At 38.4% G+C, this 72,089-nt stretch overlaps 4 protein-coding genes across 4 annotated transcripts; 2 read left to right on the plus strand and 2 right to left on the minus strand.

Moving 5' to 3' along the window:
- Positions 1-421: 421 nt before the first annotated feature.
- LOC109030455 (lysosomal thioesterase PPT2 homolog) lies at positions 422-1,513 on the plus strand. The gene is made up of 2 exons (XM_072296815.1): positions 422-710; positions 1,113-1,513. Exons 1-2 carry the CDS (start codon positions 442-444, stop codon positions 1,309-1,311), a joined length of 468 nt encoding a protein of 155 aa, XP_072152916.1. The 5' UTR covers positions 422-441; the 3' UTR covers positions 1,312-1,513.
- Positions 1,514-4,197: 2,684 nt separating this feature from the next.
- LOC109030443 (lysosomal thioesterase PPT2 homolog) lies at positions 4,198-13,695 on the plus strand. Its single transcript, XM_019041395.2, has 6 exons — positions 4,198-4,572; positions 6,343-6,558; positions 7,424-7,568; positions 8,363-8,467; positions 11,263-11,536; positions 12,858-13,695. The coding sequence occupies exons 2-6, from the start codon at positions 6,415-6,417 to the stop codon at positions 13,054-13,056; spliced, it is 867 nt and encodes a 288-aa protein (XP_018896940.2). The 5' UTR covers positions 4,198-4,572; positions 6,343-6,414; the 3' UTR covers positions 13,057-13,695.
- A 5,807-nt stretch (positions 13,696-19,502) lies between these two features.
- LOC109030497 (small ubiquitin-related modifier 2-A) lies at positions 19,503-28,315 on the minus strand. Its single transcript, XM_019041489.2, has 4 exons — positions 27,933-28,315; positions 26,237-26,281; positions 23,485-23,586; positions 19,503-21,245 (listed from the first exon to the last, which is right to left on the minus strand). Exons 2-4 carry the CDS (start codon positions 26,270-26,272, stop codon positions 21,093-21,095), a joined length of 291 nt encoding a protein of 96 aa, XP_018897034.2. The 5' UTR covers positions 26,273-26,281; positions 27,933-28,315; the 3' UTR covers positions 19,503-21,092.
- Positions 28,316-34,098: 5,783 nt separating this feature from the next.
- LOC109030496 (uncharacterized) lies at positions 34,099-43,394 on the minus strand. Its single transcript, XM_072296816.1, has 3 exons — positions 43,238-43,394; positions 35,488-35,730; positions 34,099-34,470 (listed from the first exon to the last, which is right to left on the minus strand). The coding sequence occupies exons 1-3, from the start codon at positions 43,247-43,249 to the stop codon at positions 34,300-34,302; spliced, it is 426 nt and encodes a 141-aa protein (XP_072152917.1). The 5' UTR covers positions 43,250-43,394; the 3' UTR covers positions 34,099-34,299.
- Positions 43,395-72,089: the final 28,695 nt, after the last annotated feature.

Genomic DNA, 72,089 nt, shown 5'->3' on the forward strand with positions numbered 1-72,089 from the left:
CCGGGAGATGACGATATTTTGATTTTCCAGGAGCTGGAAGTATGAATCGACATTAAAAAAAAAAAAAAAAAAAAAATCTAATTGATGAGTTGGATTCGGAAAGTATAAGTGCATCCAGTGTATTCTATGTAAACTTTCGGTGTGGTAAAACATCGATGGCCAAAGTGCAAAACCACATATCTCCGTTTGCGACGTTGCAGACTTTTCGTTCTCCACGGCAGAATGACACTCTAAATGTACCAGCGGGTCGATTGTTGAATTTCTATCGGATAATCCGGATCGATACATCCCTATCTTAGCAACGCTTTTTATCGATTTAGGGTCATTCGATATCGATTCTAAATTCGAGCCGAAGGAACCTTCAATGAAGTTAAACCTTGAGCGATCATCGATTAAAAACTCTCCAATTTTCCAGGAATCCCAACCATCATTCCACAACCGATGCCATTGGTCGAACTACCTCCGCTGCTGACTGTGGGGTCGGCCTTATTCTACAACCCGATCGCGCAAAGGACCCTGTCGATCGCCAATTATTGGCACGACCCCTTCCAGGATCAACTCTACCTGCGGCAGAATACGTTTCTACCTTATTATGATAACAGGATCCGCTCGGAGAGGAGCGCGTCCTACAAGGAGGCCTTCGTCAAGCTCAGACGCTTTGTCGCCATTCAGGGGCCTGGAGATGGAGTTATTGACCCGTGGCAATCTGGGTATGTCGGATATCGATGAGCGAAGTATGAAAACGATTCCGGTATCTTTTTCTGTAATATTTACTGAGCTACTGAAGATTTTCAAGAGGTATTACTTTAACTTTTTGAAAGGAAAAAAAAAACCACTCACGGAATGCTTGATGGATTTTTAAAGAGTTTTCAACACTTCTCTCGTTGAGTTTGATTTCTCATAGGTCAATTTTTTTCGAAATTAACTATTGGAAACTTTTATGTAAATACATTTCTTTTTTTGTTGTCTTTTCAAAATGCTTCAATTTTTTTTTTTTTTTTTTTTTTTTTTTTTTTTTTTTTTTTTTTTTTTTTTGGTAGTCATAACTAAGGAATCAGCCGTAACTTATCCAGCTGAGAACTGACCCGACCATTTACTTATTTTTTTTCCAGTGATTTTTCGTTTTACAATAGATTGGGCACGGTGGAAAACTACACGCAAAGGGAAGTATACACGGAGGACTTGTTCGGGTTGCGAACACTAGATGAGGATGGGAGATTCATCAAGTATATTCAAGATGGCGTCGAACATTTCGACTGGGTCTTCAATAATGAAGTGATTGAAAAATACATACTTCCTAATCTAGATTAGTGTCTGTTCTCTTTCATGAATGACTAAGATGGAATGACTGAAGCTAGTATAAACAACTGAAAAAGGCCGTGAACGTGTTAAAAAACGAATAAACTAACAGAACCAAATGTTTTTAACGGAGGAAAAATGTTATTGACGGATTTTGCCAATTCGCGGAATTTGTATTAGTTCTTATGGAGAAAAAGAAAAAAAAAAAAAAAAAAAAAAAAAAAAAAAAAAAAAAGTGTCTCAAAGCATGGGTACTTTTGGAACCAACCACCTATATTTTCTCGGTAACGCACTAATGCAATTCCAGCTGTCACTGTTATATTTGAACAATATTGCTTCCTGTTTAATGCATGAATGAGGATAAAATAAAATGATTCTGTACAGTTTAATTTGTAATTCATTTCCTGTTTCTATTATATTTCCTTCGCAAGTGAAAACTCAGGGGTCACTCGGTTTCTGAAATTAACTACTTTCTCCAATGAAGAACTGCAATTTCTGGCTCATTCATAAAAGCAAACATTTCTATTTTATATATATTTGTTATGCTTATAGTTTAATGAGCTGACAGATTGCACAATTCAAGGGCATTGGGGGGGGGGGGGTGCGATTTTTTAGTCTATGACAAGATATAGATCTCTTGCTAAAGCAACAGCTAGGATTGAAAGCGCGTAAAATTCAAATTCGAAAGAGGGAGTGACACAATGCACTTTAAAGTTGGGCTGAACGAGAGGGTTTTGTGGGGGAGGGGGGTAAAATAATCGCCGGTTGAGCCTTACCTCCCGCCCCCCCCCCCCCCATTCTTCCAGGCACCATCCTGTTTTTTGTAGAAATAAGTGAGCGAGCCAATAACGAGATTGTCATGGCTGGCGTAAGAATAGATTTTGGAGGAAAATTGACCAGGCACCGAAGAATCCGCAAATTAAGTCGCTTTCAGAGTGAACGATTCTTTGCAAGTTCGAGACATTATCAGTCCGTTTTCTGAATGACACACGCCCGACAAGAAAATACACTGATGGACCCGGTGTGACATGTGACAAATTAAGTGCAATAAGTACTCATGTAAAAATGTGTAATTTGCCTGTTAAGTTTTTCTCGCGCAATGTTGCCAATTATCAGGGTTGGTTTTTTATCCAGGAAAACAGAGCTGAATCCTCGTGTTTCTAGACTTAAAAGTGTTGAAGGGTAAGGCGTTTTGATGAAAAATGCATTTCAAACGTACATTTTATTATTTCAATGTTTCTTTCACAATGATACTTGAAGCATAGGTAAGTCTGTGCTTGAAACCTGAGTAATGCAGTCCATGAAAAGGAGAAAAAAAAAAGTCAAATAGGTTGACGCATGAGCCGAGGTTACTCAAGTAGAAGCCTGAGTTTGGAATTCAATTTTAAACTCTGCAGATTATTTTGGACTGATTTTTAAAGATTTTATGAAGCCACAAACTGTTTTTAGAGTTTCAGATTAGCATCCAGGAAACCCACATTAGTCATGTTTTGCACCGAAAGGTTCGTTCGACAAGGGCTGAATTCAAACTATTCAATCATAAATCGAAATAAAATTCCAAAAATACAAAAGAAATTTTAGTTTTTTAAAGTACACGATAATGAGCGCCTGGTTCAAAAATGCTTAGGATGTTAAAAAAAGAGATGTAAAAGAAAACCGACCTGGCCTCATTGGTGAACACTATAACTACAAGCTCCATTCTTACGAAAAGCATTTTAAATAAATGTAAAAACATTTTTTTGATCGAAACCCATGTAAAATACGTTGCTGATACATCATAATCACCATTTTCCATTCAAACTTCACCAAACTTTCAAGAACATAACTCTTTTCTACGTAGTCGAAATATCCAGAAAATTTTAGTTTATAAAGAATTAATGTTCCTCCTGTTTTATCTCCTCATGATCGTGCAATGTGCAAAAGTTGCTGGATAAGGCAACCGACTTCAAAAAAATAATGGGGGGGGGGGGGCTGTTCTGATCAGTGGCGTGGCGTGCTTAGTGATATATCGATTGATCTGCCATTTAAACCTAAGGAAGAAGATCGATATACAGGGTGTCCGCAACGAACACCTTAATAATCGATTCTTCGCTATACTTTCAAATGGGGAAATATCGATAATCGATCATTCACGCCACGCCACTGGTTCTGATGCAGGTACTTGTGAGTTTTCCCCATCAAAAATTCAAAGTCGAGAAAGATGTATTGAATTTGAAAAAAATTAAAGTATATATACTCAACATTGAGCCAAATGGAGGAATAAACTTTAAGCCTCTTTATCTCGGTTTAATTTTGTGGCTACGTGGTGCACTCCTGTCAAACTCGGTACAGTAGAACTTATTTATGCTGAAAGGAACTTTATGTGCAAATGGTTTGTGTGCAACATAGTTCCTTTTAGCATAACTACGTCCATTGTGATCGTAAACAGTCGTTCATTACCAGCCCAAGTGGGATTTTTCAACGAAAAAATCGCGATTTGTTGCGATTTTTCCGGCGATAAAATTGCTAAGATCATCAACATTTGAGCGATTATCCTCGATCTTGTTGCAATAAAATCGCGATTCTATCGCCCGGTAGTTTATTGCGATATTATCGCAACAAAAATCGCGATATATGGCGATTTAATCTCGGTTTTATTGACGAAAATTGACCACGATTTTATTGAACAAAAAATTGCGATGCATAGCGATTTCATCGCCAAAAATCGCAATTTTTTATTCGATAATATTGTGATAAATTGTCATCGATATAATCGCGATAATCAACCGATAAAATCGCTATTCATCGCGATCACTGCTACTTGGGAGTAGACCCTCGGGAGGGCTGAATAGGTCCCTGTCCCCTACAAATTTGCTCTAGCTACGTTTACGTTAATCACTTTCGTGAAACTGGTTGTTTGTTTACCATATGGCAACCAACATCCGATACGTGAGCCCTCTACAACTTCAAAGCCATATCAGAGAACTCTTGTCTTAATATGCTGTGGTAAATGAATTCGCGGTACCTCTTTGAATCAAGTGAGTTTATTGCTGCCTTACGGATAATGTTATTGCCCTGTGTCGTGATGTAAAAAGGGAACTCTACTTCTGGTTTTCGAGGATTTGTAGAAGTTTTGTTCTTTCCGCCGCTGGTTTCGTCTCGTGAGTTGAAATGTACTTTAAAATGTCAAATACATTAATTTTTTGGCTTATGGAAGAGGTGAAAGTGAACCTGCTCCTATAGTGATGAACGAGATCGAAGATTCAAAAAGCAGAAAAATAAATACATTCTTTGGTACGTTGATTCATTTTACGACTTTATTGTATATTTTTAAATCAGAGTGTTTTAAATCGTCCAATCGTTTCTTATCCAAAATTTTATTTATCAGACTTTATTTTTCTATTTCTACTAGCCGAAAAATAACACACACCACGTGGACTGTTTTCCACTCTAAAATGAGGAAGATCATTGTGCGACATGTCGTCGAACACTTTTAAACGTTAATAAAATTGAAAAGATGAAAATGAGGCCAAGGGGATCGATCGACCACTTTGACATCATCCCCTCTCAAGTATACATATTGATACCAACTCGAGAACTAAGTGACTCAAAAATGCTTAACATAATGAACATGTTATGAGCTTTGCCGCATAATGATTCTTGCGGCAAAGTTGCGTTAGATATTCATTACATTTCCATTAACCCAGAGGGCGCGTTGAACCCTCTAAGGCTGGCTTCGCGGGTCCTCCGGGTCCCCCAAGAGGTATTCTAAATAGACAAAGCTCATCTAAATGCTGGCTCTTATCGATATCCGCAAAAATCATGAAAATTGGCCGGGTAGGTCAGGGCTGGATTCACCTACTTGCCGCCCGTGGGCCGCCTATATTCTGCCGCCCCCTTCTCATTCGTTTTGAAGCTCGATAAAAACCATCAAATGAACGTGCCAACGGAGGAGGGGTGCATAAGACGCATTTACTCGTGCTGAACACATTTTTGGGGAAAGCCCTGTCAACACTACCAGCAAAAGTTCACGAAACTTTGCGCGAAAGTTAAGTTCCGTAAACCTATCTCTGTGTGGACAAGGCCTTCCATTCATAAGAAATGAACGAAAAAATTATGAAAGAACAAACATAAATGTGGTTCAATGATTTTAACTTCCGCCGCCGCGCCGCGCCGCGCCGCGCAGACCGCACCGTGTTGGACGCAATGCGTTAAGTATTCACGCAGTCTTGTAGGCGCTATGCGTTTCACGCTGACCGCACTGTGTTTGGCGCAATGCGTGAAGTATTCATGCATTCTTGTAGGCGCTATCCGTTTCACGCTGACCGCAATGACCGCACTGTGTTTGATGCAATGCGTGAAGTATTCGTGCAGTCTTGTAGCCGCTAGTATGTGTTACATGCCGATCGCCGCGACGAGAGCTTCTCCTTTTCATCTCAAATCCTCGTTATCATTTCTCTCTGAGTCGCGCCGTTCCAGGCCAAATTGCGTGTTTGGTCTCTCTCTTAGCTCGACTTATTGAGGGTGCTGTCTCTTGTATCACTAAGAGACGACAAAATTAGAAATGACCATACTCTCAGGAAATGAGAGAATTTGTCGCCTTTTCTCGTTTGTAATTTTGTTTTTATAAATCCGATTTTTTTTATACCTACACTTTACAAAATTGCAAATATTTGCCGCCCCTCTGATTTGCCGCCATGGGCCGTGGCCCATGTGACCACCCCCTTAATCCGGCCCTGGGGTAGGTAGGTCTTCAGAAAAAACTGTGCCAAAAAATGAAAAAGTGGATTAGCAAGGAGCATAATAGTTATATTGATCAATGCTAATTTTAAAGAAGACATACATTTCTAACAAGTTCGCGACCTCTTCTGACGTAAAGTGCTGCGGTCTGAGTGACGTTCAATTCTCTTAAAAGTGCTGTTTAATTATTATTGGTTTGAGTTTACCTCAAAAAAGGACCCTTACTTAATTAGATTAACTATTCAGGTTTCAAGAAGAAAATTGAAACGAAAATATACTATATATTTACTTATATAATATTCTTATCATATAATTTCAACGCAGGTGCAGGCGTTTCTGCGGAAGAATAGAGAAAAGAACATATAAATCTTGATCAGAATTTCAAGAAGCGCTAGAATGAAATGCACCGGCGAGGGGGCGATAGCCGTCATTATCACTCTACTTTGCAGGATCAGCGACCAGTACAAGCCAGTCTTTCTTCTGCATGGGGTTTCAGGGAACTCTACCACCTTTGAGCACCTCATCGAGAGAATAAACCAGGTTTTTAGTATTTTCATTACTGGAAGTATGTGACCTTCGCCGGAGATATAGTCTCTACATCGCGGCAAAATTTTCAGTTATGCTACTTTTGTCAAGCTGAGTCAAGAATTCGAATTCTGAGATTTCAACGGAAAACTATCGATTTATCCTAAATAACAATATTTTCGAGAGCTTTTTTTTTAAATTTGTGTGCCAAAATAAAGAGTGTGAAGTTGGAAGCGAGGAGCTTGGAGGACAAAGCGTCTGAGTGCAGTTTTTGCTATTTCGTAAAATACGTGTTCGAAATTTTGAAATTACTTGAGTCCTTTGGCGGAAAGATAGTTCAAACTAACTTCGATGCTTGAAAATAGGATTTTGGGAGCGAATTTCTCACAGCATACGTATTGAGCCTAGTTGTATTTAAAATCATTGATATATCTCAATTTTGTCAAAAACTGCACTTATGCGCCTTGTCCTATAAGCCCCCGATTCTGATACAATCTATACTAATTGAAAAAACTCCGAGCTTCTGTATAAGTGATGTACAAATATTTGGAGTAGTTGTTTGAGTTCGATTGACTCATGAAATATTGATTTTGAACCGTAACTCATATTTTTAAAGATATATAATTATATGTAAGGTACTGTTAATTGTTAAGTGTTCAGTAGATTAATGGCTAGAGTCGATCTCAAAGCAGGGATATTGCCTGGTGAGTCTCAATTCCGACCGAATGTTTTATGCAATAAAAATCTCCTTCAAGTAGAGAGATAGGCAAAAACGCCTTCCTCTTCTTGGAATAGTTGCTCTGCATCAGCATTTTAGCTGAAGCTGACAATGAGAGTATTTTGCTGTAGTATTTCCCCGCGCAGTTGAAAATGTTTTCAGGCACATCCAGGCACCGTCATCCACAATTCTAACGCTTATCCAGACGCTCGCAGTCTAACCCCGCTTCCGGTTCAAATAGCAGGAGAGCTTGGCGAAGAATTTCGAAATTTTTCCATGGAGTATCCAGATGGATTTCATTTTATCGGTGACGTTTCCTCAGAACCAGTCACACCTAATTTAAGAACATTACGTTTGAATGAAGAAAAATAAAAAATAGACCCTTACCAAATTTTAAATTACAGAAGAGCACTATTAAAAATGGCAAACACGCTAACTCGTTTTTGACGAACAAACGTGAATTAAAGCTCTACAAATATTATTACAGCAGAGGCTGCATATTAGTTTTGGATTTCTACTCGAATTTATACCTACCTCTTTTTATTTTATTTTTTTAAAGTGTTGCCTCTGACCTTAAACCTATCTTAAATTTTTTCGATGCAGTGATTAGTTTTTGATAAATCAGAAATACTCAATGCCATGTCGCTGATGGATCCAGCAATTTGGCAAAACCGAATTCCCTCCATTTAAACCTATGTTAAATAGTGCATAGGTGGATCCAGACACTTTGAACAAGGAGGGGGCGCGAGGGGGGGGGGTCAGGGAACCTTCCCCAAAAATTGTTTGAATTTTTGAATTTTTGAAGTATCTAAGCAGTTTGAACCAATATTGTCATGAATATGAATAATCACTACATATAAACGTCTTTCCTTTACCTTTTCTCCGTTCCTTCCTTATTTCTTCCTTCTCTTTTCTTCCTCATTGTTTTTGGGCTAACGGGGGGAGGCGTACACCTTCGAGGTGCGCCCCTCCCTCTCATGGATCCACCTATGTTGCAATGTCATGAGGAGTGATAATTATACAAACATTCGAGTTAGTTGAACAATTTTGTTCTTGTAACGTTTCTTTTAACTTCCTGATTTTTTTCGTGTTATGGAAAAGGATTTTCTCAGGGGAGCGTTTTAAGCAGGGGTCTGATCGAGTCGTACGAGGAACACACCGTCCAGAATTACATCGCCATTTCAGGACCGATGGCTGGTCAATACGGTGAGGCATACTTACTTTTGGGCATACATGGTGTCGGTGTCAAGGTAGTGCTAAAGGTGGTGAAATGTTGGTTTCGTGGCGGTGGTACCATGTAAATGAAAAAGAGATGTTTACAAGGGCGGAATAACTGTGAAGTATTATGAGAACGGTTATAGGTGAAGTTAGGAAGCGTAGATTTGCGAGATATTACAGCAAAAGCACTCGGAAAATTAAAACCGACTTACGAAGTGCTGTTCTGCCGTAGTAAGGAAAAACGCCGTATGAACCTTCGTCAGTTGCCTAATTTACTTTGATTAAATACAACTTTTCAGGAAAACTCGTGAACATTTCGTCACCTTCCCGGCAAAGTATCACAAGCGCCATTTTTACCGAAATTGAGTTATGAATAGTTCCGAAATAACGAGATGCATTTACATACGAAAATAATCATTTTTTTTACAACAAATATGTAGAAATATGAATAAAAGTCGATTAAAGTTGATGTACTTTCGTATCACAAGCGCCATTTGGGAGAAAAGTATCACAAGCGCCAAGTTCGGCAACCGCGTACCTTTCTGATTGTTTTACAATTTTTGTCACGGCAGTCTTCGGAATGACTTGAAAGTAAATTATTTTCGCATGTAATTACATCTCGTTATTTCGAATATAATATTTTTTTTAGACTAAATATAAATAAATATTTAAAATACTCCTTTGAAGTTGACGAACTTTCGTATCACAAGCGCCATGTAAGAGAAAGTATCACAAGCGCCAAGTTGGGAATAATCGCTCATCTCCAGGGTTCTATTTGATCCCGTTTTTTCTTGGTACAATTACCATTTATGAAATTGGTAATTTTACCGAGAAATCTCGGGAAAATTATTGACTTTCCCGGTAATTTTACTGATCCCCGGTGAAACGCGCAATATTTTTTATCGATTGTAGTAAAATTACCGGGATAAATGGCAAAGTTACCGGAATTGATTACCAATAAAAGTGGTATACTTGCCTGAAAAAAAACGTATCGATCTAAATTATCCGACAATTTTAGGAAAATATGTCCATAAATTTCTTCAAAAATACATGTTTTTTACGCGGGAATTTGGCAACTCTCGAATGTACATACGACGTTTTTCCTTAGCACGGCAGTATTGAGAGGTGCGTTGCGTTAAGGCGGAACTGTCATCCCGAAGTGGAGTCACTTGAGTCTAGCGATGACGAAGGATTTTGCGATCAGCTTATGTACCTAGGTATTTAATATCAGCTGTTCTCTTTTGCAAATTGAACGTTGAAAAAAAAAAGTATTTTTGTAACTTTAAAATTAACTTTTCTGGCGTCAAGAATAAGGAAAAGAGAGACAATAAGGTAGGTACAGACGAAAAACTTCATCCCTATAACTATGAAACGAACTTGATTGGTTGCATTACACGCGACACAGGATATTTAATTCATTTACCTACTAGACACAAATCCTATACAAGACATATAAACACCAAAATTTGAAAGTTGGAACGCTGGAGAAGGCTCTTGGAACAGTTCATCTAGAATTAAAGTGATTTTGAAACTACGTGAGAGGATTTTTCTTCAATGGAAATACCTCTCATCTAACGGGAGATAGCAATTTCTTCACTGTCTTCACAGGTTTTCGTTTCATTTGTCGCAGATCATCACGGATCAGTAGTTTGTTACTCTATACGCAGAGATAATTAATTGCATTTGAAAAGAAAAAAAAAAAGAGAAAAAAATAGACAAATTGATTCTTTTTTAGAGTATCTTACTGATAATTGGACGTATTTCTGTTAAACGGGACTAAGCGCCATGGAAAAGCATTGCGAGTATAGGACGGAAACGAGCATCGCGTTCCGCAACACTCGCCAACCCAAGCCCCCCCCCCCTCTCCCTTCCTCCCCCTATGGCGCTTAGTTCCGTTTGATAGAAATACGTCCAATTGTTCCGTCCCGATGGCACGGCCGATTTGAAGTCATAAGAATTCTTTCCGCAGATATAGAAGTTACAAAGGTCTGTTTATGATGTACTGAAACCTCAGACAGTGCTATTGCGAAATAATGACGATATTTGGATTGCATTTTCCAAAAAGGAACCACTAGCATTGCAATGATGCTGAGATTGTGCAACTTCATCCTTTGCAATAAAATTGCGGAAATTGTGAAAAACTATGAAATTTAGATGGTAATTTTTGTCTTAAATTTACAGTTTTTAGCGAGTAAAATAGAGACTATTAAGGGATAATCAGGTTTTTTCCTCCAAGACAAAAGAAGTTGCACAATCGAAGGCCTTGTCCACACGAACGCGGTTCGCGGAACTCAGTTCGAGGAACTTGTTCCCGGAACAAGTTTTTTGCTGAGCTGAAACTTATTCCTCCAAAACCTGAAATTTCCCCCGTGCTCCTAGCTTCTAAATATGTTTCTTTTGATGTGAATTTGCTTGTTTTTGTTTTTCACGTCCTTTACATATGATCTTGACATTTATTTTTGTTACTTTGGCGGTCATTATAATCTATTATTTTGCAATAATTGTACAGTTTTATTGAAGTTCCGGTTCCAGTTCGGACGAACCCGTGTGGACAGCATGCCTCGTTTCAAGGAATAAGTTCCGGGAACTGAGCAAGTTCGAGGAATAAGTTCCGCGAACTGCGCTCGTGTGGACAAGGCCTTAGCAACATTGCAATGCTATTGGTTCCTTTTTGCAAAATGCAATCCATTTATCAGTGGGGCAAGAATGAGAATTTTTTCACAATTTTTAGTACGTTTACATATTTTTAACAGTTTTCTTTTATTTGCGTTTTTTCACGTTAGGACCAAGCAGTTTAGGTAACTTCCCTTTGCCCTACCAGACAGGGTTCCTCGTGTTTTACAACCCTATAGTGCAACGCGCCGTCTCCATATCTAACTATTGGAACGATCCCAACCACCAGGACCTGTATCAGATGACCAGCATTTACCTTCCGTACATCGACAATCAAGTCCTCTCATCTTCTAGTGAATCCTACAGAAGGAGCTTTACCAAACTCAAGAATTTAATTTGCATCGGTGGACCTCAAGATGGTGTCATATCGCCGTGGCAATCAAGGTAGATACTCATTTCACGATTCCTCGACACCCCCCCCCCCCCTTCTGCAAAAATATCGCGAGGAATTTTGGACATATTTTTTGTCATAAAATAAGAATTCCAGATGAAAAATTTCCTGTTTTTCACATGCAAAACGATCGGAAATGTTTCTTCTGAGGCTCTCATAGGATTAGATCAGATTTTCAAGGGTTGGACACGAAAACGGAAACTGGTAATTATTAAAAATATGAGGTCTTTAGCGATCAGACTTTCTATTCGTTTTTGTGTTTGATTTGTACGTGTCATCTACGTAAAAATTTTTCTTACGTTTCATAGTTGCGCCATGCCGCTCAAACGACATCAAATACAACTATTTTAGGTTCACCAGATACATGGACAAAATCTCCTAGGTACTGGACAGTTTTCTTTATGGAAATCCACCTACTATAAACCAAAAGTGCATTGGACATTTTGAAAATTGGACATTTAAAATGAGACATTTCCACTGAGAACCTGCTCAAAGGCTGTCTGTGTTGCATTCATTAGAAATGAAGGCGTTTTAGCCTTTCTTGCCTTTCATTAGAACACAAACCTTGTCTAAATCTCAAGTTGTTGCCGGAAAATTGCACCTTTGAATGATGTGACAAAGAGGACAGAAGTAGAGTGGTAAATCGAGATAAAATCACAACAGTTTAAAAAATTAAAGTGCCGGCGAGTTTTTTTTAAATGCCATGATTTCATCATAATTCACCCTTGTTAAATCGGCACAGTGAATCCGCGATCGCTCTTTGTGAGAGTAAGAGATTTAATTACGGTCAAATGCATAATTACAGCGCTTGAGGTACTCAAAATCTAACACCGACAAGAAAGAGAAAATAACTATTTGCAAGTAAGTGCCCATTGAAAGTCTGTTGAAAACTACCTCTTACACGACACGTGGTTTCATTTGATTAGACCTCCAACAGGCCGATAATTGGAATTGATAGACAAAGCTATAGACAAAGAAAACAAAAGGGATATGGAAGGATCCTGGTGAAAGCAGGTATGCAATAGACTAACTAGAGGCAATCCATGAGAGACCCTGAAGTTAGTCCATCATTTTCTCCCTTAGTCTATGGGAACAACCCATTTTAACCAATTGGATCGCTCCATACTCCCTATGGCTTCTTTGTCTACAGCTTTGTCTATCACTTTCAATAATCAGTCCGCTGATGAGAATATAGCTCTAAGGTTTCTAGATAAATTATTGTGGCATATATGTAAGGAAAAACAAGTACCTAATACCTTATGGTAGAGAACGGTTACTCAGGAAAACAATTATCGGTTGAATTTTTATTTGCAGCCATTTTTCATACATACAAACAAACGGAGAAATCATCAACTACAGAGAGCGAGAGCTTTACATGAACGACTCCTTTGGTTTGCGGACTCTGGACCAATCAGGGAGATTTCACATCTTTGAAAAAAGCGACGTTTTTCACACCGATTGGGCTTCAAATGATGATGTCATAGATCGATTTATTCTTCCGTTTTTAGATTAAGACAAAATAACCGAGAAAGCATCACAGTCTTGGACCTTCATAAAGTTCTCAAAAGTGGTTACGTGACAGCTTGAAATGTATGACCATTGACCATAACATGATGTACGTTGTATCTATTATTTTCTCTTCGAGCACTGAACCAGAGAGAGTTCTATACTCTCTGCCGCGATGGCCGTTTAAAACGCCTTCAATAAATTGAATAGACACACCGAGCTCCTACGAGGTCGAATAGTGGTATCATGCCCAAGAGCACATATCGTAGATTATCAACCCTGTTGACTCTTCGGTGATTTTCTTGGCAGTCAAAAATTCTGAATCAAGTACTTAATTTGAATAGATGCTTTAAGTCCCTGGTAAAAATTGGAAGTGTGTCGCGTTTTAAGGATGGACTGAGCTTTAGACGGACTGAAACATCTAAAGATCCTTAAAACGAGCACTAGAAAGAGGAAGAACTGTGGGAGAGCAAGAATTGAACGAACAAGTTGAATGCACGAAATGATTATATTGAGAACGAATTTAGAAAAGTTACAGATTTACAGAGAGGTAGAATAGTCACACGGGGTTGTGCCATAGGGGCGAGTGGCACATACATACTAGTATGGGTCAGATGTTAAAAGACCATGAGAAATAGGCAGCACAAGCTTTTATAGGCTTGCTGACGTCACGAGTGGCGAGACAGCAAGTCTATACACGATTGGCTGGCTGTAATCAGTGGAGCTATCAGTTGCAAGTTGAGTAATTAATCTAATGGGTGATTGTAGGTGATGGTTCGAAGATAAAGACGAAAAGTTGAAAAGTGGACTAGATCCAGCCATCCCTAATGAGTATAATGAAAGTGAATGAAAAATGTATAAGTTAAAGAAAAATAAATAAGGGTATCGTTGCTGCACTACGGTACACGCGACACAGTAGAATCTGTGTTCTAAAATACCATATAGGTACTTACAGCCGGCTGTAAGATTTCCAATAGCTTCTATAGCCGGCAACACAATTTCTTATAGCCTTTTATAGCCGATGGCGATTAAGCAACAGCCTGGCGATAAAGTGTGTGCTGAACGTTACTAATTACGGATGCTAGGACTTAGTGAGTTTTTGGACTACCGCTCTCTTTTTGGGCCGTAGGTAGTATCTTGATTTATTTTGCGAGGAAAGCTCCGTACTTTTGAAGGATGCCTGCCATTCCTAATATGTTGGAGCGCCTTCAATTTCGTATGATACTGTGCAATACCTCTGGTGTGAAATAGTTACTTCAAGCGCCGTGGTACTCTGCGGCGCGTCGTGGCGGGCGGGCAGCGCAGCCAGCGCGCATTGGCGCCTACAAACCTAACAGGGATACTTCACGCATTGCGCAATGCGTGAAGTATCCCTGTCAGATTTGTAGGCGCCAGTGCGCCGCTGCTCCGCTTTGTGTTAGGCTCTAATATTTAATCTCGTGAAGTCAGCGTTTTTCAACTCATGACTTTGAAATGTTTGCACACTCTGTATGGAGTATTCTCATTTTAATTGATGAAAAAAAAATATGTAGTAAAGGAAAATACAATGTGCGTTTTGTAAATATTAAGGTGATTCCGTACAAACTTAAGGATTTACAAAGCACACGAATTTCTACACAATTTCTTATAGCCGATGGTGAAAAAGCAACAGCCAGGCGATAAAGTGTAAAGCCCGGCGATAGGAACTATAGCCCGGCTGTATAATTTTTTATCGCTTCGTGTAGCCCGGCCGTATGATTTTTTCCTTTTTCTACAGCCAGCTATCTGACTTTCTATCGCCTTCCTCAGTCGGCTATAAGAACTCCTATGGTATTTTGAAACGCATCTCCTATAGCCAATTTTTACCAGGGGTTACCTTAGGGTGCGTCAAAAAAAATGAAAGTCTGAAATGTTCCGCTCCCCAGGCGGCAATCGATGACGTTTGGTAAAAAAACATGTTTGCCAAAATTTGGGCCAATTTCAACCATTTTAAATGGTGCCAAAGGTCAATTTTGTGACGAAATTATGATATTTTGGTTTAGACCTCGATTTCGTACAAAAAACTCGATTTTACGCTGAAATCGTGCGTTTACGAGAAAAATGCCAAAGAACTCGACTTGTAGAGAATGAAATTTTACATTAGGAGGACGTCTTTGTAACCGATAAAAAACAAATTGAATTAGAAAAACTCAACTCGGTATTTATTTTTTTGGTCCTCAGAATTTCCGAGGTCTTACAAAGTAGAGGTTTAAAAGACTCATTTTTCACGAAAATAAGTCGAAAGAGGGTATAAATGAACTGCAGGCAAGTGTTGAGGATGCAAATGTCATCAGAACTTCTTCAGTTTCAAAAAAAGTTCCAACTATTTTGTACAATCCTCCAAAAAGTGTACGGCTCGAGAAGCAGGATCGTGCTATAATAGTAAGGGGAAAGTGCGGTTTGACCGGGAAAAATTGCGTTACAAACTTTCCCTACCTATGTAATCGTCATCAGTAGGTCCTCCTGAACAACTTCCTAAAAGTTAAAAATGGCCCGACCCCGGAACACCCCTCAAAAAAGTTAAAATTGAAAATGGCGGCCGTAATAAGAGGGTCCGGGAAATCGGTATTTTAAAATGCCCATTCTGTCTCATCATGCGAGGTATCATTTCCTATGTTATTTTGGTCGTAGATTTCATAAATGAATTCCGCAAGGCCCCTTCTGAGCTTACGTTTTTCTCGATAGTCGTATGTTTCCTTAAATTTCCTTTATTAAATACATTTATAACATCAAATTTAAGTTTCTTGGCCATAAATACATGAAAATAAAGACACTTCACTTTCCTTGTTCCTTCGGTGAATATTTAAAAAAATGCAACCTCCTGCCTTTCACATTTGGCCGCCATCTTTGATTTGGAGCGCCCCCTTTGGCCGGAGGGCCTTGCGGAATTCATTTATGAAATCTACGACCAAAATAACATAGGAAATGATACTTCGCATGATGAGACAGAATGGGCATTTTAAAATACCGATTTCCCGGACCCTCTTATTACGGCCGCCATTTTCAATTTTAACTTTTTTGAGGGGTGTTCCGGGGTCGGGCCATTTTTAACTTTTAGGAAGTTGTTCAGGAGGACCTACTGATGACGATTACATAGGTAGGGAAAGTTTGTAACGCAATTTTTCCCGGTCAAACCGCACTTTCCCCTTACTATTATAGCACGATCCTGCTTCTCGAGCCGTACACTTTTTGGAGGATTGTACAAAATAGTTGGAACTTTTTTTGAAACTGAAGAAGTTCTGATGACATTTGCATCCTCAACACTTGCCTGCAGTTCATTTATACCCTCTTTCGACTTATTTTCGTGAAAAATGAGTCTTTTAAACCTCTACTTTGTAAGACCTCGGAAATTCTGAGGACCAAAAAAATAAATACCGAGTTGAGTTTTTCTAATTCAATTTGTTTTTTATCGGTTACAAAGACGTCCTCCTAATGTAAAATTTCATTCTCTACAAGTCGAGTTCTTTGGCATTTTTCTCGTAAACGCACGATTTCAGCGTAAAATCGAGTTTTTTGTACGAAATCGAGGTCTAAACCAAAATATCATAATTTCGTCACAAAATTGACCTTTGGCACCATTTAAAATGGTTGAAATTGGCCCAAATTTTGGCAAACATGTTTTTTTACCAAACGTCATCGATTGCCGCCTGGGGAGCGGAACATTTCAGACTTTCATTTTTTTTGACGCACCCTAGGGTTACCTGTCCTAATTACATTATGCTTAAAATTTTCCGCACTGCGTTCCAACAGGAGAAGAAAAGAAGAGTAAATGGAAACATCAGTCTTCCAAGAAATGCGGTATATATTCCAGAAAATTTGGCAACGTGTAGATGTAATTCTGCACATTCGGCATTACAATAGACTACTCATTCGAAAAGGTCATTGAAGGAGACACATTTTTAAAATAAGGATCTGCTTGTTACCACGATAGTTCATGGAAATTTAAAGAACCGCGACGGCAATCAAAGCGCCTTCAATTTATTGAATAGGCACACCGAGCTCCTAAGAGGTCGAATAGTGGTATTACGCCAAATAGCACTTATCACATAATAAGATTTTGTACTACAAACCGTGCGGTTACTTCGGTGATCTTTATGGCAGCTTACAAATTATTTAGTTTTTTTTTAAAATTAATTTGAATATTTTTCTTTAAATTACCCAGAGCAAATTACTTATGCCTAAAATTTTCTGTATCTATCTTTACCGTGCCAAACATCGTGTTTTATGATGCTTTGAAGATTCAAATACGTCATTCAAGATGTCATTAATGGCGGCTTAGGTGCGATGATATAAACCTTAATAACAATAGGTACTTGAGATTTCCACATTTAAGTAAAATCGAAATGGTCTCAAAGCTGTGGAAGAAGAGATTCCCTGAAATTTTTCATTCCTTGATGAATCTCGGTTAGGTATTCCTGGTCTACACATCAACATTCTTACAATAAAGAGGAAAGCAAAAATTTTGAAGAGTCGCAAACAAGGACAGGATTCTTCAGTGCAATCGTTAATGCCAAAAATTAAGTAATAAAATAGAAGAAATAAAAAAAATCCTAGACCAATTTGCATTCTTTGCATGAGACCTTAAATCGTTGCTAAGTTATTTCTGCTATCCAACACTAATGACAGTCCTCGGGCTATTTTTCACATTCTCTACGCAGAAAAGCTCGAAAATTAGGTCCAGTGCGCTGGTGCATTTTAACACAACTCTGCCGTCTACAGGAAAAAGGCCCCAAAAAAGTCCAATCAACATTTTGCATTCATCTTCAGCACATACATACTGTTCTATTATGAGAAAACATGATCACTAACAATAAGATGTTTCATTTTGTACATTTTGAATTCTCAGTGGTTCGCCGCAGTTAGTTTAAAACTAAGGAGGATAGATAGTTGGTGGTTTTTTGGTTTTAAAACATTTTTCTGATGAAGTTGAAAAGAATCTAAAATGGAATTGCGGCATTTTTGCTGAGGACGGTAGATCTTAGTTAAGATTCTACAATCGTAATTCTTTAAAAGAATTACATAATTCTGCAAAATATTAAACTTTCTGGAAGGGTCTGCTCGAAGGTGCTAAGTCTCTGTGCCAGGCCCGCCACAAGGGGGGGGGGGGGATACTGGGTCCCTGGCATACCGGGGCCGGGTGCCCTGGCACCGGTGACGCAGGTGACAAACCACTACGAATTCATGTGTATAACCCTTGTCTCGTAGGGAAAAGTGAAAAAATTACCCTAAAAATTCCGCAAAAGGTGAATAAAGTTTCAAAAACACGCTAGGGCACTATAAAATTTTTCTTACCTTTTTAGAGATTTTCAAGATTTTGAGTATATGTAGAATGATATTTTTAGTAACTGTGTTTCATTTTCTTCCGTTGTCGGATGCTAAGAGGCTCTTTTCTGGGCATCCTCGACTTCATTGGCTTAACTATCTTGCCATAGACGTACGAAAGGGGAGTCCAGGGGGGCCCGGCTCCCCATAGAATTGAAAATTATCATCTGCCTCCTCAAAAAAAAATTTATAGATGTTTTGAATGCAACAATTCGAAAGTTTTTGGTGCTGAAAGTAAACAAAAAGGCGTAATTATTCTGCAGAAATTGATGGAAAATCTCCATCATAAGAGCTTCATAATGCGTCCAAATAGATTTAAAATTTCAAAAATTTCCTGGGGGAGGCTCCCCGGACCCCCCCCCCCCCCCCCCCTGTGCTAGGGGCCCAGGCCAGAAAATTGGTACCAGGGCCCGAGATGGGATGTGGCGGGCCTGCTCTGTGCTATGATTTGCCTTGGTAATAACAGTTATCACCTGGATAAAAGTCATCTCAAGCGAGTATCTTCCACTTTCAGAGACAAATACTGGCCAGAGGGGTGAAGCGGGCCTTAGCTTTAGTCCTTGGAAAATCCTGAAAGCTCAGAGTGTGGGATGTAGAAATATCAAACATTCTGGGTAGTTCAACTCTTTGCCGAAATGATAGGGAGAAGATTAGACATTTCTGAAAGAGAAAAAAACTGACTTCTGTGCAACTTATGCATTTCATATTAACTTTAAGACTAATTTCATGAATTCATTTCATTGGAGATTTGCAAAAAAAAAAGTGAAACAGAGTTGCCACAGAATTTAGAAAATGAAATTTTCTGGCATTTCCCTGACACATTTGGTACAACTCCCGGATGATTGCAGATATGCAATATGCTTAAAAATACTTAATTTGAAATAGTTTTTCGGCAAACTTTGTTGTTCAAAACGTCAAACCTATCCTAGAAAGCAAATAAAGCTGCATTTACAATTTTCCCTTGCACTTTCGTCATTTTCCCTGACATTTCCAGGTTTTCCCTAACTGTGGCAACCCTGGAAATGGCAGATTTGACACAAAATAAAACAGCGGTGGCAATAAGTGCTTCTTACTGATTAGTGGATTAGGTATGAAATCATTCAAAACACTATATTATTTAAAAACGAAGATAATTTTTTTTATTTACAGTCAGCAACATAAAAACCAAATTTCACGGTAACTACATGGTGAAAAAGGCAGAATAGGTTGATCAATGGAAGATTAGGTATTTCAGAACTCATATAATTACATTTGTTATTGAAATGACGAATACTACTACGAACCTTGAACATGCAAGTTAAGTCCAAAGCTCACCAGGTTTGAAAAAAAGGCAATTCTCTTCTTGAGAATTTAACAAAGTGTTACAGTGACTTAGTTTTTCCTACAAGAGAACACACACATTTTGTTCTGATATGTGACTGTGAGTGCAATGCTGAGAAGAAAGCTATTCTGAAGAAAAACAGTTAATTACAATTCCATTCACATTTGAAGTCATTGCGAAGACAACGTTTGATGACAAATTGAGCAAGAGTAAATGCCATTTTATGGTTTGAACTTATCTTGAAGGTGCACAAGTCTCTAATCGATGGTATACTTACAATACATAATAACTATCATATCTGCTTTCTTTTTCAAATACTGCCCTGCTAAAAAAAATGCTGCAAGAGCACTTGAATGTCGAACTGACAATATCAAAAAAGTAGGTATAAAACTTAGAATAGAGAACACTTAAAGAACTAAATGAGATGGATAATAAAATATTTCTGTTAACAGAGTTAAACTGCTATATAATGTCTTAACTTCAAAAAATCTTAAATCTATACAGAAAATAAGAACACCAAAATTAAAGCTAGATAATACTTTAACACTTGATGGAATATTGACGGGTAAACACCCAACCGGGTTCCAGAGTGGATATGAAGCAAACTTGTATCCAGTGGTTAGGAATAAAAAAAATAAAAAAATCAACCACTGAATGCAATTCACTAAATTTAATGGTAAACATTCATCACTAGACATATTCAATATATGCTCACTTGAAAAATAGCCGGTAATAGTGCTTTACAAAATTATATGAAAAGATCACTGAAAAAAAAAGGAAAAAAAAAAAAAAAAAAACTTACGCTATGGGAAGGGAAAAATAAAATAGAAAGAAGAGGTTTTCTAACTGCAGGAAGTAATTAGAACATGCACTAGTCATTCCTTTATCAGGTAACAGCATTTTGCCTAAATATATTACAAACAAAATTTTAAGGGCCTTATTCTTGTCTTCCTCTCTGAATACATTACGACACTTTAAAGTGTTGTGAAGGGATGGTTATTTAAAAAAAAAATACTTAAGCCCTTGCAATAGGGGTCCCTTACATTCCCACAAAGATTCATTTAAAAAATTAAACCTCAAAAAGAGCTGAACTGGAAAATAGAGCATCACAGACATTACAAAAATGGGATCTATATTTATGATGTCTTCAATGCTCTTTTCTTTAGTAAAGCTCTTACAGAGGTTTGAATATTTTAATGAAACTTTGAGGGAACAGAGGAGCCCTGCCTCGAAAGGACATACATATTTTCTTACAAGTTCATCCTAAAAAATGAGCTTCGAAATACGCTTTAAGGCGATTACATGTATTATTCTAAATAATGAGCTTTGAACAACACTTAAAGACAAAAAAAAAAAAAATCCTTATTAGTTTGTGTGTTTGACTATGTGAAAATACATTGACAGAAATTACCACCATCTTGTTTTTGAAAGAGTTCTATTGTAGCATTGTCTGGGATTTCCTCTCCATGAGCCGTTGAAGTATTTTGAATTCTCTTTCCATCATATAAAAACTTTATTAATGTTACATCGAGACCCTAAAACAAAAAAATACAATTTGGTTATTATCCGAGGAAGAGAAAAAAAAATTATACATGAACACAAAATAGAATTAGAAAATTCTTGAATTGTTTTCTGCTACTTTGAAGGTAGATGTTGTAGATGATTTTAAATTTGAAAAATCAGAAAATTGGCTAGGTCACAAAACTTTTTTCTTACTTTCATTTCAAGTGGTATACACAATTTCTTTGCATAGAAAAAAAGAGTAGACAGTAAAAATAGTCTCTTATTGTCTCTTAATTAATTTTCCTTTGGATTTTTTTGCAAATTCTGGTAAAATTATAGGTTCCTCCTTTTTGCAAACATGTTAATAGAAACTTCAATTTTTCTTACAAGTCTACGTTTTATAAGAAAATTTAAATGTAAAGCTTTGAGGTGTTCTACATTTTTCTGTAACACCCCCACAAAATAATACATAAACAAAAAAGAACAGCCCTATTGGCACCAGAAAACAGGGATAACTTCAAAATGTTTCTACGGACACATTTTCCATACAACATTTCCGATATACATTTTAGAAAAAAATAGAGAAACAATACTTTCAAATGTAGAGATAAGATAGACTTTCATTTTTAAAAACTGCTTGGAAAACGTTTCCAGAGTTCCTGAAACTCAAAACTTTTTCTTTCAATTTTTTTTTTTTTTTTTTTTTTTTTTTTTTTTTTTTAAAGGCACGTACATATTAAAATATCATACTTACTCAAGATACACATTTGTTGAATTTGAATTTCTTAATTTGCTTTAAATCTCAAAATGTAAATGCTTTTTGAAGGCATTAGAAATGAACGATATCAGCACTTCATCAAAGGCAGATATGTATCTTTGCTGTTTAGTTATCTGAAGAGGAATTACCAGCAGCCTGATTGTTGAAATTTTGTGTTTGTCGGGTACACATAGATGACCTAGGTTAAAAGGCAGAGCGTGATTGGTCGGCTTTGTCTTATTGCTACTATAATATTGTGCCTTTGTCAGGTGGAATGGACGACATACTATCGGAAACCTAAGAGGTGCCTTTAGCTTGTTGAGTTTCACCCGACATAGGCACGACAAAGCAGCGATAAGACATTGCCAACCCATCACGCTTCCCCTTCTAACCTATGTCATCTATTTCTACCCGACAAACACGAGATTTCAACAATCAGACTACAGCTGCCCTTGCAGCCGAAGGAGTTGAACTTCAAAACCATAGGTATTCAGAATAGGAATGACCTCTCTCAAAATGTGCCCGAATCATTTCAATGAAAAAGGAAACTAAGACTTTTGTTGAAACAACTTCCGAAAGACTGTGAAACATTTTTGAGATGGCTTATACAATTTTTCATCATTACCTTTAATTAGGTGCCATGAGCAGGTCCCAAGAAGGCCCCAAAAATGTCATGGAGACGTTCAAAGTATACAAAAAGTTTCTCATGAAAGGTTTCGGAAATGTGAAAATGTGTCAAATGAATTAAGGTGAATATTTTTAAGACCTAGTGTGCTGTCAGCTGGGTATTTAAGAAAGGTGAAAATTGAAGAAAGAAATTTCCTCCCTATAGGTGTAGACCTAATTTGTTTCCAGCCAAACTGGCAGCAAATTAGAGGTAACTTCATCCTTACCCTGTGAGAAGTTGACTCAACTGGTAGTTCATATGTAGTGGCAAAAATGAGGATGACTTATTCATGCATATTGCATCTTCCGGAAAGATCATGAAGCAAATCATATGTTGAGACTTATTGGGAGGCAGTATCATTTCTTTCAGATCTATTTACCTGTGAAATTTTTTCTGAAATGAGTGTTCAATGTTAAGTATTTTCAGGAACCGCATTTCTACAAATTTTCATGGAAGTTTCAGTTTCAGTGGGTTCATTTTCTCAGGAGCTTTAATTGATACCACAGGATAACAAGTTGCTTTGGGTTTCAAAATTCCATCACAAGGGTGTCTACACTCTTGCCGGAAAACAATTCTTCAAGGGGCTTTTCTTAGATAATTCAAAGTTCCATGACTTTCCGAGGTTTTCAGTGAATTGCCAAGAATAAGTCATCCCTTACCATGGTTTAACCTCTCTAAAATTTACAAACTGCTGATGGCTAAAACTTTTCACAAAGATTCTTAAAGCATTCAGCAGACATGAATTAAAAACGACTTGCAAAGTAATGAACGGTTGTTTCATTGAGTTTTAAAAAAAAGTTTTCTTCCACAAGGGAATTGCCTCCCTTTGGGTCAAGATCATACATACCTTCATTTCACAATATGTCCTCATCATTTTACCAAGAGGCGTGGTATCTTTTAAAATGAATTGTGAGATCGTGTTGTCGAACCCATTAACATTTAATCTGACCTGAAAACAAAAAAAATGAGTAAAAACAACTGAATTTACAAAGATTAGATGATCATTGCATCACTAGGAATGTGGGAGGACATTGAAGATTAGCCAGCAAAGATAAAAGCGACATGTACAAAAACTTTCAACCACTTACAGGAAAAACTATCAACAATGAAATCTTGCTGGGTCAAATTGTTTGGAGGCTGAGAGGAATTTCGACTTTAACAGCTTTTTGTCTGATACGTTTTGCTGCGAAACATGAAATAAGCTCAAAAATTCGAGCTCAGTGGCAACTGCAAGCTAAACTTTCAATAAGCGTGGTTTATGCATAGGTTATTTGTTAGATTGATTTTAAAATAAGAGCTCACAAGAAACAAGTGTTGAATGCATTGCCAATAAAGAAAATTGAAACCTCTAACTTTATGGAGCATAATAGGAATTGAAAAAAGAAACATAGATGCACAATGTTCAAAATTCCTCCAAGAACATTTCAGGCATCATTTGAGTGTATATCGTAACAAGCAGGCAACTACAGACATTTTTTGAACTAATCTTTCCAAATTCGCAAAATTTGATCATGAATTTTAAATTTTATAACTTGAATAATTTTGTAAAATTTTACCTCTTTAGATACTTTACTTCTCTTCAGGTTTTTTTTGCTTAGTTAAAATTTTTTTCAACAATACTTTAGTCTTTAATCTTTGAATTTTTCAAAATTGTCAGTTCTTAGGTTGAATCTGTTGATAAAATTTAATGGAATGACAATTCTTCCGAATTAAAATTCTTAAATTGAAAATACAAAGTTTCATCCGCATAAAAATATGATCAAAGGACATCAAAAGTCACAGATTTTGAAGTTGTTTCTACCAGGTTTCCCTCAAAAACACAGGTCTATCATTATAGCTCATTTCTCTTTTTTTAAATCATTTCTTTCATTTTCCCACAACCAACCTTCAAATAGTTTTAGCTGAAGATTCGTTAATGTAAGTATTTGCACAATAAAAATTGATTGATCTTTTCACAGACTCTTTGACATATTTTTTGAGAACTTCGATCATATGCCATTTCTAGGATGTGAAGTATTGGCAAAAATAAGAGAGCAAAAGCATAAAACTAAACAGCGCTTTTTACATGCCACACAAATAAGTACACCTCTCCCAAACTCAAGACCCTAACTCTAGTTACGTATCAGTTACAGTCCTAAAATGATTTTAATCCATTTTCTGGGTTGTTCCTACTCTCGCTCTCCTTCCATTCTCACTTTTCTTTTTCTTTCTTTCTTCTTTTGTCAAAGGGAAGGACTATACCACTCCCCACCCTACAGATCTGTCACTGATATTTTACACAATTCCATACACTTGCCATCACCTGCAAGCACTTGATATGTTAAAGGAAAAATGAGAAAAAAAGGACAGTAAATCAACTTGAGGAAAACCATTTTAATATCCCTTTCCTTCAAGGATCATTCCAGTCCAGGCATGAACAGATGTCCAATTTGTTGCCAGCTCAAGATGGTCTTATGAGGAAATGATTCCAGCACCAACTTGGGCACAGTGACCCTTTTGACCACAGGCGGGCCGACGATAGTCACCAACGAAGCCAACGAATAGCCGATCAAGTTCAAGCATACCTAGTGCTACAAGATCTGCACTTGCAAAATTGCTTCCTGGGATTGAATGTTTTTATTTGTTTTGTTCAAACACTGATTTAAAAATTACAAAGTTTAAGTACTTCCTATCAAAATAGATGGATTAGCATAGCATCTAGTGGATAGGACAACTATTATGATCCTTTTGAGTTTTGAGATTGACTGCAGACAAGTCTTTGTTGCGAATACTGAGAGAATAAGTAAAATCTTTTGATGTAGGTAGATTGTGCAGATATAGGTGCCAACAGAAATAAAAAAAAAAAAAAATAAATAAAAATATGACCTTTCTAGATGACTTTGTATGACCATTTTTTGTAAAAAAGTTTGACCGAAAGGCTAATAAAACTGCTTTCAGTTCCTATTAAGAAATGGTATGCAGGGAATTGAAGAATCGCAATATCACATACTTGAGTAAATTGGCTGCATGAGCGAGATTTATGACCCAAAAATTGAGCAATAAAACAAAAATATGACAATTTTACATACCTTTCAAAACTATAATTTTAACACCCAAATGAAAATAAGCTATGACCTGATGTGACTTATGAGCTGAAGATACCCTGATGATACCTACTGCCCAAGTAGCACAGTGCAACGAAAATATTGAAATTAAATTGCAATGTGATTTCAATAAAATTGTAATTTTTTTACCATTAAATTGCAATATTTATCCATCCTTTAGATGATTTGTGCCCATTTTAAACAATCAACAAAATGAGCTCCATGTGACAGAAACATAGGCAATAAACAAAAGTTGCATTGTGAAAATACGACTTATTTCAATTTTTTGCGATAAGTTTCAATAAATGGGGCCTCTTCAAATAGGAGCTACGCAAAATACACAACATTCAGTGAAATTGCAAAAATGTTATTATGTAATTGCTACTTATTGCAATCTGTGCTACTTGGGTGGTTTTAAAGTCGTACACAGCTGTTAGAATAGTCTGAATTTAATGAGTGATTATTCATTTCATCACTTCTACGAAGAAAAGCTACTTAAGTAAAATGATTACTTACCTTATTTGGTTTTCTTTCTTCATTTTGATCTGACATATTGAAATTCTGAAAAATAATGAGAGAGAACTTATTGATGTTACCAAACGCTAAATTTAAGAAACATCAAAATACAACTAAAGAATATAGATTTGAAGAACCAAAAGCAATGGTCAAAGTGCAAAACATAGTATCTTTATTTGCGATGTTGCAGAATTACTGCAGTACCTACTTTATTTTTTTGTTAGAAAACACTTGTCGACAGAATTTCTTGAAATCTTCTTTGATTTTTCTGCTCTGTTTGCAGATTATTCAGCATTGCCAAACTAAAAATTTGGCTAGTTTCTTTTTGAAGAGGCTAAAATGGGATCGCAAATTCTGAAACACTGTAATGGAGATATGTGGTTCCGAACTTTGGCCAGTGATTGGCTAAAACCATTTTCGGCTAATATGAGCTATTTTGGAACAGTTTCAAAGAGGGGTCATTGATTGCAACGTGTTTCATCAGAGAAGTGCCTTTTGGTCCGGAACGTACCCTTTATGATCTCTCAAGCTCATAATTTGTGACTATTTTTTTGGACTACTTGAACTATCTGTGAAAATCATTGGCGAGACACGTGATACATAATGTTCAAATTGTGTTTAAATTTGGGGAGTCAAACTTTCAATCGCTTATCTGATAAGTATAATTGGACAGAATTGAGGTGGTTCGTCCAGCTCAAGTGACGTGGTCGAACTGGCATGCAATATATCGCATTGATTAGATCGAAAATCTCGGCAGATTTTGAATTCTTAGCCAAAAAAAGTACGATGGCCCCTATGCATGAGCCTGGAGAATCAATTAGTACTCAAAAATTGGCAAAGTTCAGAGAAACGAATTCAGAGTCCTGTCTGGAAAAAAACCTCACAACGATTCAGAAATCGATAACTGTAACAAATGTAAGGTTTTATCCTGAACAGGATTCTGCTTTCATTTCTCTGAATTTTGCCGATTTTTTTAATTAAAATGATTCTTCAGGCTCATGCACACATCGTCCATGTTTTGGGTAAAAATACAAAATCTGCTGAGATTTATGGCCTCATCAATGGGATGCATCACATGCTGGTTCGACCTCGTCAGGGAGCTTTATGAATCACCCTAACATATCTCATCTTACTGTGTGGTTCCTACTATTGCTTGCAGTCCAGAATAGTAGGTCCTGCAATGGACTTGAAATCACAGAGTACATACAGTTGTGATGTAAATGCGAGAGTTGACACCATGTTCTGCTCGACGAGTTCCAAACCAGGTGTGCGCAGAGCTTCGGTCACTTTTCCGACACATGTTCGATCCAAAATGGTGGTGTGGGATACATATTAATTCCTAACTTTTTTGTTTACATCAGATGACCGGGTACCCATGTATCAAAAACAATCAATTATGTACTATTGAAAAAGTGACCTGGCATCACACGGGAGTCTCGGAATTCAGGACCTAGAAAATGCTTGAAAATGGCACCAGCTCTCCAACTTACATTACGACTCTATGTTATTATGCTTGAAATCTATGTGTAGCCTACCCATTGAGGTATTGGAGATATCTCCGTATGCTAAGAGAACTTCGGCACGCCTTGGGACACCCCATGTGCATGGCAATGCTGATGGATTAGTTCTCAGTACTGATGGATGACAAGAAAATGTGACGGTTTTGGTTGCTTACAAAAACCATTTAAGTACTTACTTTTGGTGGTTGCAAAGTGGCAAATTATGATATGAAAAAGATGAAATAATGAAGTTAAAGTTCCAGACATCCAGACCAGACCAATACCAGACACCACAGCCACACAAGAATAGTTTTGTTTACTTTACGAGCACTCAGGTAAGATCCCAATTTTTACTACAAACAGTAAACCACGTGTTATTTGAAAAAACTCCGTTGATTAAATACTTCAGCCCAGACTCGATATATTGTTTTCAATTTTTTGTACAATAATGCAAATAAATCCTCTAATAAATAACACTAATTAAGATGCATTGATAAAAATCGTCGTGACCAAGACCTGCATTGCTATTGCTAGTGCTACTTTGATTTGCTTATTTGGTAATACACTGTGATGTTTCCCGCTAAAATTCTGGCGGGATTTTCAAAAAGACGGGGCACCTGTCTCAATCCGAATGCTCCGCTAACGAGAGGTGGCGGAGGGGAGAAGAGGACGGGAGGAGGGAGGGCAGGAACTAGAAAGGACAGAAGAATGTATTGTGGAACCAGGTCCCAGAGACAATAGGCTGGGGTGCTCGACCTTAGCAAGTTGCGGGAGGCCTGAGAGTCCCTTTGGAACCCTCCAGGAAATGGGAGACAGTAGGAGAGGAGGTCTGGCAACACTGCACTTGCTGGCTTGCTGCTCTCATTTTGCGTTCCTCTAAGAAACTTGCCGTAAGACGCAAGGGAGGAAAACAAAGGAGGGCTGCAGCTGGGTGCAGTGGAATGCAGTTTCTCTTTTTCCCGTTGTCTTGCATTTCCGAGGCACCCATCGGTCTCCCGGATTAGAGGACTGATGAGCGTGGGTGGTGATTGGGACCAATCAGAAGTGATTTGGCAAGAGTCACTTGGGCTTGGTCAACAATCACTTGTGGACGGGTCGGTCCGTCGTAATTCAGTTAAAAAGAAAAGACATTTTTATTTTATAATAAATATGTTTTATTTACACTGCGGGTAATTATAGGTAGTATTCAATAAGTTCAAAAATTAAGTAATAGCTAGTATTTTATAAGCTAAGTTAAAATAAGCATTTTAAAGACAATTTTTTAGGTCTAAATGCATCTCTGTACAAATGTTAGTTATTTTGTGCATAAAAAAAAAAAAAAAAAAAAAAAAAAAAAAAAAAAAAAAACCCTGATGCCTAGGTGGATTCAAGGAGGCTCTCACTCGAAAAACTATCGCGGATTCGTAACGTCGAGAAATGTAAGTCCCTAATTAAGTTGGCCCTTTGGGCCAACTTCTCTCATTTAGCTCCTTCGCATACAAAATGTTAGGTCGGGTACGGTAGTTAAGTTTGCGGTTTAGTGTTTTGTTATTTGCTCATGTTTCTATTTTCTTGTTCGGTTGTCATTATTATTCAGTATATATATTTATCTTTTCATTTATTCCTCTTGCCTTTTATCATTGTTTCTTGTGTATGCGCTAGCTGGCCGCAGCACAAATGTTGTATTAACTGCAAACTTGAATTCATTGGTCACATCAACTACTTTATTTTCAAAATGGCAAACATTTCTCCCTCATTGAAATTTTCATCCTCACTAGAAACATTTTAGAGTACACGAGCAGGAGATCGGTTGCGTCTATTATTTATCACTCAAAATAGAAAATTTAAAATCACGGTTGTACAATAATTGTCTATTGCGCTGTAGGCACCGTTTCAGATCCATGCCATCGGCACGCTATTGGTCTAACGCTTTCTATTCTTACCCGAAAGTTTTATATGTTCTTTTGAAAAATGAGAGGGATCAGCAATTGAAATACTGAATAAAAAGAAAAGCAATTTGAAATGCATTCTTTATTCGCATACTCATGTCAAAGTTTGTTCTAGATTTGTGAAAGATGGCACGAGAACAACAGCACAAAATTAAACCGCGTGCACCACGGTCGGAAGGAGTCTCACAACCAGGTAGGTATGTTATGTTGCCTTCGCTCGATTTGAAGGCGCTTTGAAGTCTTGTACTTTATGGCACTTGCGAATACCATACAGCCATACTTTTTACGTCCTCTACCCACATGCAAACCGCCGCGCCGCATTGTACCGCTGCCCCCCCCCCCCTCCTTTATATAATACATTAGGCATTATACATTTTTACTACTTTATATTTCAAAAATACGTAAAAAATCGTTTATCTCTTTATTCCAGAACATTAAATGATTCAAACTTTGAAAGCCGAATATCCGCACAAGTCTATTCTGCAGTACTGCCTTGCTAAGGAAGAGCGCCGTATGAACACTCGAGAGTTGCCAAATTTTCTCGAGGAAAATATGTATTTTTGAAGAAAGTTTTTTCCTTAAATTTTTTAGATATTTTAGATTAAATTACGAACGATCTTTCCTGAAAAATTGGAGGAGATATTATATTCACAAATTTCACAGAAAATGTTTGATTTGTCGAAGGAAATTTGGCAACGTCTGATGGCTTATACGGCGTTCTTCCTTATAGCACAGCAGAGTACCTCGATGTCAGTTTGAAAGAAATAATAATAATAATAATAATTTATTTTATTTGTAAATGAACATTTATAACGGCGAAAACAAATGTGACAACTGAGAAAAGCATGACGATTTATGATTATTTATTCGGAGTCAAAAAGGTTATAAAGGATTCAAAGGGCTCTTTTCTTATGAAGCACGCGTGAAATGTTCATTATATGAGTCAAACGCCTTTACAGCGGCGATTAATGACTCTACAAACCGCAAAACCGCGTTCTTGCACTATGAGGACAGGTAAAACTAAGCTGGAACGCCTTCAATTGGACGTATTTCTGCCCAAACGGAACTATGTGCATTAAAACATGAGCCCTGAGATCCATAAGAATATATGTAAAACAGGGCTCTCATCATAATGCACATAGTTCCGTTTGATAGAAATACGTCCAATTTTCTCTCTATGCACTATAGACAGTCATTGATGAGGAAATAGTTGCACTCAGGCGTTTCTTACACCGTGGGTCTAAAATTACGAACTAAAATGGTACTATTCTTGTATCGTTTGTGAAATAAAACGAAAAATTCGGGCAATGAAACGAGGAATCCAGTCATGCAATTTTTAAATCAGCTGAGGTCATTTTTTTAAGGTTGACCATGTTATACTTTCTAATTGAGAACAAATTCATTTGTATTCAGGTGTTAGTTATTTACAAACCATCAAGCTTGAAATTTTCATTTTACAATCACGCGATTAAATTGAGGGGGGCTATTTTTTATGCGTTTGGCAGACAGAAAGAAAAGGAGCAATATAGGTATTAAGTTCAAAAATAGAGAAATGAGGGTTTATAGCTTACTTTGTTTCACCTACCGAACTTAGTGTCACAATCGAATCTTAAGTCTCCAATCCAATCTACTGACTTTTTTCTGGATATTTGAACTATAATATTTGAATTATCAGAATACTGCAGTTTTTTCATTGCAGAGTTACTTTTTTTTTAAAACTGATATTAATAAATTTTCATTAATTTGACGTAACATCGATGGTGGAACTGCAGAGGTGCGCATCCCGGTTATTGCCACGTTGCATGATTTCCTGTGCTGTCACACTTTATTTTCTACGTGGAAAATTCCTGAACGTCATTCTTTGAAAATTCCAGTGATTTTTCCTTTCTCCGTGAAGAATATTCTGTGAAAAACTTGAAGCCATGATGTTGGTTTGGTCTCCTTTAAAAAAAAATTAAAAAAAAAAAAATAAAAAAAAAAAATAAAATAGGAACGAAGATTCGGAAATAATGCAACCGGGATACGCATTCTTGCAGTTACACCATCGATAGAGTCTCTTGTCGCAGATCTCGGTTATTAGCTATTACTTAAAAAAATAAATAAAAATATATAAAAATAGAAAAATAATAAATAGATAAATAATAATAAAAATAGATGAAAATAGATAAAAATAGAAAAATAAAATAAGAAGCAACGTTACAGACTGTCTACAAATAGGAAAACTTTTTGTTTTATCTCGGCTTTTAAAGTTTCTCAAAGGCTTCAATTATTTTCTAAATCACTGTTAATTAGAAAATCTACCAAAATAAAAACAACAAAATAGTCTTGTCTGGTCTGTTTTTGCAACGTTGTCAATCATCAAAAAAAAATATGACATGTTTAGAATCACCGCAATGTTTCAATTGCTCTTGAAAAATCTAATTGTATTAAAAAGTAGAGCCAGGTTCCCGAACTGCTTAAAGTTACGGAAAACTTTATTTTAATTTCTGAATCCATACAAATTGCTTGTTTTGGAGTTTACTGCTTACACATTCTACAAAAAAAAAAAAAAAAAAAAAAAAAAAATCCAACTTTACACCTTGGACTTCTTCTTCATCCTCGAAGTTACCTTCTTCAGCAAACCCTCTTTGGGTTTACGCTTAGAGTTTCAATTTTAGTGCTCCCCATACGTGTCTGAAAACTCTACAGCCTAATCGTATATCGACGGTGTAAGTCGGCAATCACATAACTCGTTTGCGGTGTCTGAAAATCTCCGTCTCTATGTCGTTTTTTTAAAGGAGAACAAATTGACATCATTCCTTGAAGTTTTTGCAGAATTTTCTTTTCACAGAGAAGAAAAATCAAAGTAGTTTTAAAGAATTGCCGTTGCGTAGTTTTCCGTTTAAAAAATAAAGTATGATAGGAAGTCTGCGACGTCGCAAATCGAGTTATGTGATTGCCGACTTACAACGTCGATACGTGTTTTTACTTGGGAAAACAATGACAATTCCCTTGCCGTTATAAATCTCTGAATTAAGCGTCAAATAATGCAACTTTTCCCAGGTTATTTACGAATTTAAAATTATTAGCGTGGTGTTGGAGATGTCAAGGCTTAAGCCTTTTTAAAAATACCCACACAGAGTTATGCCAGTCCGTTAGTTACGCCGCGTTGATCAGACACTAATAAATAATAAGATTACGTCGATCGTTAAAACTCCAAACTTACCATGCTCGTAGAACCGCGTAGAGGTAAAGATTTCTATACCAACCTGGCATTACCTCCAACTGATCATGCTGATTGCGCGCGACGGTAAATCAGGAATCAGCGTGTCATAACTCAACAATTACAGGTTGGACCCCGATAGCCTTTGTCGATTTAAACAGGTGTTTTGTTGACAGGACACCGTGATGCCACTTGAGCTATTAATCCGGGAAATATTTTTCATTAGCATTCGAAAATCTGATCATGTCTGAGGACTGTTTGTTGAAATTGATAAAAAAAAAGCTATGGACAAAGAAAACATGGAGAGTATGGAACGGTCCTTTTGCTTGAAATGGGTGGTTCCTATAGACTCTGGGAGAAAATTATGGACTTACCAGGGTATCTCGATGGTTGCCGTTAGTTAGAAGAAGGTAGGTATTACCTATCTATTGCAACCACCTGCCTCAACCAATAGGATCCGTCCATTACCATTTTATCCTCTCTGTATATAGCTTTGTCTATACATTTCAATATAATTTGTCCGCTAAATAACGCAATTCAAAAGGAGATTGTAGCGTCATGTGGTTCCTTATTGCAAAATGTTTTCCTAATGAAATTTCATTTGAAGGAACCTTAAAAAATAATTATGAGCTCAAGGTCCTGTGAAAAAATGCAAAATTATTCTGGAAAACTTCCGCGTAAGAGAGATATCAGGGAAGCAAAAACAGCTCTGCGTTATTGCTTTGCCGTTGGCCTATCGTGAAATTGAAGGCGCTGCATTCGTGCTAAGAAGGCGTGCATCAAGAACTGAAAATGTAATATTTCTGGACCCAAATCGATTTTTCCGTTACACTAAATGTTAGTTTCCATTCTGAGAGCCTTTTTGCCTGATTTTATGACGTATTGTTAACAAAAAAATATATTATTTTACTTCAGAAGATTTTCGGAGCAGTAGCGAGGTGTGGATGATCGATTATCGATATTGCCCCATTTGAGGCTATGGTAAAGAATCGATTATTTAGGTGTTCGTTGCAAACACCCTGTTTATCGATCCTTTTCTATAGGTTTAAATGGCAGATCAATCTATATATTGCCTCAGCGCGCCACGCCACTGTTTCGGGGTCCGTTTAGTCTCCAGTTACATACTAATTTTCATACACAGAAGCGGTTTCGCACACTTATTGATGCATGTGCTTAAGTTCTCATGCGCTTTACTTTCATGTAGGACATCGGAATAATAATGATCAAAACGTATTCGATGGCAGGTTGTTTTATTCTTCACATGTTAATAAAACATGATACTTTACATGACTTGGTTTTCATTGTGAAACTTGAGCAAATTATTTACACTAATGGCTGAGAATAAATTAAATTAATTTAAAAAGTGAGATTTTCAAGGAAAAGAAGTTGAGGGGAGTGGTTGATGGCAGTGTTGGTGGCTCTCAGGCGACTAGCTTAGTGGTAGTAGCTGGAGTATCCGTGAGCGTACACGGGGGCGGCGGCGTATGGGGCGTAGGCGGGGGCGGCGTAGGTCTTGACTACTGGGGCGTAGGCGGGGGCGTGGTAGGCGGGGGCGGCGTAGCCGTAGGCGGGGGCAGCGTAGGCGACTGGGGCCTTAACTGAGACCTGCAACACAACAAATATTCAAATGAGTTATACACCCCATCACATAAATCATGCTATCTGCCTGTAATTTTCAATCATTGAATTATAAATTGGACTAAATTTTACAATAAGGGACTACAAATTCTGACTCAATTGAGAAAGGACGTATGTATCATTAGTTTCTCTATGCTCATAATGTTCCTCCTAAGCACATAAGTGTTTTTACGGATGAAACAGAGATTTTAGTCCTAATTGAAAAATTGAGTCCATGGTTTCATCTCGTACCCAGAATTAATTGCGCAAAAGCTGCAGATCCATCTCAATCAGTAGCAGTTCTTGAAAGTCGGCAACACTGTTTTTCAATTTAAATGTATGTAAAACAATCGATTATCGGCGAGGCAGCGTGCCTCACCTAAAATCGATATTTTTAATATATTTAAATGGAGAAAAAACAGTGTTGCCAACTCGCAAAACTGCCCCTGATCTTAGTGCCTTTCCCAAAAATGGCACAAAATGACGAGTTGTTTTGTATCACGGAGTCCTTGAGGGCTATTCTGCCGTGCTGAGGAAGAACGCAGTATGAGCCTTCAGATGTTGCCAAGTTTCTTCCAATAAAGACCGAATTTACCGGGAAAATTATTATTTTCAAAAATTTTCAGACAATTTCGTACGCGATTTAATCTAAAATATAGGAAAATTTCGAGAGAAAATGTGTATGAATGTCGTCAAAAATACATGTTTAATCAGGGGAAATTTGGCAACTCTCGAATGTTCATACGGCGTTTTTCCTTAGCATGGGAGTATTGTCGGTACTGCACTGGAAAAAAAAATCTTAAATTTGCCGCCAAGAAGTATTTCTTCTTAAATCAAGAATTTTGCCGGTTAATATAAGCTACTTTTTTGCTTAACCCAAGCATTATTTTTCTTGAATCAAGAAAAAGTCAGCTTAAAGCAAGATAAAGAAAATTCTCGGCGTCAAATTCAAGAATTATCATGCTTGATCCAAGCTACTTTTTTTTCAGTGTGCGTGATGCCTACCTTGTAGGTGTTGGCGTATGAGGTGGCGACTGGAGCGTGGGCAACAGCGACTGGGGCGTGGGCTACGACGGGAGCGTGGGCGACGACGGGGGCCTTGTAGACGACTGGGGCGGCCACGGGGGCGTGGGCGTAGCTGTAGGGTGCTGCATACCCGTAAGCTGGGGCCGCTGGGTAGGCTGGGTAGCTGTACGGGGCTACGTAGCCAGCGGAGGCGGCGGCGACGAGGGCGAAGAGGGCAAGAGCCTGAAACAAGGAAATCATCACCGTTTTCAAAAACACAATCAAATTGGAAAGAGAAAAAGGATTAAGTGCTGTCTCCACGTCAAAATGTCAAAATGGCGTCAAAATGGTGTCACAAATGGCGTCAAAATGGCGTCACAATGGCGTCAAAATGGAAGCTCAAAGGGAATCGACTCCAACGATAAGTGCACTGAAAAAATGGTATGCTGTCTTAGGTAGCACCTAGCACCTAGGATGTCAAAAGTGTGTCTGGTGATCCCAAGAGGCTGCCTTTACTGCCCTGGCAGTTATCTTTACATCCTATGAATGCAAATTCAACTGCGTGTGCAATCAAGGTAGCATCTTAGGATCACCAGACATATTTTTGACATCCAAGGTGCTAAAACAGCATACCATTTTTTCAGTGTGGCTCAAAGTCGGGACTTGATGCGATTGATGAGAGTTGCAGCTCAAAATAGAGCGGCGCGGCTCCTTTTTGATCAACAATCGCGAACAGATCGTACTTATCGATTCACTTTGAGCTTCGATTTTGACGTCATTTCGACGTGTGGACACGGGACTTTAGGCTTAGTGATATGCCGGAATCACACGCTGAATGTGGGAGCTGAATGTGGCGTCAAGGAGGAAGTCATCGGCCCGATGCCTCAGCGACGAGGCTCAGCGACCATCGGATAATGTCAGATTTGTCTGAACTATTTGAAAAGATTTGATACACATTTGGATGAAAGTAACTCGAATCTGCGAAATTTCAGTCGTTGAGCGATGATTGTTGACTTCCATATTCAGCTGCCAAATTCAGCGAAAGATTTAAAATTGTTTTTAAGGAAGAATTTCTTCCAGAATTGACAATGAAGGGATACGGATCGTATTCATAATTCAATCTAAAGCTTCTAAAAATTTCAAGAAAAAATTATACACAACTTTCTTCAAAAATGAATATTTTATCAGAGGAAATTTGGCAACATCAGAATGTTCGTTTAGCATTCTTTTTTAGGACGACAGTATTTGAATTTCTTGCTGCGAGCCAGTTATCGAATTGGATAGACAAAGCAATGGACAAAGAAGACAAAAGAGAAAATAGAGCTATGCTAAGTATAAGGATGCCGCGTCGCGTCTGAAATCCGGATTTCTTTTCTATCCTTGCGTTCAAGTCTCCGATGATTTCCAATAAAAGTTTTGCACGAAGTCACTCCTCATTAGCATACATACGTACTTTATGCGAAAGGACGAGAGACTAAGGGGAGACGTGGATATCCTTTGTAGGTATCGTATAGGCTGCCTATTAAAATTGATAGACAGAGTGATAGACTAATAATGTTATAAAAGGAAAGGAAGTGATCCATTGGTTAAAACGGGTGATTCTCTTGAACTAAGCAGGGGCAATGATGGGCAAACTATTAAGTCTTTCTTGGGTTGCCTATATGGTGAGTCTATTTAATTTAATAGATAAAAAGCAATAGACAAAGGAGATGAAGGAAAAATGAAGTGACCCAATTAGTTGAAACGGGCGCGGTAGTTCTAGGCCAAGGGGGAAAATGATGAACTAACTAAAGGATCCCGTGTGTTTCCCCGTCAGTTTGTCTATTTTTTACCATCTTTGTCCATTGCAATTGCCCCCTTAACCGACGAAGTCACTCCAATTTCCCTTTTCCTCCGCTATGTCTATCACTTTCTCTATCGATTACAAGCCCGGTGTACTTCTCTCAAACAGTACTTAAGCCACCCTCATTAAATACTCTGTTATCATCGTTCGTACCAACGCCAAGATCAACGTCTTTCCCACGACATTTGAAAATAAGCCTGCTGGATCATCTCTATTATGAGATAGAAGAATGTTTTGAAAACCCTGTATAATTGTAATTACTCCGACACTTGTTATTATTAAAAGAGTTTTGCTTTTTGCCATCTAACACAGCTGATGTTACGCTGTGCTCGCCAGCTTGTAACAAAGGGCCAGCCTAAAGCAAGGGAGTAACTCAGAGATGCCGTTTGCCTCAAGTCCTCCCAAGAAAGGGCTCCATTCTAAACTAACGACGCGACGCGAACGATACCGACCTAATGACGCGCAAAAGCGTGTGACATTCATACATTGCCAAAGAATTACATTTCGATCACCGAGCGGTTGCGCAACCACGCTTATCAGATCTGGGCTCAAAACGCGCATCTATCAAAGGAGAGGAGTGTGCACGTATGCGCTTTTCCATGTCATGGTCCGCATTGTCCTAATGACGTCCAAATGCGTCCGACTTGGATGCAACGGCACCGAATTACGTCCCGGGTTTAGCAATCGCGAAGCTGAGCGGGGAGGCGGAGGGTCCGATGACGAAAGCGCGTCGTCCGAACTTCGGGGCTGAAAATTGAAATAATAAAACTCCCGTGCTAAGGAAGAACGCCGTATGAACATTCGAGAGTTGCCAAATTTCCCCGGATAAAACATGTATTTTTGACGAAATTTATGCATATTTTTCTTTGAAATTTTCGGATATTTTAGATTAAATTGCGAACAAAATAGTCTGAAAAGTTGGAAGAAAAATATTCACAATTTCCCCCAATAAATTCGTGTTTTATCGGAGGAAATTTGGCAACGCCTGAAGGTTCATACGGCGTTTTTCCTTAGCACGGCAGAAAATAGCGTCGAATCGGGGCGTCGTGACTGCGCAGCGACGCGGCGGGTTTTGAAACTTTTCGGAGGACGCTACGTACGGGCGGTCATCGCGCGCGGTTCCCGCGACCTTGACTCGCGGGAGAGACGTCGCGCGTCGCGGCGCTTGGCGTCGCGACGTCGACGTCGAAGCTCGGCGCGCGCCGGTGGCGCTATTGCCGCGCCAGGGCTCCCAAGTCAGCGAGTGCGGAGGGTAATACTGCCAAAAGTAAGAACGCCGTATGAATTCCGATACAATTTCAAAATATTGCTGACCATAACGTCGAAAATTACGTAGCTCAGATTGCGACGGTGTAAGTGTCCCCTCATTTTTTTTATCCAGGAAAAACAACACTGGAAAAAAAGCACATTGGATGTAGAGTCCAGACTCTTGAAAACATCGACAAGAAAAAATACTCTTGATTCAATCGGATTTGAGCTTAAATCAAGAACCAAGCATCTTAATTTGAGCGGATTTCCTTTTGATTTAAGCAAAAATCTGATTGAATCAAGAGTATTTTTTCTTGTCAATCTTTTCAAGAGTCTGGACTCTAGATCCAATGTGTTTTTTTTCCCTAGTGCAACCAACAGTTTCTGATAAATCTTCATTAATATTTTTCGCTTATTCCAAATTAAAATTACAATAAAATTGGGAAATAGCATTTTGATTAGTAATCCTCGTGGGGGAAAAAAAACAGAATCGTAAATTTTCAAACGTTGCAATCGAGAAACTTCCGTATTTTTTTGTATTTACCTATTGAATGTATCTGTCTAAGGAAAAAATATAGCCCTCTTCCACTGAAACTTGAAGTGTTAGGTACGCCAACTCTTCATTACATTGAATTTTAGTTTTTTCATTGATTTATTCGAGTTATTTGAATTTTTTAATTTATTTTTTATTTTTTGAGTTATTATTACCAATTTATAGAGGAGTGTCATAAAAATATTTCCAATAGAAATTTTAACCCTAAATTTAAAACCAAAGGCTCAAAAAAGTGAGGAATTTGATTTTGAAAGCAAATGTTTTAAACCTTTTCTTCGTGATTCCTGAAAGAGATTTCAGCGATGAGACAACGCTGGTGCCGCGGCACGATTTATAGCAACAAAATCGGGTCGCGCGTCAAGTGCGTGTGAACTTTGCTCGTTCCCACCGTTATTTTGTCACCAACTCCTTTGACTTTATTCGAATCGGTCAATGTCAGAACCCAGCAAGTCCATTTTCTAATGTGCCCTAAGCTTCATATGAGTGCATGTACTCTAAGGCTCATCAGATACGAGTGATGGACACGCTCGCTTTAAAGTTCGACCGATTTATCTATACTCCGAACCTCTCCATCATAAATTGGGGGTTGTATTATGGTTTGTGCGGAACCTTAAAAGTGAATTTGCAGTCGTGACAAAAACGGTCTAATAATCTATGAACAAAATGTGTTCATTCTCGTTCAAAAAAGAGAGATAAAAGTGCAAGACAAAGCATTGTTAGTTTCTCTGCAAATTGAAATTTGAATCGATCAGAAACTAGTTACAAAATTGGTTTTTGATCCGTGAAAAAATTTTGCGCCATAAAAGTATCATAAGGCCAACGCCACCCGCTCTAGTTTATCATCATTTCCTTTGAGCAGCTAATTAAAAAGTCATTTTTTTCAGTGCCTTCAAATTATTTGAGAAGAGCGACATTTTATCACCTCAAAAAAATTTTAAAAGAGGGCTATAGGAATTTCAAAATTATGAATAGATCGAAAGAGCACAACGGATCTATGGTAAATGGACGTCTGTTGAACTACCTTCAAATTATCAAGAAGATCCTTTTGGTATCTAAACTTATTATTACACTAGAGTTGTAAATACCACATTAGGAGGCTTTAATTAAATATGTCCGCAATCTGAGCACTGCAAAATTTATCCCTCTATCCCTACGATATCGGGTAAACATAACGCAATACTTTCCTGAATATTGAAAAGTCATTTTTGAAACATTTAAAAAGGCTATAAAAGGCATTTTTATAGCTTTTTTAATTGTTTCAAAAATGACTTCATTCGTGAAATGCATCCAGCCTAAAATTCTAAGCAAAATTGAGTTTCATAAAACTAAAATTATCTTTCTTTCCACTGAAGTTGGTAGCAATTAGTATCGCCTCGAGCCATGTGCAGCGATGCTGAACTATCAAGACTTCATTCACACAGAAACGCCTTTGCAAGGAGATAAACAAGAGACAGAGGGATATGGACTAAGTTATTAGCATTTTGCCTCGTTTACATACTGATTATTATGTCAGATTCGAGTCATTCATAAACTTGTGCCGTACGCGTGGTTAATAAAAATCGCGAGTGGTGAGAGGCGAGCGAACGAGTTCGAACGTATGCGCAAGTAAGAGTGTGTGTGTGTTGGTGCGTATAACGGGATCGTTTGTACGAGGCTAAAGTGGAGATTTGAACGATGAATTAGTTACGGACAGGACACGGACACCACTCTACGGAAGATGATTACCGTCACCTCATAGTCTCTATGTCATAAAATGGTATATTAATACCAGAACACTTGTTGAAATGAATATAGTCTTCTTTTGCTGAACCTTGCTCATTTACTCACTCCAAGTGAGAAGATTGATGAAAGATGGATTGCAGTAATTTTTGAATTAATTTCCGTACGTTTCCAACATCGCGCCTGTCCGGTATTTTTATGAGAATTTGCAAGGGACACAACTAAAAATTAGCTTCAAGTATGCTGAGAATTTTAAAGATTCTATATTTTTTACTCCTCCTACATTAAACTCTATCGCTTGGTTAAATTTTGGATCACAAAATCATGTAAAAATTAAACGTTTCTGAACGATTTGCAGTCGTTAAAAATTTAAAAAAAAAACATTCAGATTCTCAGCCTCCGTCACAAATTTTTCCATTCTTCGTCAAAAATTGTCGATAAGATAGTGACCCCATCGATAATTTTTGACAGAAAATGAAATCAAGAATAAAAAATAATGAATAGTTATAACTCAAGAAAATGAAAAATAAAAAGAGCCCCATGAATATAAACTGTGATTTTGACGGACCAAAAAAATTTAAATACTAATTTTGCAGGCATAATTGCCAAAATATAATGCGGCATTCATCCAACACTCATTTTAAATACTGCGAGCAAATTTTACTGATGTTCCTTGTAGCTTATATACTTCAATAGCTGAATTTATACATTCTGTTTGCATTTACCGGTGAATTCTTTTGAAAAGTCGTTCGTTACTTTTTAAATGATCAAAAATGCGGAGGAGTTAAATATACAGAGGTAGACTCAAGTTGAAGGGTTGAGAAAATTATTTTTTATTTCGCCATCTCTCACTCAAAAATCCTTTTAAATTATGGACTCTCTTGTCATAATTTAGAACGTTTCTTTTCATTTTTTCAAAAATGTCATTGTTCATTTTCTCTCAAAAGTTTAAAAGTACCGAAAAAATATGATCTACTCTATTAATTGAGCTTTATCCATAAAATCAGCATTGATAAATTTGTATGTAAGTATATTTTACAACAATTATTTAATTAACTTTTTTGTCGGGAAAAATTCGGATGAACCATTTTTTTGCGATAATATGCTTTTAGGGAGAAAAAATTATAGAAGGACGCGGTACGCAATGCGCGCATTGGTACATGAAAGTTACTTGGAGACTTTGACGCATGGGTAGAAAAGTAGAGATGGAGAATTCGTGAATAGCAGAACCCGTGCACGCATCTTAGGATTAACTTATGATCAAGCTTCCCCCAAATTATTAAATTCATAATTTAGTAACTCACGCGAGGAGCTATGGCCAGCATAATATTTTAATGTTTTGAAGAAAGACGTTAAAAATATTCAAAAAATTGAGTGCTGATGATTAAATAGCTTCAAAAAGTGGAAATAAGAAATTTTATTTTCAAAAGAAAAGGCAGAGAGATGGGGGTATATCGATTCTAATTTGATGAACTCATTTTCTAAACGTTACAATAAATTTTTTTTAATTTGCTAAAAATTTGCCTTATGCTTTGGATTGCTTCTGAAAAATTAGCAGCTGAAGCTTTGCGACTTAATCAAAACATTTATTTCATTGCATGGGAGTAATCGAAATTTTCAATTCATTGGAATATCCAGTTTTTATTTTTGATTTTTCTCTCTAATACAAAATTTAAAAAAGAAATAATTCTAATTATTTTTAGGCGTCCTTCTCGGAAAAGTAAATATGAAGTTAACGAAAGCTCCATCGAAAGGATACATCATACAAATATCTCATAGGAATAATCCTCGCAGTAAGTTTTTCTTGTGACAAAGTTTCTTAATTTTGTATGTCCTATACTTAACTATCATATTCTTAATTTTTCTTTATTTTCTTTTAAATGCTATAAACTATCTCAGAGATTAAATCTATTTTTGCAAGACATAAAAAAGCTCTAAATTATTGAATGTTTCTTTGTAATTTTATATCTTTTTTAATTTTAATTTAATGACATTACTCATATTTTTATTGATAAATTAAACAATAATTTAAGATAGATATTGTCGCATATTCATAGATATGGGTATAGGGTTTTTATGGGCCTTTTTTTAAGTAGCCTATTCTTCTGTTTTTAATGCATTTAGCACGATTCAAATTTTCTCAATAACAAGTGACAAAAAATAACCAGGAATTTGGCACTTAGAAATCCATCTCACGTTATACTTTTGCCGAGCACACACATACACACACACCGAAAAACGCGAAATTTTGAAAAATTCACTAAAGCACTTAAAAGACGCGAACGTTTGTTGAGACACTTCGTGGACACTCGCGAAACGAAATCAGCACATCGCGAAACCAGGGCTCAAAGTCGGGGCAAAAAACAGTGAGAAAAATGAGTACTTACGATCTTGTACATTTTGGTGTTTGTTTGTTGGAGTGTTGGTGGTGAAGTTAAAAATGTACAGATACCTTTGGTGGTGTCTGCGGCGTTGGGCTAGTATATATAGTCAACTTGGAGGTCGCCGAGATGTTTTGTAACGTTCCGTCTCTCTCCAACGATGCCCTCTCTCTTCTTTCTTTCGCGCCAACGTACGCACATTCGATCTCCACCCTTATTGCTGGCGCACCATTAATCAGATTTCGTTCTGACCTTTATCGCCTGCTTCTCGCTACGATTTACATTGGCTTATATGGAAGAGTGGCCATTGTGCACAAACGCGCAATTCGAGTTGGTGCCGGCAGTTTTAATTACCCGATCGACTGATCGGCTGTCATAAAAAAATAGATCAGATCTGATTGCTCGATCAGCCGATTGCCTGATTAGCAGGTGCAGTGCTTTATCTCAGTTGTGCATTCTGTAGTGTTATCCGCGACTTGTATTATATCAGTACTACTCCTGAGCCAAAAGGTATACCTTCTAAAATTTTGTAATTTGTTTCTATTTTGTAATTGGTCTCTGACTTGAAGAGGAGAAAGAAAATAAATTAAAAAACTGAAAAATGAAAATAAAAAAAAAATAGGTATACCTAACTCCATTTTGGTATTTTCGAGATATCAGGGAAAACCGCGCGACGGCCCCATTTATTTCAATGCAAATCGCAATTTTTGAAACTCCGGGTCTCATGATACCGGCGTAAGAAAGGGCTACCGAATTTCCCACACTCACGGAACCGTTCATGGAGATGTTGAAAATGCCTTTAACTCTATTTTTCAAAAAATGTGAGTTGGGCACCTTTTGGCTCTGAGGCACTGAAATAATGCAGGCCTTTCTTGCGTTTGTCTCACCAAAAGATTGCAAAAAGAGCACGGGAAAAAGTATGCTAAGTAAAAATACAAAAAAATTCTTGAATTTGCTGCCAGGAAATATTTTCGGTGAGTCAAGGGTGATGCTGCTCGAGTCAGGCAACTAATTTTCTTAACTTAAGCATTTTTTCTTGTTTCTAGAGAAACGCAGATTGAATTTTAGATAAAAAAAAAAAAAACTTTGGCGGCAAATTCAAGAATCATTATGCTCAGAGAACATGTAAAACTTCAATCGATCCCTAGCAATACGTCCTGAAATTTTGAACTTTTCCCAAAATAGTCAATACTTGATTGCAGGGACATTGAGAAATTGACCCTTAAGCCCTCCTCAAATACTGCTTTTGATCGGGTGGTCAGTGGTTCATATTAAAAGAAAAAATCACACTGCTTTGGGAACAATTAGTGACAAAGCTTTATTGTATTTTGTATTTATTTAAAATTTTTTTTAAAATTTCAGACCTGCCTGAATTGAATACCTATTTTTGTAACATGTCTATAATTTAAGGCGGAAAATGGCGTATAATTTTGCAATTTTTGAAAAGGCTGAGAAAATGTAAAAAGTCGGAATTATCACTGACGAACTTAATCAAATACCGATCGGCATAATCGTTTCATAATTGTACATTTGGTGTCTCATCTACGCTTCAGTATGCGGCTTTTTTATGTTATCTGATTTGAATAGTATTTGAAAAACTATTGAAAATTCATTCAAAAGTTAAAAGTTGCAATTTTCATTTTGAACTGATTATTATTTTCTTTTAAATTGCTACTTTTGGATGATAACTATGAGGTGCTTCATGCTGTGGTCACGCATAGACTTAGTAAGACGTCTAGTTATTCTAGATTCTAGAAATGCCTATTGATTCGAGATAGTGATTTTAAAAACTTTAGCCTCTTGTTAGGTGTGCCATTTCACCACTTTGATTTGTAACGCGAATAAAGGCGTCAGTTAGAATGGTTGTTTTCCAACGTCACCATTTGCATATTTACACCTCTGTAAATATTTTAATCTAAACATAACGAAGAGCTTAACGAAAGTATTCAATTTTCAGATCCAAGATTCAGGTCTCAAGTATAGGTTTGCTGATAATTTTTGAAACAGAATCTGAGCTCATCAAACAAATTAGGCATCATTTTAAAAAAAAAAACAAGCTCAGTTTTCATTACTCAATTTAGTAATCTGAAAAAGAAGGATTCATTACCTCTCCCCCTCCCCAAGCTCATTCAAAAGACAAAAGTGACATCTGTCAGCAACTTTGCGTGTTGCCATGACGACATCCCATTCAAGTTCAACGGGAGTTACATTACTTGCGGTGTAAAAAATGAGATAATTACTGCCACCCGTTCTGCGATCTGTTCGTGTAATAAGGTGTTTTCATATTTGAAGGATGCTAAGCGCGGAGAAGAAGAAGGAAAGCGCAAAGTTTGATTAGTTGCTGGCCGATTACACTTACACTTGACTCCCGACAACCGACGTCCGAGATAGATGCCCGTTAATTAAGGAAACAATTAAACGCATAGCAGACACTAAACAGGCGCAGATGCCAAACGTGCCCTGAAAAGTTTACTAATAGATGATCCAAGTCGAAAAGTCGGTAATTTCTCCATTATAAAGAGATGAAATTTTTAACGGCGTATTCTTTGACTTTGATTATCTATGTGTCAAGTCTGGTCCGTTTACTCTATGCGTCATTTTTCCTTCAGTCATTATGGGCTTCATGGAGCTCATACAAACCGAATAAATGGCAGAACGGCTAAAAGTTTTGAAAATGACGTCCTAATTAGCAAAATTTTTCATGAATGATTCTTCGAGCTCAGAACGTGTCCTTTTTGTGAGGATATGTTGGGATTTTGCTTTTCAGACCCTTCCTCGTATGAGGTGCACCTCCCTCAACATCCCATAAGAAATTTGTAGTCAATGCATGTAAGATGCATAAATTGAGAAAGGACGCAATCAGGAGAAAATGAGTTTTCATTTACTTGTATCACCTTCAGCTTTGCCCAAATTACTGAGTTAGGCGTATTTACTCAGTTATGAAACCAATATTGTGCCTTACATTCCAAACCAGCCTTTTCAACCGAGACTTCTACTGGCAAAGTTTAAAGGCTGACAACGATCCCTCCCAACTGATATCGCCGCCATTTCTTTTCAGCTAAAGAATTTCCATGGGATCGGTGTCCACACTTCTTCTATACTACGCACCCTAGTGCACTCTTTTCAGTAATAGTCGTCTGAACTGCTATCGTTACTATAAGCGCTTGCTGACCGTCAACATTTTTGTTTTTTAACCGTCGCAGTTCATTCTACCGCTCTACGCGGCCGATTTATACGATTTCTGCGGCTATCAACGCACGTATTAGACCTTAGACGAGCTCATTCTATACATATTTTGGAAATATGACCTAGTTTTATTTTTCTTTTTATTATGCGTCATGAAGTTGTGGATTCTCCCTTTCAAACAATGTATAAGTTCATTTTTGTCACATTTCGTTCGAAGATTACGGGTAGATTTTCAAGATTTTTACGTCTATCGATGAAGACGAAAGCCCTAGATGAGCCCGTTCTATTCTGCCGTGCTAAGGAAATACGCCGTATGAGCCTTTAGACGTTACCGAGTTTCCTCTGTTAAAACACGCATTTTCAGGGAAATCTGTGAATATTTTTCCTCCAATTTTTCAGAGATTTTAAAGCAGAATCAGATCCAAATTTTCTGAAAATTTCGGTAAAATGTTTATTTTCAAGGAGAGTTATGATCATAACTCATCCTTGAAAGGATCATAACTCTCCTTGAAAATAAACATTTTACCGGAGGAAATTCGTCAACGCTCGAATGTTCATACAGCGTTCTTCTTCAGCACGGCATTATTCATATTCACTCGTGGGAGTCCGCAAAGCGAGCCCTCTTGAAAGGCGCGGAGCGCCCTTAGGGGGTTGGACCGCGTAGCGGTCAGAGGGCACACCCCCTGGTCAATGATACCATATTCCATTTGTAAGCAATGGTTGAATTTTTTGGTCTAAATCAACGCGATTAATCCTCGAAAAAATGTGGTCGTCCGGGAGGAGAGGGCAGCGTCGCGTCGCACGCACCGTGGTGACGTGACGTGAAGCGCGAGGGATTAAGGCAGGATCAGTGGGATCAGCGGAGGAGTTGCGACCGGTCAACGATCAACGCACCTCGCTGTTGTAGTCGTTGACTGTTGCGCAACGACAGCTCCATCGAGACACTCGCTCCAGATTCCAGATTTCAGAGCAGCCCCTCCGCCCCCTTGGCCCCCTCGGCGAGCGAGGTGCAAGTGCACACGATGAAGATCAAAGTCACGTCAGTCGCCGCGCGCGTCGCTCTTCATACGCACTGAAAAAAAATTCTCGGCGTTTTTACCAAGGTCCGTTGGTACCTATACCATCTCACTTTTTTTTACCAATTATTGGTAATTTTACCAAGACAGACTGGTAAGCTTACCTAAAACCCGGTATTTTTACTGTTTTCCTCAGGTAAGAATACCACTTTTATTGGTAATCAATTCCCGGTAACTTTGCCATTTTATCTCAGTAATTCTACCACAGTCGATAAAAAATATTGGTGTTTTTTCCGGGGTCCAGTAAAATTACTGAGAAAGTCAATAATTTTACCAAGAAAAAACTGGGATCAAATAGAACCGTGAATTCTTGGTAATTTTACCCTTTTCTTAGTAAATACAGCGAGATTTTTTTTTTCAGTGCACTACACAGTACTGCTGTACTAAGGAAAAACGCCGTATGAACATTCAAGAGTTGCCAAATTTCACCCCTAAAATATTTATTGTTGAACTGAATTTCGAGTACTTTTTTTCGAAATTTTCACACTGAAACAAAAACGCCGGCCGTGGAAGCCGTACTTACGGGTTTATAGACATGCCGTCCGCGTTCCGGGCTCAGAAGCCGAAAGTTCCGGGCGTGGCAACCGGAGCAGTCGAAGCTACGGCTCCAGCACCCGGAACGGACGGTATGTCTCTATAGCACGTAATTTTTTTTCAGTGCGGATGATTCAGATCTGATTGCGAATACAACTCTCTGCAAAATTGGAAGAACGATATTCACATAGATTTCCCTGAAAATTCGTGTTTTATAATCAAAGGAAATTTGGCAACGTATATGGATACATATACGGCGTCAGCGGTAGTGGTGGCGGTCATTGGTTTTGATATTTTTTTGTATTCTTTGAATAAGCGAGAATTTTACGTAATTCGACTGTTTCACTACGCGAGAGCTCGTGTTGTCTACACTGATAGTTGAAGGCGAACTGACAGGGCGTTAAAATCACCTCCTCACGCTCGATGGAAAGCCATTTTTCGTGTGTATTCCAAAAAAGCGTGCAATTTCATTGTGATACCACTATTCAACCACGAGAGAGCTCGTGTTGCCTACACCGATAATTGTAGGCACTGCTAATGTGCTGGAATTACCTTTCTACGTTCAAGGAAACGATATTGACATGTTTGCCAAATGGGCGTGACATTTACGGAGATGCGTTGTTCGGTCAAGTAAAACTTCTCATTGTTAACACCGGAACCTGAAAGTGAGGTGATGATGCAATGATGTAACAATATTTTGGTGTCTAACTTGAGTAAGCGTGATATTTTAAGGTGATAGGCTTTTTCGCGGGCATATACCTGTGGACCTTATTGCAGTGCAAAGTCAATTTCTAGAAATCGATATTTTGGGATATTAAAGTGTTAATTTATTTTCAGCAAAAATCATTGTTACTTCACATTTTATGTATGCATTAATCTTATTGTAATTGACACCCTTAGAAGGCGGGTTAATAAAAAACATATTCATAAAAAAAAGAATCAAATGTACCATTCAACTTTTATTATCATGAACGAGAGTGAATATGCCATCAGACAAAAATGTCTAAACACTGTATGACTTCTTTTTTGGTTTTTTTTTTTTTTTTTTTTTAAATTCAGAATACTGAAATGTATTAATTCCATTATTGATAGAACTTTCACAACTATGCGTCGCATCGGGTATAAGAGTGTCATTACGATCAAAATCGGTGTATGACATAGATTGCTTAGCGCAATTAATTAACTCATTACAAACTACCATCTTTGAGTGAAGCGTGCCGTTGATACTAAGTAATGCTGCGAATATGATAGTGCTATATCCCATATCCTAGACGAGGTTCGTGGACTTATTTACTTTTCGCACCTCTGACAAGTAGAGGCATTTATGTTTCACTCTGATGATACACAATTGAATCACGAGGTTAGATGCTGTGACCATTTTCCATCTATGAATTACTTTTTTTTCATCTTATTTGAACAAAGGGGTAGAAAGAGCATTCCTGAAATAAATGGAGGTAATCATGTCCAGCATTATGAAAATATTCTCTTTGTATTAGTTTCTTGGACAAATTCACTTGAAAATACAATTCAAAAATTCAAAATAAAATATCGCGGAGCTCTAAACTATATTTCCACACATTTTAATTCATTTTCATAGATTCCGTTACGACGTTGACAGAAACGGATGAAAGTTTGGCATTTGCACGCAAGTCAAATACTGAACGGTCAATAGATAAGGAAAAAAAATATTGCGGTTGTTCTCTCCTCTCAATTTTACACCTGCAAAAGCCCATTGTCCACCCCTTCCATGAACCAGTCAATTTAAAATGACCTTCAGCTCCCTTCCCGAGTATTACAAGTCTTTAAACTTCTTGCAAATTAGTTCTGCTCAAAGTTATCCCCGTCAATTACCTCCGATAGTTTACCTTTATAGCTCGGATTTTTTCAACCATGAAGCTCTATAAAATTCAAAAATAAAAATAGAGTTAAATCGCCGATTAAAGTAGTTAAAGAAGTTTTTGTCCAGCGGAGAACAATCGAGTGCAAAAACGCCTACAAACAAGTCGTGTTTTCTGTGCGCGGGTACCGAAATCCTGGAATAAGTGCCTGAACAAAATGAAAGCAACATTGACGCAGTAGTTAAGATTCATGAAGAGGTTGTGGAGGGGGGATTTAGGAAGTTGGGGCAGAGAGAAGAATATGGGATGGAAGAATTTTGGAATCAATCACTTGGAATTGCACATTTAGGTAAAAAAATTGTGAATGGGCCTTCGTGAGGCTTTTTCCTAGCACAACAGAAATGATACCGTGTGATGTCAAGAGGGCACGAGATGCAACCCCCATTCTTTATCCGCCAGCATCACATATCTAAAGGAATACCACGTGGATGAGTTGCACTTAATTTTGTACTGGAGACCACTATTTCCGGTTGATCCAAAAAAGCATCAGCATCATCATTCCAGGTACATCGCAAATTCCTGTGGATTGATTGTCCTGATCAGAAACATCCGAGAGCTTCCTTTGTCACAAATTGGCACCGCCGCACAGTGGATGGAGTCGGCGGGAGAAGTCGCACAAAATTTGGAAACTTTAAACGCTTATAACTCCGTTTATACAAAACTTTGAGGTTCTAAAAGCGGCTCCATTGGTTTTCTCGTAGCATGTTCTTCTATTAACACCCATTAAAATTTCAAAATTGACGAGCTAAACCTAAAAATATGCAGTATTAGTAAAAAATTTCATGTCCGACCCCTCCGATTGACTCGATTCACTGTGCGCCGACAAACTTACCCGACCAAATCAGCCGTCCGCTGATCAGTATCTCAATCAGGATATCCACACCTAAATCAGCTTCCCGTCGAATGGATCGAGCAACCAGCGTACTCGCGCAGAATTTTTTATTTGTTCAATTTTTTCATTTATAAATCGGTTTATCGGGTATTAGCGGCTCGTTAAGTCGGCGCTTGTGTGGGAATCGTTGAGCTTGAAGACCTGTCAGTCAAAACGGGGGGGGGGGGGGGGGGGGGAGCTGAGGGGACACACCTTTTCCTTGGTTCGGATCTGATCCGCGGAGTGAGATGCGCGCGGTGACCACCAAGGTCGCCTCTCACTCGACCTTCCGCCGAGTCGGGGGTCAATGGATAGCCACACGAGACAACGCACCGCACTCCACTGACCAATGGGATCATACGTTGCTACGAGTGACGTCATAGCGGACCAACCAAATTACGCCAAATTCAAGCTTCACTGGTCCAGAGTCCCTTTATGAGGAGAGTAAAGACAATACGAATTCATTTCTGATTGGTTCCCGTATTTAAGCCTCCACAGTGTCGTAAATGGGAATTAAGATTACATTTTTACCAATAGAGAATTTGCAGGTGTCTGAAATTTGATGAATTTCGCGTTTAAGTGGAGACTGCTGAGTGAACTGAACACGAGGATACCCTTGGTACATGAATTGGACAATCATTGGAGAAGATATAGGTACGGCAATTAAGACGCGGAATGCCGCCGCGGAATCGTACGCGGCGGACGCAAGGGAAATCTGTTACACGCGTTTCAATGGGAGCGGCAACTAAGGAGCGGAGCGATGCCGCGGCGTCCGCGGCGTCACGGCGCTCCGATCTGTCGAGAACAGATCGGAGCGGAATCCCTCGGAGATTCCGCCTCGTCCGCCGAGGTTTTCGATGATTTTTCATGTCTATGTGCCGAAACGTGGATCGCGGTGGAGAAACCAATGGAAAATTGCGGGCCATCGTGACTTATTGGATTCATGAAAGAAAAAAAATTTTTAGCACGATATCAACGCATGGCAATCCTACCTCGTACCAGGTGCAAATAGTACCACACAAATAGGTAAAAGTAACATGACACCTTTTTTTCCAGGAAATAAATCTATAAAAACAAAACGAAATAACTATTTTATGGCTTTTTGGCAACTGAACAATTTATTTATACGTTGCTATATACCTATAGAGAAACCTGATCGACCAATCTTTTTTTGAACATCATGGCTGAAAGTAAAAAAATGGATGTCTTTGCTTGCAATGTTGCAACTCTCTGCTCAACTTTATTCGTTAATTTGAAACTATCGATAGGGAGCTTATCTTGAACTTTTTGTAAACATTTTACTGCTGTATGTTGGAGTTTTTTGCCAACGTGCGTTAAAAATTGTTTTGCTCATTCAAAAATACTTTTAGAAATTTTACAAAGGGATATTTTGACTGGTATTCTCGTAAAAAATATTAGAGCTTTTGAAACGTGGTGAATGTTCATTGTAGCAAGGCACAACACATCTACACTCGTGAGTTATCATCGGATACTGATGACGAGACTGCCGACGGACGCGGCGGAATTTTGGAGGCGATTCCGCTGCTTAGTTGCCGGGCACGGCGGAGCGGAAACAAACTCGACGCCTCGCTCGCTCGGGTCGTCCGCCGCGTCAGATTCCGCGGCGGCATTCCGCGTCTTAATTGCCGTACCTTATGACAAAATGATCTAATCTGCTGAAATACGTGTGTTTGAATGGGAAATGCCGCTAGATGACGTCACTAGGCGGTGCATTGGCTCACTTTTAAATCTAATTTTATACCATTCACCATATCAGAAAAAAATTATAAAAAACTCTGTGAAATCAGCTCTTTAAGCTTTTCCAGATGAAGCAATAAAAAATTTGCATGCAAATGCTCCATTGCAAAGATTATAAACTGGAATGGACAGGGTAATTAGAAGCACGCGTGGCAAGGAACAAACGGAATGAGAGGAGGAGCGGAAGCAGGAATTGGGGAATGAGTTGATCAAAGATTACGAGAACCGTTCAATTTGCGTAAACTTCATTCCTGTTTGCGACATCACTCTCTCTACGAAGGGACGTAGCTCTACTGGTCGGCCACTGAAAAATCTTCGAACTTTTCTTCTGAGTATTATGGATGCTGCAGCGCGCCGGTTGACTTCTGAGGACCAACATCCGAAGTTCCTTTAAAAAAGAGAGTGCGGCTCCAGACAGAGTGCGCAAATGGTCTAAATTTTACGAATTAGCAAAATTAAGGATTTTTTGAAGATAATGTGATCTTTGGGGTCGCGTCTAAGATAAAAACGCACCCAAGGTGGCTATTTGAACTTTGAAAAAAGGCTTTTGGACAAGCTAAAAAGCGTTACGGTCGGGCGTTTTACAACTTTCAAAACTTTAAAAAAATGGCTAAAATCAAACAAATTTCCTTCAAATGTTTATGAACCATCAGAGAAAAGTCTGATTCATCAAAAAAACCAAAAGTATCTACATTATTTGGCATTTTTCTTAACAATACGACCATGCGTCACGATTTTGCCAAAACTCGCGCTATTGCCCACTAGGTTTTAGGAGGAGAGTGGACACTGGGATACATGGAGCTTGCAAGATCCAAAAAAATGTCGGCGACTCCCGGTGGGAGAGGATGAGAAGAGATTATTGCCAACCTTCTCTCGCCTCACTTTCCATAGTTTTAGCAACAATATTCTGTAATTTATACATATTTTACGACGGAAAAATTAATCCAATTTATTCCTTGCAATTAGGACAACGTTTCTCTTTCTTCGAATTTACATCCCTTCATTGTATGTTCGATTATAAGTACGTACTACAAACACAAACATAAACACGCGATTTCGCCAGCATAATTCTCTTTTCGATCGTATGTATATAGAATAGATGTAACCTAGAGTCCCGATCGTGGCCCCTGAACTGAAACAAAGTTTCAGCGGTTCGTTCCAGGAGCAAATGGGTAGCTGTAAAATACGCGAGGTAATAGATACACGAGACATTGGCCTGGAGAACCTGGCTGTTATTGCTCATTAGGTAATATATCGGTGGCAGTAGAACGAGTCGTTTGCCTCTGAACTGACTCGCCACCCGCAATAAACTTATTTATTTCCTGTTTCTTGTGTAGTTGCGCCCACCATTAAGTGCATACCTCCTCATTCCTGCCTTGCAAGGTGGTCACGGCTAATTCTCGGGACTGTGAAGGCTTACCAAAGTTCAGGCCGCGCGTTGCATACTCGTTGCTGATTTATAAAGTAGGGATTAGACGAATACATTTGACGGACAGATTGAATTTCGTAAGTATGATTCACTTTATAGATGGTTAAATGCGGAAAATGAATACCTCAAGTGCAACGTTTAAACGTCTTCGATTATGTTGTATTTTCTCCGTGAAAAAGCCCCATCAATCTATATTCTTCATTTAGATTGCAACTTGCAAAAAGGAACCAAGAGAATTCCGATGTTCCTAAGATTGTGCGACTTTTTTTATCTTGCAAATATAAACCGATCATTTACACAAATTTTATCCTACTCTCAATAAACTCTAAATTCAAGACGAAAAATTACCTTGGTAACTTTAATTTTGTTAATTGTTTCAGTAATTTTATTGTGTAAGTTGCACAGCATTGGAATATTTTGGGTTCCTTTTTGCAAAATGCAATCCATTCATGCTACAAAGACACCTCTTACACGAAATTGCTTTAAAAATCATGCTCAGCGCGAGGCGATATCAAAATCACAGCACATCATATTCGCACAGCATACGCCTGTGGGCAACTATCTGTGTCAAAGGAATGTCTTTGTGGTAGGAATGAAGAATTAAAGGTGCTTTGTATTTTTGGACCCTCACAGTATCATCCGCCATGCCGCGCCTGAGTGGTAAGCGCGCGGAGAGTCAAAACGCCTTCAATTTCGTGTTTATGCAACATGGACATCCGTCGAGCTCGAATAGTTGCATCTAGGTGTTATTCTGAAATTCGCTTAGTGTTCAGCGCTTGTGCTTCTAACAAGATGCGATTTACTTGTTGTGCCAATGAAGTAACAATCACTGATTTTCATCGCGACATTGTCAATTTCCCAAAAAATGTATCATTTGAATTGTTTTCTCTCTTTTTCTTTTGGAAAGATACTTAAGGCGTTTAAAGACGAGGCACGATTGCGGCAGAGTCGTTTTATGGACATTTCAGGAAGAATTGTTCGAGCAGGCATCCCGACATATTTGTTTTAGCGGAAGAGTAAAATAAATTCAGTTAGAAATGTACATTGTTGTACAAATTAGACTGATTATAAGATTATAATATTGTAAATAATTGTTGACTAAGCTTGTAAAAACAATTTCTTACTTTACTGATTGCTTCGATATCATTGGATTGGGCCACAGTTATATCGGGTTCGTAAATATCGAATAAATGATGAAGTATTTAAACGTTGTAAAGGAGATACGCATTTTTCGACGTCGGTCATTTATAACTGAAAAAAAAGACCGCAATACAGTATGGGCTCATTACTTTTGATGATGAAAGCGAATAATACTCAGGGTTGTACTGAAATAAAATGTGATGTACTCGTTACAGTCATAAGCTTCTCGAAATAAGGAAGTCAAACGCGCTGACTCATCACTTCCGATTTGAAAATGTATAAGAACTCCATGTCATCTGTCATCTGACCATGTCATCATGTCATCTGACCCCCAGTTTCTTCATTTTCGTTTCGAATATTGCATCGAAAGTCCTTAATTAATAAACATATTAGAAAAATTTTAAGGCGAATCTGGATTTTTACAAGTGCACGCAACATTATTGAAGATATTACTCCAACCAACAGACCATACTGCACATACAGGGTGTCCCAGGATTAAGTACGAATATTGAAGGAGTCAATTCTTTGGGTCAATAAAATAATTTTTTGTGATATATTTTTTTTTCAAAAACGCTTTCCCTGGGGGCCACCCTCTACCTCTTTGCGCCCACTCGCGCTCCATTCAGTCACTACTATCTCGAAAACGATGAGTCAACACGAAAAAAATGCGAGGTGCCGTCAAATATCAATTTTTGTCGCTGAAACATTAATTTTGGCCACTTTTCCCCTCTTAATCCCCCTCCCCTGAAAATGTATTTTCCTTTTTTGGAGTTCAAAAATGAAGAGAGCGCTAAAAATTACTCCCATTTAATCAATTTTCATTGATGTCGGTTGATAAACATTGTCTCAGTGTTAGAAAGACGATTTTTTTCTCCAACTTTCAGGGGCCGTAGCCTCCAAGGGAGAGCGTTTTTGGAAAAAAAAATTGCCACGGAAACCTTTTTTTTGCCCCAAAGAATCGACTCCTTTAATATTCGTACTTAATCCTGGGACACCCTGTATCCTTAAAAAATCAAGTATGACATAGAGTCTGTAACGTTGCAAACCGAGATAAGTGGTATAATAGTTTCACCATCGATATACGTTTCACGCCGACAAGCGCTCGCACTGTTTTTGATGCAATGCGTGAAGTATTCCTAGAGTCTCGTAGGCGCTAAGGTGCTTTCCGCGCCGACCAGCGACCGCATTTAGTTAGGCGCAACGTGTGAAGTATCCCTGCACTCTCGCGTAGTCGCTCCTAATGAGTTTCGCTCCGACTTAATTTGGTAGATCAATTCAAAACAAAGCATCAAAACAATCAATTGGTACATCAGATTTTGGTTCATTTGACCTTTTCTGAGACTTTGATAGAAAGTTCCCGTTAGTAAAGTATTCGTACTTAATCCTGGGACACCCTGTGGACTGTCATGATTAAAAGCATGAACTTATCGCTGTAAGTAAAACAGCGGTAAGAAATAAAATAAAGTAATACGTCATGAAAAAGGTGTCTTTGAACTGAATCATCAAACTTCAATGACTCAAGCTATCAAATTAAAAACCAATTTGACAAACGTCAAATTAGGGGGCCAATGTGTCTTTGCCTTCAAGCCTAAAGGTCCGCTCCCTTCAACTCTACCGGATGTCCGATCGTGTCGACGGAGATTATATACTGTCTCACTGAGTTAATCAGTGACTTTGCAGTATAGTTTAGTTCGACTTTAAGTCGTTGCCGAATGGTGATCAGATTATTTCGAATCTCTCATTGAATGTTTGAAAACGAATCTTCGAGCTTTAAAATCTCTGAGAGGTTGATTAGATTTAATTGTCTGGGGAACGCCCTTCGCGAGTATCAACCTATGTTTGTTATATCCGATGCTGTTCGCATACTAACGCTGTTAAACCCCTATAGGCGGAAATTAATATGAAACTATACGCGATGTAATGCTAAATAGCTCATGTGCCAAGAAAGACAACAACAAGAGCAACGCAGGAGAGAGCACAAATTACAATCTGTTGCCCTGCCACGACATCAAGGTCCGGATCTATCCTTCTTTCACGGCCGATATCCTGGCGAAATGATTAATGTAAGCAGGTACAGTGGTCACCAACTTTAAAAGTTCCTTGTGCTCCATTGCTGCTGGCTGCGGGCGCAAATTTGGGTCACGGAACAAATAATAACTTCCACAGTTTTCTGATCTCCCTCCACTCTCCTTACCAGCGCCCGAACTGATTATCTCAAAAAGCACACACAGTTCCTCTGAGCGTATAGATAATGTACTTTCTTCAAAAAAAAAAAAAAAAAAAAAAAAAAAAAAAACTCAATAGCAATTTTTACCAATAATTACCTTATTTGAAATTTGGTAATTTTTTCCCGCTTTGTAGATTTTTTATCAGAATTGGATATAGGATTTTAAACATCTTAAAATTATACTTGGCCCCGATTCTTTTGGTTTCGAGGCGAAGAACATTTCCTCTTTTTTTACTGTCCATTAGATAAGACGCAGATCTTTTCAAAAGTCATCAAACACATCGATCGATTTTTTCAGTGTTATTACCTAAGTTGCTTTGATTGTGTGTTTAACTTCTTTGTTTCACAGCTTGTAACTTGTATGCCACTCTTAGACCTGTTAATTATCTTTAAAAAAAAAGCTATTGCCATGCCCAGCGTCATTCATAAACCAGCTTCTTAACGCTTCAGAAAAATTCTATACGGAGAACTTTTCTGTAAATGACACAGTTTCACGGTGGCAATGGTGCCCAGTTAATTCAGATTCAGGGAGGTTTGTTACGGATAAAGTGATTGCATGTGTAACAAGGGCATTTTTTTACTACAAATGGAGTTGCAAAGTATTACTTTGCAATTAAAAATGCAGAGCGCCTGCAAGTTTGGAGGAATGCAACCAGGACATCCGTCAAGCAGGAATTGTTGCATCCAAACGTTGTCATCAAGAGAGCCAAGGCGCCTTCAATTTGTCCTGTTTTTTTAATATTTAAACAGTCAGAAGCTACGATTAAGATAAAAAATCATTTGATAACCTCCTTTAAAAAGGGAATATATGTGAGTATGTAGTTCAACGTCTATGTCTTATCTGATCTTTCTCCACTCTGAATGTATCGTAAATGTCCCATTTTACCTCAGTTTAAAGTTTTTATTCAATTGATCTTGAAAGATGAGGATATACTATGTAATCATATTAAATAATACCTACTAATTCTGTATGTGAAATTCCTCATCAAATCGTATGTGACAGCGTTGCCAAAATCAGACCAATTTGCGTAACGTTATCAAATGTACAAAAGGAATCTTCTGGGAAGTTACATGGAAATTTTATTAGGAGAAATTTTGAGTGGAATCATTTTTGTGACATTAGAAACTGTCGACTACTTTTCACTTTTCTTGAAAATTAATCCAGCATCAGTAGTAAACTATGAGTACCTCTTTTTACTCGTTCTCAAATATCCGCCGAATAAATTCATGCAAAAATCCTGGGTAAAATACTCTCTTAAAAGGATAATTTTTGAAGTATCGCATTCGAAAAGCTCGCTCTGTGCGGATTAAAATTGACACGTGCATTTTTACTTCTGGTGTCCTCCACACCAAGGTGAATCTCAGATCCATCTGTGATTAATGAGGCTTAAAAAAAAGACTTAAAGTAAAAAAACAAAAAACCGTACTCTTATCTTTGTGCTCTGTTTGAGAACCCTTGGCAGCTCAAGAAACACGTTAGCAGCTCTTAAGTCTGCAATGACACGCACAACAAACGCGAGTAATTTCCATCTTTAATCGTAGTCATTCGAATCGATTGTCTTTGATTAAAACCGTTTTGATGTTTGAATACTAATACTGCTCCAACGCTAGGTCCGTGAACCTTGTGAACCTTTCACTTCGATACCCGGCGTTGCCACCGGGTATCAACCATTTGCATTATGATCAGAGGGTTCTAAATAGACAAGGGTTTTTTACTCGACGATTATCTCCTAATTACGTTACGCTTCATGAAGTGGGCGTCTCAGCTAGCGTTACGTAAAATCGCGAAGGATGGAGAGCGTCAGTTGGAACGCAACGTAACGAATTTCAACTTTTGACTCGAATTTTCCCTCCCCTAAGTAATATCACCAGTCTAGAGAATAGGGAAGTTCATCTTCTGCGTTATCATCTCCCATCTCAGCAGCACGGTGTGGCAGCACCCTTTCCTCTCCTTGGGTTGAATCTGTTCGAAAAACTCACTGAATTTTATTGGCAGCTTAAAGAATATTCTTCGAGATTTTTGGACAGCTTCGTTGAACAATATCTCCGCAAAAAATAAAATGGCAGCGGGAATTTTTAAACGTCGCATGACGCTTGTGATACTTTAGCCGGCAGGTGACGATCTCTTTCTTTAATGCCACCAATGGGGGCAGCTCTGCCTTGCTAAGGAAGAACGTCGTATGAACATTCGAGAGTTGCCAAATTTCCTCCGAAGAAATGTTTATTTTTGAGGAAAGTTATCAATACTTTTCCTCGAAATTTGCAGACAATTTAGGTCATATTCTGAACAAAATTATCTGAGAAATTGGAAGAAAAACAATCACAAACTTTTCTGAAAATAAGTGATTAGTCACAGGAAGTCTGGCAACGTCTGAAGGCTCATACGGCGTTATTTCTTAGCACGGCACAGCACTTCTTTCGTTAAAATGCGCCCAATTACATCCTCGAGCCTCCATCCCCTCCCCCTTAAGCTCTTGTCCCACGATCAAATGAACTCATCAAATAGTCATCAAATGCAAGATGGCGACTGGTTTTCGCGCAAGTCCGCTGTCAAATGTTAGCGGGCCGTCAAATTTTGATGAACCCGCCATCTTGCATTTGATGAGTTCATTTGATCGTGGGACGAGGGCTTAAGGGATTTGAGAAGTTGCGAAAATGCACAGAAGCGGCAACTGTGCGTGCGTACGGAGCGGTAATTAGGCTATCGGCTATGGGCTGTTGTCATCCCGGCGAGGTCTCTGCCGCCCCCTCCGGCCCGGCGAAGCGCGAAATATGATGTCTGCTCGGATAATGAGCGGTCGGTGAGTACACATGTGCAGTGTGTGGCCGCGCTGGCCGCCGTAGATCCGAGATCGTATCGCTTCCGAGCTGCGCAGGCGCTGACCTCCGCCGTGGATGCTGCGCCTGCGCAGTCCGCGCCGCGCCACCGGTCCTCGCTGCCCGGGGCCGCGGTTCATCCATCATCCACGCGACGCACAGTGGAGAAAGAAGTCAGACATGAATTTTTTTACAAAAATTGAAAATTTTGTTGTTTATTTCGTCACATTTTAGATTACAAGGGGTGGCTCTGGAAGGAAAATTCACGAGAAAACCAATGAAACTACTTTAACAACCTCAAAGTTTTATATAGACGGAGTTATAAGCTATTAAAGTTTTCAGATTTTGACCGGCCTCTCCTTTTGATTCGATTTACTGTACGACGGGAGGATCGGGCTAGCGGACTCCGTTTTGCAACGGGTCGCTTCAGCATCTCACGAGATCGTCCTTCAATTTCTCATGTTTGATAATGAGCCGAAGTGGTCGTCCGAGTGCCGAATTGGCCGTACCTATCGTTGCTCCTCTCACGGGAAAAAATGGATTACTGATATATTACAATTAAATATTTCACAAATATGTCCAACATGTTTCAAATGTTAATTTTACAATGGTAGGAAGTTAATTAAACCACTAGGTGGTTGAAGTAGTACTTTTTTATTGTAAAATCTACCTTGAAACTGGCCAGACACTTTTTTAACTACAAAATTGTTAAATCGGCAATTTAATTTTTTCCGTGCCGGTGTAAGGACGTATCTCGATTTCCACATGATCCCAAGAAAGCATACAGATGTACGGAGAACAGGGCTCATGTGGGAATTGAGATAAGCCTTTAAAACAGAGGTATGACAATATCCATAGTAAAGTGACAGTGGATATTGAAATCGATAGAGAAAACTATAGGAGGATAGAAAAGAGAACGATCATTTTTGCTGGAAGCAGGTAGTTGTAATGGTAAAAGGGGGGTATAACTAGTAGGCTAACTAACGGCAACCCTTGATGGACCCCATTGTTAGTAAATACATTTCACCACTTACTGTATACGAAACACTTCATTTCCTCTTTATTTCCTTCTTCTATCGCTTTGCACATCAATTGAAATAAATTAAAGGCAACCCACGAAAGATCTCATTATTTGTCCATCATTTTCCCCCTTAGTCTAAGAGAAATACCCGTTGCGAATAGAAGGATCACTTCATTTTCCCTTAGTCTGTCGCTTTGTCTATCAATTTAAATAGACAAACTAAAGTAACCCACGAGAGACCCCACAGTTTGCCCATAATTTTTCCTCTCTGTCCAAAAGAATCACCTGTTTCCACCAACAAGATTTTTCTTTTACCTCCTTTATCTATAGCTTTGTCTATCAATTGAAATATATTATCAACCTACGCGTTACACACTGAGGATATCTGCGTATGTCCTCATACTTCTCATCCCTTAGCAGCCAGTATGTATGTATGTATGCTAACACGGAGTGACTTTATGCAAAGCTTTTACTGATTTTATTGGAGACTTGAACGCAAGGATAGAAAAGAAGTCTGGATCCCAGGCGCGGCGCGGCGGCATCATTACTTGAACAGACCGTACATTTTGTCGTCTCCGTTTCTTTGGCGAACTTTGAAAGAAAACAGGTTTACATGGAGTGGCGCCCGCAGTAAAAGAAAATAAATCACTAAAAATGTGCCTTAAATACTGTAGGTAAGAAGATGGTAGAAAAGTGCCAAGTCCACACAATTGTACACGGAGAAGGGTAGAAAATCCAAAAATTAGAACTAGGGTGACTAAATGAACGACGTTGACTTTTTTCACGTTTTTGGGCCTGTGATTTGCCAAAAATTGATCCAATTACAAAATTAGAAAGTATAAAATTAAAGGACGCGTTTAAAACCCCTCTATATCTCTGAGCAGTCGGCAAATTCTCACACGAGGATCCTTTAAATGCAAGTGTAACTCTAAAATACAACGAGGGTTCACTTTTTTTCGCCATGTTTAACACCTTAAATGTTTACTCTATTAAGTCTTCGGGCAGTTTTAATTACTCCTGAGAACCTGGCGTCAACTTTGGTTTTACCCTCCCCTCTCCTCCCTGGACAGGCACATGACCGGCACCTCTTGATCCTCCCGCCAGGACCCTATCGTCACTTATGGACGGCTCCTGATAACGGCCTCTCGGCGCAATATCTGCCTGCTGGCACGCTTGTTCGCGGTTCCAACCTTCGCTCGAAACCTGAAAACCTTAAATCATTGGTAACCTGCCTTTAACTTATCCTCGGCCCGAGATAAAAATAGGGCATCTAGAGCGCGAGTGAAGAAATATATTTTCCCGCCGTCCGTCGGAGGTGAGGTCCTCGTCCGGGCAGGATATGAGAGTTACGTAAATCAATTTATGAATCATAAACACCGGTAATTGAGTCGTTTCTCGAAAGGAGGTGTGGCTCTGTTCTGTGTTTCTGCGTCCGCTATCCGAGTCCGAAGCGTATCCGAAAGCTCACGGGCGAACCAGGAGGAAATCGCACCGAGCTCAAAGCTCTAATCCTGGCTCGCCGCACAGTGCACTGAGACTATGAACTGCTGTTTGGAGGGTTTGGATTCGATCGACGTTAATTGGACCGAGTTTAACAGAAAGGAACCAAGCCACATCAGCTATTGCCAAGGTTATCTGGGCAATTAAATTTTTTTTTACGAGAGAACGTTTGTTCGGATTTCTTTGAAAATTTTAAGGAATTTGCTTCGTACCATGGAGAACTTTCACTGAAATTTAGACAACAATCCGCACAACCGTTTTCGTGTAAAAAATTAAATTTCCCAATTAAATTTGGCAATAGCTGATGTAGCTTGGTTCCTTTCTGTTGAACGCGATCCAATTGATCAAGGAGCAAGAACGAGAACCAATCGAAAAATCCGTGAATCTATCGTCAACCCCATACATTGATCAACAAATCTTAGAATCGATCGGCAATTTCACGAGATCGATCGAAAAAACCTTGAATCAATCGACGAAACCCCCATTTTCGGAAAAGCTGTGAATCGATTGACAAATCTGTAATCCAATAAGAAAAAAACCCATTATAGATCGAAAAAACCGTAATTCGATAAAAAACAAAGACTCATGTATCAATCGAAATAACCGTGAATCGATCAGCAAAGTTGTGAATCGATCGACAAGTCGGTGAATCGACCGATCACCCCATGAATCGTGCGAATTTGCTCGATCGAATCAGTGTCGAAGCAGAGATTCAACATAAATCGATCGGAAAACAAAGCGAACCAATTGACACGATTTGATCGACCTGCTGTCGATCGGTTCTAATTTTTAATTTTTGATAGACTCATGTCGATCGAAACGGAGTCGATCAAATCGCGTCGATCGGTTCGCTTTGTTTTCTGATCGATTTACGTTGAACTTCTGCCTCCTTTACTTCGAAAGTGGTATACTACACACGAGGAAACAAATGTTGTGTTCTTGTCGCATTAAGCAGCGCATCCGAGTACATCTCATTCGCGTGTCCACCGAACTGTGAGAACTGCCCGGGCGTGCGCCGAGTCAGTCAGAAGAATTGCTCCAGTAACGGAATCAGACAGGGACGATAAACCGATCCGAATGACAAGCGGTTGCCAAATTGAGCCCAATCACCAAAATAAATACTTTTACACACGAGCGAATCGAAAAATCGAAAGGAATTCGGCAACCGAGACCCGCAAAGTGCGGTTCGCGGTTGTGTCTGGCGCCCAAGGTTAGCTCTCAAGGTGGCGTTATAGGTTAGGTTGTCCGATCTCCGACCGCTTGGGCGTTATTAAATTCGAAGAGGAGATAAAAGCGGCAGCGAAGAAGAAGAAGGAGGAGGAAGAAGGAGAAGAAGAGGAGGTGGAGGGAGAGTAAGAATTCGAAGTTATAGAAGAAATACAACACCTGCGTTTTCTTGGTGAGTTATGTGTCGTCGAGGTGCGGGTCTTAACCCCGCGCCTGATTGCATGGCTAGGTGCAATCAGTAGCTCGGCCTCACAATCAGTTAGGATCGGTGCCAATCAACGATTCCTGACAACTATAAAAGCAGGCCCTTGATTTTTGAAGCCTAATCGGAAACATTGCTTTCAGAAGGGTCTAAGTATTGAATGCCTGACGAATTTTAAAGAAGAGAACATAGTGATGGTAGCTAATATTACGAGGGCACTAGATATATTTATTTTAGTTTCCTCCTGTGGAATTGTTATGTTCACCTTTTTCAAAAAGAGTATAATGCGGTCTATATACGGACACAAAAAATAAGCGTTCTTTCTTTTTACCCTGATATGAGGATTAATTTTTTCAGAGGTTGCACTACAACGAGAGACCTGTAAATTTTTTTCACCGGTAAATAAAGTCACGGTAGGCCTCCTTCAAAGTATTGAATTGAAAATAATCCGGAGAGGCTAGGGTTACTTATGCGTATAGTTTATTTTGCGGTCTCAAACTGTGGAAGTGTTGTTTCCCGTTTTTTTATTTCACTTTTAATCAGTTCCTAAAATATAAAACTGAAGGCCTCGAAAATCAGTTCGACAAGATTATCCGTCCCGCCAGAACGGCATTGCTAATTTGTCACCCGGTGCTAAAACATGCCTCTCTCAGGGAGAGAACGTGACAAATGACTCTCGCAGTTTGAAGTCTTAACCGGCGATTTTAGCAAAGTTGACGAAGAATGCAAGTCACCTTTCGACGATTCGCTTTCATTTGTATGCTGTCAGCGTAAGTTTGTTCTGTAACATCACGGTGATTTGGTGTCACTTGGTGTTTCCGCGGTCTTGGATGTTGGCATGTGCCGCACTTGGGCTCAATTTTAGAGGTGCAATTTCCGAGCCATAAACCAGCAAATCCACGATTTACCTTAAGCTCATTACTCTGAATTTCTAAATTAATGGATTAAGGAAGCATTAAAAGCTCATTGAATAACGAAGGTTTAAAAAAAAATGATCGGTTTTTTTAAACAAATTTACCTGAGCAAATTCAAAAGTAAAAAGTAGGTATGTGCCGATGATTCGTTTCAGAATAGCGATAAGTAGAATGAGAGATCATTTCATCTCGCTCATTTCAAGACGCTATTGGCAGATTTGTTGATTTTTCAAAAAATTTTGTATGCACAAATATAAAAAATTCGGTTTTTTTTAAAAAAATATTTATGACAATGTGGGTTATTAGCCGCACCAGTAAAGAGTAACAACAAAGCTACGTAATTTTTACAAAATCAGTCTTGATTTACATGTCTTTATAATCACCATGAGGAAGATTTCCGCTATTGTGCATTGGCAAAGTATGGGGTCAGGAAGTTTGAAGAATAAAATAAATGATAGGATAAAATACTGTTAATTTTTGAGAGATCAACGGAGCAATCAATTTCAAATACACTCTGAGTGTCCCAAAATAATTGCCTCATTGTGCTTTGCGTATACATTTCCAAGTCGTTCAGCGTCAAAAAAGTGCATTCTTAGATTGGTGTAATCATCGGAATGATCAGTTTGGGCTTGCGAATATGGTCCAAATATGGAGCAAAGTTCCTATTTCGCACAGAAAACAGGGAGGGGCGTTTTCATAGTCATTCATACACACCGCTAGTCTTCTTTCGTGGAGTTAATTTCTATACAATTGCTAAAAAAATGAATGTTTCCATCTTAGACTGAGTTACCTACTCGCATTTTTGTCAATTTCTATTGATCAAGGTGTTCAGGATGGACTAATTTTCCTCACTTATACTTAATCCAATTTTTAAATTTTTGAGTTGTTGGAATTTCCACTCTCGCAAAAGGCTATCATATATGTGTGCGTGCAGCGCTGCTTTTGTCGAAAAAAGAGTATGTCCAAAAGAGACAGGGTCACTGGGTACTGGACAGAGTGACTTTTTGCTCTGCGCTTGTATAACGAACCCACAATTAATTATCCAGAGATGGTCGTCTTTTGCCTGGTTTAGCTTCTCGCTAATCCGAGGATTTAAATTCTATTTCAGGAAATAGGTCAGTGTCACGACACGATCTCAAAGGGGGAAAAGTGAGTATACATGAATGGCTGGAATTTTAAGAACGCACTTTGGGGACAAGTACATAACGCAAAAAGTAGGAACAAAAAACTCGTTTCTCGTTTGAGAGGCATTTATTCCACTTTAACGTGATATTGAACTCCTACTAATGTATTTATATCTCCCATTCATTCACGTGCTACACATACCCTATTCAGTGGCGTTGCGTGCTTTGCGATATATCGATTGATCGGTCGTTTAAACCAATGGAAAAGAATCGATAAACAGGGTATTCGTAACGAAAACCTTGATAGTCGATTCTTTACTATAGCTTCAAGTGGGGAATTATCGAAAATCAATTGTTCACGCCACGCCACTGACCCCATTCATATCCGAAGTAATTACTAATTAGTCTTCGATGCAGGAAAACAAATTTACTGAACGGCACGGTGTAAAATCATTATTCATAATGATGCTATACGATTCTGTGGTGAGGCGACACAACCCTTTGCACCAACAGCCAACACGATTATCTTTTAATCCAAGCTACTTCTCATTGACATCAAGGACCTAAAATATAATGTCAGGAAATCTAATTACTAAATAGACATAAGTGCCAATACTCAAGAATTTAACAATAATGAGTTAAATCATTTTAATGATTATCCTGAAGTAAAGAAATGATATTTAGATATAACATAGGGCGAAAGATTTGTAATCTGGGGTGGGCGTATGGAAACGACGTATTCACGTGAGCATACTTTAATAGCTACACCAGAGGGGGTTTTGGGGAGTTCCCTCCAGAATAGTCTTACGTTATTCCTTTATTTCTCTTTCTCAGATCTTCTCACAATATTACCAAAACTCTCTATGGCAGGAATTAACTTTTAGTCTTGGATTCAAGGGGACACAAACCTATGCTTTAGCTCTTTTAAAAATATGAAGTCCCATAATTTATCTGTGCCCAAAAGTTCAAATTTATGGAAATCTTTTTTTTTTAAAAAAAAAGAAAACACCTATAAAAATTTGCAAAATCATGCTACAGAGGTAAGATTCAGTCTTTAAAAAATCAAAAAGTGGATCGTCACGAGTAATTTACACCATACCATGCCATAGAGGATTAATTTCGCAAATCGAGGAGAATTGTATTATTCTTTCTTGTTTTTTATTTGACAGAAATTTAGGAAAATTATCGTTTGAAAACGATCAGAATTATTTAAATATTTGTTCTAGCTCTACGAGGAAATGTTGGTTCATTGTTGACCATTGGCATATTTATTCAAGCTCAAATAGATCCTGTTAGTAAGTAGGTATGACTTACAATTTGCTGCTCACTCATTTTCCATGGTTCACCTTGAAATATAGCGCAGAAAGAACAACAGCAACATGTCTTAACCATAAAACCCAATCGTTTAAAAATCAATATTATTTCGTTCACGCCCCTGTTCCATACGTATTATTTTCCTCGATACACAGCTTCTTTCTTAGAAAAATTACCAAGGCTCCCACTCATTTCTCTTGCAATGGATTGCGAAGACACTCGATGAGGTAAAAAATAAAGGCGGCTAGTTAACCTTCGACTCACACACAACCAGGCAGGTGCAATCATTTTTACAATTCTGAATTTTTCAACCGCCCCAATCGTTTCCCACCCAATTTTACAGCAGCCGTCATTAGAGAGCTTCCACAGTTGCCATATTGTACAGCAGAAATGCTATTTCATGAAAAACACAGTAGATAATTTTTGGCAACCTGGCATCGCGTAGACACAAAGGAAGAGTTTGGACGTAATCCGTCCATGTAATCTAAATACTAAAATTTTAATAATTGTTATAGATCCGTTTGACACGCCCAATTCATAAATTTTATGAGCAAATGGACCGGGCACAACAGAATCGATGCATGAAGAGGGTCGGCATTTTCCTGTTGTATGGTAATTGCATTAGCTTGAGTTAGACTTCAACTTACGTGGACCAAGTCTAAAGAATAATTTCCCCATGGAAAAATAGCGATATTTTGAAATTGAGTAGCGATTTTTTTTACAATTTTTTGGCGATAAAATCGCTAGGATCATCAAAGATCATGGACGATTATCTTCGACCTGTCGCAATTTTATCTCTTTAAATCGCGTTCAGCGCTAAAAGCAAAAAAAAGCTGAAAATGACCAGATTTGCCGACCCATCAATTTTTTTTTTAAAATCCATCCTTAAAAAGATGCGTGATTTAAGCAAAAAAGCCTTATGCGCGGGTTAATATGAACCGATTCCGCTAAAATTTGCAAGAAACTATTTAATGAAAGAATGAAATGGTTTTAGAGGACCACCGACAAAATTTCATGTCATGACTTTGTCCACACTGCCGTGCGAAAGAAGAAAGCCGAATGAGCCTTCAGACGTTGCCAAGTTTCTTCCAATAAAAACCTAATTCACCGGGAAAATTGTGAATACTATTTTCTAAAATTTTCAGACAAGTTTGTACGCGATTTAATCTAAAATATATGAAAATTTCGAAGAAAAATGTGCATGAATGTAGTCAAAAATACATGTTTTATCGGGAGAAATTTGGCGACTCTCGAATGTTCATACGGCGTTTTTCCTTAGCACGGCAGTACAGTTTACATTTCCGTGGTCTGCACGTAAACCGCGCGTCGCGTAAGAAAAACTTCGTTGCCCCTCTGACGTAAAGGCGTATTTCATTTTCCACGTGAGCCCTTTTTTATATATGATTCCATGCTTTCTGAGACTCATGTGGAAATCCAGTTACGCCCTTACGCCAGAAGAACAACGACTTAAGGCCCACGTGGAAAGGAGGCACACCACCTTCGCTAAATGATCTCCAATTTACTCCGCAGACATGGGTAGACTGACCTGTTGCGCTTCCATTCCTTGCCAAAAAAATTTGGACGCTATCGCGACGGCGCAACGCATTTGTGCAATGCGAAAGTTCATGCCAGGCACAGACGTGACGCCCTCTGTCACTCAATTCATCACGCATGAGTAAAAAGTGCGTCCGACTTCGACCTGATCCAATTTCAGTCGCATATCAATGTCTAAGCGTTCCAACGCGTTAGTTATCCTGCCAAGTTCTGGGGGTCGATTTTGAATCTCGATGGATGGTTAGAGTCAAATGACCTTGATCGATAGAAAACCCTGTAGGAAACGAAAAAGCACTTACGTAATTATTTAAAAAAGCTATTTTCCAAAAAATGAAAAAATAAATATTTCAATCGAAAATAAACTTTACTTACACTGAAAAAAAAGTAGTTAGCGTTGAGTACTAATTTGGTAAGTTCTCGCCAAGTAGAATCAAAATAAGACTTCAGAACCAATTTATTGTACTGAAGCACCAATCGAATGCGCTCCATACGCTGACTTGACTTTACTAGAGCGCGAACCAGAATTGGAAAATAGCACTAACTGTAAAATTAGCACTCTGGTAAAACTAATTCGCCTTCGGGTCAAATCAATTCGCCCTCAACGCTAATTCCTACATTTTCCGTTACTTCTTTAGTTACGAAAAAATGGCGACGGTATGCGTTCTTTTACTTTTAAATAGGTATTTAGGTTAGTTATTATTCTCAGTTCCTCATTTTTTAAAATTTATTTTTCTCTTTACGGATTAACTCTTATTGTCTTAAAGTATTTATATCGAAGTGGGGCTAAAACCAATCGATAAAAATTTTCAAATCAGGCCTTTGGCGACGATTGAGCTGATGCAAAAATCCTTTGCGCGGGCGTGTCAAAGTGTTCACAAAATTATCCTTTCCGTATAAACATAGGCAGAGATATTGAAAAATACTGAGTAATCTGGCAACCTCAGCCGTATCAAGTCTCGCTGCGTTACTTAGACGCAATCGGGATAACAACCTATGCTTTAATATGAGGCAACGCGATCAAAGTCCTAGTTGTCAGATTTTTTCCTCAATTGAGGGGTTCAGTGCATGAGCCTTTAAGTGTACTTTTTGTGCATTTGTGAAAACTGAGGACAAGTAAAACATTGAAAAGCTGCTTTGATAATTTCCACAGATATTTTTCAAGATTTAAGTGGTACAGTCATACTTACAGTCAAAAACAAAATCGGGATTTGCCTGAAATGGCGTTAGGCAAACCTAGGTTGTTTCCTAATATTTTCAAGCAAACCTAACTTATGTTTGCCTGATGACCTCCTTGACAAACCTAGGTTTGCCTGACAATCGGGCTATGCTGATATCAAACGACTTAGGTAATTTACGTTTTACAATCTGGCATCCCTGATTGGTTGGCGGATTGTAATTGATGCGTGAAGCAAGTGCGTTTTAAGCGGCGGTACGCTCTTTGAGAACTACAGGGCTCAGAGTTCGAGTTACTCTTCAGACCTGTCCCTCCCATCCATACAATCAAAGTTACTTTTCATATCTTTTTTAGCTAGGAAAGTGAAAACAACTTATGACCGCTAGAACTTGTTAAACCATTAATCAATAAGGATAATAAATTTATGTCTTGAAAGAACGATGAGCTCTTTTCCAGTGCAATGAATTTAGACCACTGTGAGAAAATGTTCCACGTCACAATATATGATGCGACTTGGTCCATAATTCTGGTTTAATTACATGTTAGGTTGTTCAGAAAAATTAATAATACGACAAAATAAAAATCAAAGAAGAAAAATGATGAGGCGAAGAAAGAGAGGAAGAGCCAGGAAGAGCCAGGAAGGACAGAAAAAAAGAGGAAAGAACGAAGATAAAAGCAAGTACCTATGGGGAAACATATAAAATAGAGGGAGAAGAGGAGGATGAAAATGATGCAGATTAGAAGATAGAAAAAGACGTAGAGGATGAAAGGAAAGTTGACTAAGAGGGAAGAAAAGAAGAAAAATATTGATGCGAAAGATAAGAAAAGGCAGGGAGAATAAGATAAAAAGGGATAAGGTTGATGATGAAGAAGATGAAGAATCCGAAAAGCTAATTATGTCTCATAAATAATGAACGGAAATAAATCACGGCACTTGCAAGCAACTAATAGTGCTCGGCGGATGTCCATATTGCATACACAACAAAGTGAAGGCGCTTTAGCTTTCCCAGACCCGAACTGTGCTACGAAACACCTCGGTGAAATTTTGCACAGAGATGAGTGAAGGCTATCAAAGCAAGGGAAACAGGCAGAAAAGGGCTGCATTAGGTGTCCCTTTTGTCACCAATCCTATTGTTGTTGATTTAAAGTAATTCAATAAATTATATTTAATATCCGCAATGATACGGGCATAGAAACCAAAATATCAGAATCTGATATTTTGGTTTCCTTTATACTAAATTGATATAAGATGGCTAATCGCAGCCTTAAGGGACATATCTGCATACGACTCAAATGCAAATCAACTTTTTTGTATTGATATACATCCAATTAATGAAGATTTTGCATACATAAACTCGTGTATTAATAACTGCACGGAGATATTTTCTACGATTTTTGAATGTGGTGCTATTTTAGGAGCCTCGATAATAATCTCAACGAACTGAGAGCATCCGCTCTCTTTAAATTAGCTTCGGTTGGTTTTTTAGACCTAGGTACACTGAAAAATAAGTATGGTAAATATGATCAGAATTATGATATATTCTATCTTGAGTCTACTAGATTTTTAACACAGTGACACTGTTGCATTGAAAAAAAAACTCCGGCCGTGAAAGCCGTATTTAAGGCTGTATAGACATACCGTCCGTGTTACGGGCTCAGAGGCCGAAAGTTCCGGGCTTAGCACTCGGAGCAATCGAAGCTACGGCTCCAGCACCTGGAAGCTTCAGCCTCTGAGTCTGGGACGAATGGTGTGTATATAGAACCCGAAACTTTTTTTCAATGTTAGACACTCGGTAGCATTTGCCATATTTTGAGAAAATACGAGTTGTCTAATTACAGAGTCTGTCAGTGATTACCATTCTTTCATCGCTACACCTAAAAGGATACTTTTT

This window comes from Bemisia tabaci, chromosome 2 (genome assembly GCF_918797505.1).
Source record: "Bemisia tabaci chromosome 2, PGI_BMITA_v3".
NCBI lineage: Eukaryota > Metazoa > Arthropoda > Insecta > Hemiptera > Aleyrodidae > Bemisia > Bemisia tabaci.

Coding starts and splice junctions, on each gene's coding strand:
- LOC109030455 (XM_072296815.1), top strand. CDS start 442: ATGCCATTGGTCGAACTACCTCCGCTGCTGACTGTGGGGTCGGCCTTA. Junction 711..1,112: donor ATTGACCCGTGGCAATCTGG/GTATGTCGGATA, acceptor TTTTTTTTCCAG/TGATTTTTCGTTTTACAATA.
- LOC109030443 (XM_019041395.2), top strand. CDS start 6,415: ATGAAATGCACCGGCGAGGGGGCGATAGCCGTCATTATCACTCTACTT. Junction 8,468..11,262: donor ACCGATGGCTGGTCAATACG/GTGAGGCATACT, acceptor TTTTCACGTTAG/GACCAAGCAGTTTAGGTAAC. Junction 11,537..12,857: donor ATATCGCCGTGGCAATCAAG/GTAGATACTCAT, acceptor TTTTATTTGCAG/CCATTTTTCATACATACAAA.
- LOC109030497 (XM_019041489.2), bottom strand. CDS start 26,272: ATGTCAGATCAAAATGAAGAAAGAAAACCAAATAAG. Junction 23,587..26,236: donor AAGAAAGAAAACCAAATAAG/GTAAGTAATCAT, acceptor TTTTGTTTTCAG/GTCAGATTAAATGTTAATGG. Junction 21,246..23,484: donor GGACATATTGTGAAATGAAG/GTATGTATGATC, acceptor TTTTTGTTTTAG/GGTCTCGATGTAACATTAAT.
- LOC109030496 (XM_072296816.1), bottom strand. Junction 34,471..35,487: donor CATACGCCAACACCTACAAG/GTAGGCATCACG, acceptor GTTGTGTTGCAG/GTCTCAGTTAAGGCCCCAGT.